The sequence below is a fragment of the Sorex araneus genome, chromosome 2, assembly GCF_027595985.1.
Source record: "Sorex araneus isolate mSorAra2 chromosome 2, mSorAra2.pri, whole genome shotgun sequence".
Lineage (NCBI taxonomy): Eukaryota > Metazoa > Chordata > Mammalia > Eulipotyphla > Soricidae > Sorex > Sorex araneus.
Window position 1 is genome coordinate 56,774,262 of NC_073303.1, and position 72,089 is coordinate 56,846,350.

General features: G+C 43.2%; 1 protein-coding gene across 1 annotated transcript; it reads right to left on the reverse strand.

The window, feature by feature from the left end:
- Positions 1 to 16,213: 16,213 nt before the first annotated feature.
- BPNT2 (3'(2'), 5'-bisphosphate nucleotidase 2) lies at positions 16,214 to 48,043 on the reverse strand. The gene is made up of 5 exons (XM_055126801.1): positions 47,403 to 48,043; positions 39,117 to 39,279; positions 37,851 to 37,946; positions 24,249 to 24,410; positions 16,214 to 20,969 (listed from the first exon to the last, which is right to left on the reverse strand). Exons 1-5 carry the CDS (start codon positions 47,784 to 47,786, stop codon positions 20,698 to 20,700), a joined length of 1,077 nt encoding a protein of 358 aa, XP_054982776.1. The 5' UTR covers positions 47,787 to 48,043; the 3' UTR covers positions 16,214 to 20,697.
- Between the last annotated feature and the right edge of the window lie 24,046 nt (positions 48,044 to 72,089).

Sequence of the window (72,089 nt, forward strand, 5' to 3'; positions counted from 1 at the left end):
TGGTCCCAGTGTCTGGGTATGAAGAGTTGGCCTTGAACACAAGACCTTCAGTACTAACTGCAGAAAATTTCCAGTCATGGTCTCTCGAGGCTATTATAGCAAAGCATTGGCGTTAGAAGAGTGATGGCGGTACATCTGTAGGTACAGTGAGTCCTCACTAAACCCATATGTTCTTGGAAACTGCACAAGAGAGATCATGGATAACCACTTACCCCAGTAACTTTGTTGGATTTGATTATTGTTCTTCACTGCATACATGGGAGGCACTAAACTAAGCACCTCATGCAAGGACCTGCCACAGATCTCAAATATGATCTGGTTTCCACCTCCAGGGATTGTTCATAGTTCTAGATGGAACATGTCTTCGATGGGAGGAACCAGAGAGGATAGTCACAAACAGGTTGGCAGCATCTCGATGAAGTTCATTGCTTCTGGTGATCATGGAAATGGAGAGAAGTGAAGACACCTTTTGAAGAGAGGTCAAGAGACCTTTGGAAACGAAAGATGTCAACATTTACTTACAAGTGGGAATGAGGAGAGAGAGTAGGCAGCAGAATAACCACTGTGAGGCCTTTCGTGAGTGGGGAACACTTAGAAAGTCATAAAATCAAATGGAAAGAAACACTCCCACAGCCGTCTCACGGAGGCAGTGGCTTATGGGAGCCAGAAGCGAGGGCAGGACGGGACCAATCCCAATGTGTGGGAATGGATGAACTGACTGCGTTTACTCTCTGGTCACCATGTGCTCCGGCAGCTTCTGGCTCTAGTCACGAGGAAACTTTTGTCATTCACATTAGAGGTATGAACCGACGGGTGGCGCCCCCAGTGCCACAACCTTCCAAGTGAAGTATTCTAGCTTGGTGATGCTGACCTGAGCTAACACACATCCCACCAAAGGACTCCTTAGAGATGCAGTGACCCGGATCTGATCTAAAACCCTCTTTCACGCTCAACTTTGCAGTTCTGACAAAGATAAGGACTGCAATGCAACAGGAACATTTGGCCTTTTCTGTGTAGAGTGAGACTACAGCCAAATGACAGAATACTGAAACTATATATACATGTGTTTTATATATGTATTACTATAATCATACATTATATGATGTCCAATGTGTTAAAGTTATTACTAAATTACTACTCTCCCTTGCCTAATTTTTGACTTGAGAGCACAGACAAGTAAGATTCTGTTAGTTTACACCAAAACAGAAGGATATCCAAGGACCGTGTGCCTTCCAGGGAGAACCTCACAGCACCGAATGAGAAATAATAGTAAATCCTATCGGTATTCTAGACCTCAACTCAGATTGCAGCTGAATGGTTTTCCAGAATAATTATTCAGGTTTATTTTGTAAGTGATTCTACAATAAGATTGCCTTCTGTTTAACCCTTTGATATAGCATCCCTCCAAATTCATTTTCCTTCCCTCTGAGGTATCTTTTCTTTCCACTACTCATTTTCTCTTTATGCATTTTTTTGGCTTTTTTGGTCACACTCGGCAATGCTCAGGGGTTACTCCTGGCTCATGCACTCAGGAATTACTCCTGGCGATGCTTGGGGGACCATATGGGATTCTGGGAATTGAACCCAGGTCGACCATGTGCAAGGCAAACGCCCTACCCACTGTGCTATTGCTCTAGCCCCTCTTCCTGCATTTTTATGGAAATCTATAATCATCCTGATATCCCAGGCTGGAATTAAATTAACCAATGCAGCACTCAGGCTACACTCCCTTCATGTTCGTCGCTGTTGATGAACTAGGAATAATTACAAAAAGGTGAGATTCGTAAGAGTTCAAACATGATTCTACAAATGAAGTTTTAAATTATACTTAAAACTTGTGTGATGTCAACCCACCTTGAGAAAAGTTATTATTAGAAATTCTAACTTCAAGCTTTTGAAATTCTAGCCAAGCTCAACACGCGTTAACTGTAGAAAGACTGGTGCTCTGCTGCCCCCATGTGTCATATTTTGGTATTTCATGACAATTCTGGTAGAATTTGATAAACAAAAAAAAAAAGAAAGAATAAAATCAGGTTTTGTTGTGGTCGTGTGAGTAACTCAAATACTGTTTGAACAAAACACAACAGATATTGTATATCATCCTTAGAGAATTTTTCTCTTAATTTTTTTTCTGAACTACAAAAACCTTTCATTACTGTAAAAATAGAAAACATTAAGCTCCTGGATATGTTGCATGTCTTTCCAGATATAAAACAATCACTGTATCACTGTCACGGTAGCACTGTCATCCCGTTGCTCATTGATTTGCTCGAGCGAGCACCAGTAACGTCTCCATTGTGAGACTTGTTACTGTTTTTGGCATATCGAATACGCCACAGGTAGCTTGCCAGGCTCTGCCGTGCGAGTGGGATACTCTCGGTAGCTTGCCGGCTCTCCAAGAGGGGCAGAGGAATCAAACCCAGGTTGGCCGCGTGCAAGGCAAGTGCCCTACCTGCTGTGCAGCACATATGCCATAAAACAATAAGAATAATAATTTACTATGCCAATATCAATAAACAAGTTCCTCGTCACCGACAGTGCTGTCTATAGCATGCTGAGAAGTGAAGGTAGGAAGTACAGAGCAGTGGAGGGAAAGTGGCACCAGCCTTTCGTACCATCTAGGAACCTGCGTCTGGACAGCGAGATCTCCTGGGTTAGCTCACTTGAGGTATAAGCAATTGACAGGGGCAACACTTATTGTGGGGATGCAGCAAGATACCCCATTCTTTTTTTTTTAATAATGTAGGAGTGCTGCTCTTTATTCAGCCATTGATTAAGCTGATTGAATTGGGCATGAATTCCACGTTACATTTTTTTTCTATTCTATTGCCTTGTGTGTGACTGACCCGGGTTCGATTCCTCCATCCCTCTTAGAGAGCCCAGCAAGCTACCGAGAGTATCACGCCCGCACAGCAGAGCCTGGCAAGCTTCCCATGGCGTATTCAATATGCCAAAAACAGTAACAACAAGTCTCACAGTGGAGAGGTTACTGGTGCCTGCTTGAGCAAATCGGTGAGCAACGGGACTACAGTGCTATTTTAAATGTTAATTTTATTTTTTATTATTATATCCCCCCTTTTTATTTGATTCACAGTTACAAAGCTTTCATGTTTGAGCTTCGGTCATACAATCATCAAACGCCCATCCCTTCACTAGTGCATTTTCCACCACCAAAATCCCCAGTATTTCCCCACCCCACCCCCGATCCAACCCTTCCCCTGCCTGTATAGCAGAAAATTTTCCCCATACTCTTGTTCTACTTTGGCTACATTCAATATTTCAACACCAGTCTCACCAAGATACTGTGTTCTCTTTTTTGTGTTGGGTGGGATCACACCCAGCAATGCTCAGGGGTTCCTCCTGGCTCTGCACTCAGGAATCACTCCTGGCGGTACTTGGGGGACCATATGAGATGTCAGGGATTGAACCCAGGTCGACCATGTGCAAGGCAAACTCCCTCCCTCTGTACTATCACTTGGGCCCCCAAACCCCATTCTTGAGTGTTCTTCCCAGGCCGTCCACGCAGGAGTCTCCCAGAAGCTGCGTGGAAATGCGGCATCTCACTCACCTCCGCTCCAGGACTTAGAAGTGCAAAGTCTGCAGTGAATCGTCTCCACGCACTTTCTTAAATCTTTGGGAGCGATTCGCTAGTCTAGAGCAATGGAAATAACCAAGACACATGAACCAGGAGAAGGGTGTTGTGTCGGAGAAAATTGCTATGATTCGATGGTGAGCACCAGATCCATAGTGACAGAGGCAGACTCCGCCCTGCGGGGTGTGGTTTTCAGGGGTTTCCAGAGAGAGTTGCTGTTTTTTCAGAAGGAATAGAAGTCACGAGTTGTTTACTTACTGGTGCTGATTAGTTCTCCTGAGTTCTCCCGAGTAGATCAACCCAGGAGAAGGCAACATAGCATAGAAGTGGTAAGAATAGTACGTCAAGGATTGTAGTGGTGGGGCTGAAGCAATAGCACAGCGGGTAGGGCGTTTGCCTAGCACGCGGCCGACCCAGGTTCGATTCCCAGCATCCCATACGGTCCCCTGAGCACCGCCAGGAGTAATTCCTGAGTGCAATGCCAGGAGTAAACCCTGAGCATCGCCAGGTGTGGCCCAAAAAGAAAAAAAAAGGGATTATAGTGGTAACAGTAGCAGTGATAAAATTGATATTGTTAACTACCTAATGAGCACTGAGCATTGCTAAACCCCCATCCCCTTGACCTTGAGAACATAGTTCAATGAACAGTACTTAAAGTAGTGAAACAAACAGAATGAGATTAACAGTGTGCACAAATTAAGGAACCATGAAAGTGGATTTGAACCCAGATTCTTTGTCTATCTGGCTAAGACAAATTTAACCTACAACATACAGTAAACAAAAGAAGTAATTCTCAAACCATTGTATAAATGTGAAATGGCCTTCGAAATTTGCTAAAATACAGATTTCAGGGTCCTGACACTATATCTCTGATTGAACTGGGGGGTCTACGACAGGTCTGACTCTTATTACAGGTCAAAAATCTGACTCTTATTCTAAGTCTGTCAGGAGAAACGGATTCTGAGATATGAGAATAACATGCAAAGAAACATTTCCTAGTAATAGGGGGAGTACTGGTTCTAATATGTTGTATTAATTGAGTTTATACAACACAAAAGATGTAACAGCCAAGCATTATTTCAAAATCATTCTTAGCTAGCATTCAAGGTTCTCTTTAATCCATCGCTGAGACACATCTCCTGTCTGGTCAGCATTGGTCATAGAATTCTAGATGGCCTGTCTTGTTTTATACTGAGGGTCACTGGAAATGGGCAGGGATATTTGAGGATTTTAATAATATCCAATCTCCCACTAACAGACTCAGTAGTATTTGTGGGTTTTCTTTTATGGAACTGTGATTATCAGTTTCTAATCAACTTTTCATTTCAAAATTAGTTCGCTGAAATATGTTGATGCTATTGACATTAAAATTTGTATCTTCAGGGGTTGGAGAAATAGCACGGTGGGTAGGGTGTTTGCCTTGCACGCAGCCAACCCGGATTGGTTCCCAGCATCCCATATGGTCCCCTGAGCACTGCCAGGGGGTAATTCCTAAGTGCGGAGCCAGGAATAACCCCTGTGCATCGCCGGGTGTGACCCCCCAAAAAAAAAAATTGTATCTTCCTGGATTTAAATGCTAATTGAAAACATAAACTTTTAAAAGTACGATTCTTTTAAGTACTCTTAATCTCTTAAAAAAGCAAACAAGACACAAAGTATTATGATACTCTAATTGCACTAAAAAATGCCACAACCATGAATTAAAAATTACTTTCTCGTAGTTTCTATTCCTTTATTATCCTTACCCTATTTTTTCCTCAAGTGAGTTGCATTGTCTCCCCCTCAATTTCTGTTTGAAGTCCTAATCCCCAGGATCTCAGAAGGTGACCTTATTTGGAAATACAGTTTTTGCAGGTGTACTTAGTTAAGATGAGGTCATATTCCAGGAGAGTTGGGCCCTAATGCAGTGACTGATGACCTTAAAAAGGAAGGAATTTCGACACACACAGGAGAACAATGTGTAGAGATCAGGGTGATGCTTGCACAAGTCAAGGAGTAACAAAAGTCGTCTGCAAACACCAGAAACCAGGGAGCAAGCTTGAAACAGCTCTCGGGAGGAACCGATTTTGCTGACACATTTTGCTTTTAACCCTCAGAACTGAGACGATCGTTTCTACTGTTAAAGATGCACAGCCCGTGGTGTTTTGTTATGGCCAAGCCAGCCGTAACCCAGGTGCCATTCGATCACTTCAATGGCAGGAGTCACAGCAGTCAGACCCCCCTGCTGCTGTGGGTTCCAAGTGACTTTCAGTGACCGAGTTCATGCAATGAGTCAACACCATCATCTTTAAGTGACTGGGAGTAAAGGACACCTGCCTGAATTTTTTGTTGTTGTTGCTCAGACAGATTAAATTCAGTTTGCTTTGGCACAGGTCTCCCAGCTCCATCACCTCTCCTCGAAGAAAAGAATTTCAGGAGGGGGAGAAATAGTGAAGCAAAATAGTTTCTGCCAAAAGAAATGTGAGGAGAGAGAAAGCGACGTGATCGAGAGTGAACACAGAGCAGGAAAAGCAGACGATGGTTTTGGGGAGAAGGTTCTATACAGTTGTCAGACCTGGAGTGTCCTGCATGCATGAAAGTTCACCTCGGCATTGGCACAAGGAAAGCCTTGCACTCTGGGTAGTCTCCTCATGTCTCATCTCTTGCATGGACGGTCCCTTTATAACCTCATCAGAACCTTTAGATCCCTGGGCTGAAGTGATAGCACAGCGGGTAGGCGTTTGCCTTGCACGCGGCCGACCCAGGTTTGATTCCCAGCATCCCATATGGTCCCCTGAGCACCGCCAGGGGTAATTCCTGAGTGCAGAGCCAGGAGTAACCCCTGTGCATCGCCGGGTGTGACCCAAAAAAGCAAAAAAAAAAAAAAAAGAACCTTTAGATGCTCTCCTGGCTTCTCCCTTTCAGAAGGGTCCTCCCTTCTCTGGCTGGGTCAATCCTTTCTCCATCTCCAAAAAACGCCCAGGATTTGCTTCTCAGTGGAATCAAGTCTTTGGGCTACTTCAGGGCTGGGCCATTTTCTCTAAAGTTTTATTATTTCCCAAGCTCATTACCAGAGCCCGCGGGCCCCCTCCTCCGGATCTCTCAGCCTGCAACACTCCTGGAAATCCAATTCTTTTTTAGTGAGTGGCAATAGCGTTTTGTTGTCTGACAGAATTTACAGCTTTAAATGTTTCCTTTCGTTGAGATATTTAATCCGCTGAGGTTTCCAAGATATGTTTGGCTTTCAGTCCAAAACAACTGTTTGACACACTGAAGAATGCTTGATCTTTTCCCGGGAGGATACAAAGTCTATTGAGCGCCTTCGCCTCTCGCCCCGCCCCCACCCGGGGCGCTCGACTCCTCACCTACCTACAGTTGCTTCAGGCAAAGCTACACCCACTTTTAAAAATATTTTCCATGACAATGTTCTCTTTGAAAAATTATGGCTGGTCCTCTGCCAGCTGGAGACTAGATGTAACCAGAGATCTTAATCCAACTCCCAAACTAAATCCACTGAAAAGAGAGAGAATAAACTTGCACAAATGTGCTGTTTGCATTCCTACTGTGAAACAAGATCTGACCCGGTGCATATCTGGGAAAGGCTCCCACCAGCGCTGAGGAAATCCTGTTTCCCCGGCAGAAATCTGCTCTGGGGAGAAACCGTTCTGCTCTCTGCCCAACGTGATGGAACCCTTTATTTCCTGCTGTTCCCGCTTTAGTCTCCAAAGCACGGTGGGCTGGCAGACAGCAAGGAAGAGGCAACCGTTGGAGAAGTAAACGGAGACCACGTGAGGTGTCAGGCCCGGCTGCTGGACTCACTGGAGTCATATCTTCATGTGCTCCGAGCTTCACATGCTCAGCAAAACAGATTTTTCAAAGTGGGATTAGCATCAGAAATAAATGTCAGGTAATATCTTTGAAATATCAGGTGGCACTCACAGGTCACTTAAGGAAACTTGAACCGGGGCTGAAATGCTTTAGAAACTATTCTGAAATCATTTTTCTGATAAGAGCCACGCATGTAAAAGTGAAAGGAAAGGGAGAATGGAGAAATTGTACAGCAGGGAGGGCGTTTGCCTTGCACGCAGCCAACCATGGTTCCACCCTCAGCATCCCATATGGTCCCCTGAGCACCGCCAGGAGTAATTCCTGAGTGCAGAGCCAGGAGTAAGCTCTGAGCATCGTCTGCTGTGACCCAAACAAACAAAAAAAATTAAAGGAAAAGGAGAAAATAAGGACCCAGTTTATTAAAGAGCTGACACATTTCAAGGAATTTTTTTTTTTGGAGCGATAGCACAGCAGCAGGGGGTTTGCCTTGCACGCGGCTGACCTGGGTTTGATTCCTCCACCTCTCTTGGAGAGCCCGGCAAGCTACTGAGAGTGTCTCGCCCACATGGCAGAGCTTGGCAAGCTACCCGTGGCGTATTCAATATGCCAAAAACAGTAACAACAAGTCTCAAAATGGAGACGTTACTGGTTCACACTCCAGCAAATCGATGAACAATGGGACTACATAGTGCTACAGTGCTATTCTATTTGATAATTTAAAGTAGAAACCTTTGTTATTTAAATGAGCAAACAAAAAACATTTTTAAAAATTCCAGTTATGAATTCTTATTGAATATCCTAGACATCTGCCTTTATGATGGCTTCTAAGAACATGTATCAGCCCTAGAGTGCAGAACAACATTGATTTTCACGTCCATAACCAACAAATTCTTGGAGGCAAACTTTATAATATGTTGCCAAGGAATCCTTTTTTTCTAGCTAAGGAAACACTTTCATGAGCTCTTTTGTTGGATAATTCAGGTAAATTAGGCCATTTTCCTGACTTTCTGTGGATTTCATGAAGTGGCCATGAATTGTTGAGGTAAAAGTATTCTAAGTGTTTCCTTCCCTACAGCTGGCATCCTGCTAATGTCCTCACGGTAGAACTCAAGGCAAGAATGTGTCTTCTCCACCCCCAAGCTTCAACTCTCCCTTGTCACTGTGCTTTCGTAAAGGACTAGTAGGGGAAGTTCATCCGACTATTCCAACAGTGGTGCCACAACTTTCCAGGAACGTCCAGTGCATACGAGGCAGGTATCACAGTGCCCAGAAAGGTGACACTCGAAGTACCCACTCCTGCACTGGTAGGACTTGGCGCTGAGCAGCAGCTGAACACCGACTCACAGGTGCTGTGTCACCTCTGCCAGCTGCCCCATGGCGAGCTTATAAAAAAAGCATCAGGTCAAATCCCGTATGTTCCATTTATTCCTATCTCTGAGTAATAATAGAATCAAGGATACCTGAGCATTATCATCATAATTACAAGCCCTCAATTTATCAGAGAGGAAGATGATGCAATTAGAATTTTCGTAAATGTTTATGATACTTAGCACTAATGAGTAGTTCAGTATATTAATGCGTCATTGTAGATTTTTCCACATGTAGAAATTTTTCATACAAAGAAAGCAAGCTTGGACTCAAAGTAAAGCCAAGTTAAACCAAGGGTATATCAAGTGACGAAGGTTTTTTTTTAAATGTTGCATATGCATATGACTCAACATCATTCATCCACAAAGAATATTGAAATTCTAATACATCTACACCATGAATGAATCTTGAAAAAACATTGAGATTTAAAACCAAAAAACTCATCAACAAAAGATTATATATTTTGTGGTTCCATTAACAAAAAGGTTTTAAGATAGATAAACCTACAGAAATAAACAGATTAGTGATTACCTAGAACTCAGGGTAAATAAGTGAAGGGGGAAACAGAAGGGGTCCCTGGGTGCAATTTCTACTGGAGATAACGGAAACATTTTTTGAGTGTGGCAATGGCTACTGAAATGCACTTATTTATATTTAATTGAACTTAAAAGCATTATTTGTATGTTTTATGAATTAGACTTCAATAAATCTGTCACACAAAGGGAAAAAAACTAGGATGACGCTGCCACCAAGATGTGGTCCCGGGGGCCACACGTGTGTGCGGCCTCTCCGCAGCTGCATGAGCGTGACTCCAGACACCAGCTAAATTTTTCGGCATGGGCAGCTCCTCGCAGAATGTCTCCAGACTGAGAACTAAGCCTCGGCCCCATGCCCGCCCAGGAGGGGAAAGGTATTTCTCTCTCTCGCCTATCCCTTCCTGGGGATGAAGGGCGTGGGGACCGCCATATTATGAGGACCACAGATGGGGTTTACAAGCTTGCAATGATCCAATATCTGGAAGAAATCTCCCTGGACTTAGTTGCTAAAGTACAGAAATCCAAAACCTCATTTCTCTTCACAACAGGTCTGACTCTAGTGGGGTACTCCTAACAATAATAATGAGGGTTGTTTTGAAATATTGAATGTAACCAAAGTAAATAGAAAGTAAAGTGAAATTTATCAGTTACAAGGGGGGCGGAGCGGTGCAGGATGGGAGGTGTAATGTTTGTTTGTTTTTTTGGTGGTGGGATATGGGCACTGGTGAAGGGATGGTTGTTTCAGCATTGTATAACTGAAACTTAAGCCTGAAAGCATTGTAATTTTCCACATGGTGATTCAATAAAAAAATAAAAATTTAAAAAAAAACTAGGATGACCTAGAGATTTATCGTTAGCCTTGATTTGACCCCAGCGGTTCTCAAATGTGAGCAAACACCAGCATGACCAGGGAAGCTAATCACTCACAGATCGCTGAGCCTCATCTTACAGCTGCTTACTGAGCACACCTGGTGCAGACCGGGAGCTTGCACACCCCAGAAGCTCCGAGCAGTGCTCACTGTCAGCGGAAGGGCTGCCCACGCTTCTCCTGCAAGAAGAGCATTCGCTGCCCGTGGAACCCTGCCTCCTTCTCATGCAAAGCTTGGACAGACAGGCTTGCTCCGACACCTGCCCAGGTTCCTGCAGAAACTCTGGCACCAGCCAAATCAAACAACATAGTGCGCGAAGGAAAACCCATCTAGCTTCAAGTTGAAATAATGAAAAAAACATGATGAAGAATGAGGTTTGCCCTTGACTTGTTCACAAAAGACTGTGGTTATAACCGTGCCGCGTGGAGCCCCAGGATTCGGAGTACAAGCGGAACTGCGTGGGGAACATGTTCTCCTACAGCCTTGACGTTTCCCAGTTGTCTTGGGCATCACTTTTTATTCAGTGAGAGATTAAGGGATATCTGTCCTGCAGCCCTTGCAGAGCCATTATTTAATTATTGGGGGCAGGAGAGGATTGGGGGAACATGCCCAGTGGTGCTAAAGGCTTACTCCTGTGTTCTCAGGGATCACCTTGGCAGGGATCGGGGGACCATATGGAGTGCCAGGGATTGAACCTGGGTCGGTTACAATCGAGGCAAGTGCCCGACCTACTGTACCATCTTTCTTATCCCTATTTATTTATATTTCTAATTAAAATGACTGTAAGGTCCAGAGAGACAGTGCAGAAGAAAAGTACTTGCCTTACAGATGGCCAAGTCTGTTTCAATCCCCAGCACCACATGGGGTCCCCAAAGCACTGCCAAGAGTGAGCCTGAGCCCTTCTGTGTCTGTCCCTCTCTTTCCGGCTCATTTCACTTCATCATACTCTCCGTGTCCACCCACTTAGAAGCAAATTTCATGACTTCATCTCTCCTAACAGCTGCATCTGCACTCAAGTGTGGAATATCAAATAACATATGAGACTGACACCCAAGGACAGTAGACACAAGGGCCAGGAAGACTGCTCCATGGTTGACAGCCTGTCTCGTGAGCTGGGGAAGAAGGAAGCTGGAATAAAGAAGGGATCACTAAGACACTGATGGTTGGAAGAATCGATCAGGATGGGAGACGTGTGCTGACAGTAAAGGACCAAACATGACGGCCTCTCAGTATCTACATTGCAAACCATAATGCCCGAAAGTAGAGAGAGAGTATGGGGTAAATTGTCTGCCATGGAGGCAGGGGGAGGGTGTGCACTGGTGGATGGAGGGGTGGGTGTTCGATCATTGTATGACTGAAACTCAAACATGAAAGCTTGGAACCATAACTCATAGTGGTTCAGTTAAAAAAAAAAGGGGGGGTGAGGCGGGGCCTGAGCAATAGAGCCAGGAATAAGCCCCGAGCACAGTTGGTTGTGGCCCACCCCTACCTCAGAAATATTCTTAGCTGAAAATTATGTATCATGAGTTTCAAAGATTGGTAGACACTTGAATTATTTCTCTCCCTTACCTTTCTGTGCTTTGGTTCCAAATTTATCAACTACGCTACCTTGGCTTAAATGTTTCTTAAGTCTCAGGGTTCTCTACAGTGAGGATGTGAGACTCTCCTGAGCACAGCTGAGGCACTGCGATGGGGAGTCTCATGTCTGGAATAGTTTCTGGCCTGCCACAGTACTCACTGGAGTGATTCCTCCTGCAAAAGGCATTTCCTCAAGTGCTGCAACAGTCCTACCTAGTATTTATTATGCTTCTCCTCATAGTTTGCAGCCCCATTGTGTGAGCCTATAAAAATTGTTCAACATCTATTTCAGAGAATATGAAGATAACACACGTTCTCCATATCTGTGTGGTTATCACTTGTAGCTCTTGTTCTGGGTTAGTAGATCTGTACTTGCGACCCCTCTTACAAAGAAGCAGCTGTTTCTCCTTGAACTTAAATACTTTGCTCAAGGTGTCAGCCTTCTTGGGTACAACCCTGAAGGCAGAACGCCCCCACGAAACCCAAATCTGAACTACTTGGGGGAACACCTGGGCTCCCTGAATGAGATAAGCAGTAGTTAAAGAAACATGTGAGAGGTCTTAGGCTGAGAATAATTGAATTTAACTAGTTTAAAATTAGAAAAAATGTGCCACTGTAATAATGATGAAGTCTCAGATCTCAGTAAGGGCACATAATCAGTGTCAGAGACCAGGGACCAGATCCAAACTTGATTATTCAACACGGAAGACACTACACAAATGGGACTATATCAAACTGAGTTTTTCTTTTTTTTCTTTTGGTTTTTGGGTCACACCCGGCGATGCACAGGGGTTACTCCTGGCTCTGCACTCAGGAATTACCCCTGGCGGTGCTCAGGGGACCATATGGGATGCTGGGATTAGAACCCGGGTCAGCCACGTGCAAAGCAAACGCCCTACCCGCTGTGCTATCGCTCCAGCCCAAACTGAGAAGTTTCTTTATGGCAGAAGAAACCTGGGCTAAAACGAAACAGCTGAATGGGAGAAAATATTCGCACTCAACACATTAGATAAAGGGTTGATACCCAGGATTTATAAAGTACTCACAAAGATCAACCAAAAAAAAAAGTCTAAAAGCCCCATCCATCATTGGGGAGAGATTTTAAAAAATGGGAGAGGAAGTGAACAGATACAGGTCTGAGGAAGACCAATGGATGACCAATAGGCACATGAAAAAATGCTTAGCATCACTTAATATCAGGCAAATCGTGCAACATGCTGCAACATGGATGGAAGTGGAAGACATCATAGTAAATGAAGTAAGGTAGAAGGATAAACACAGGATGATATCACTCATGTGTGGTATTTAGAATAACTGGATGAGGCAATTCAGTGTTATAAAGGAGGGATGCCAGATGCCCGGAGTATAGGGAAAAGGAAAGAGAGGAGGGGTGGGAGAGGAGACGGATGAGAAGCAATTGGGGCCAAGTCAAGGAGTCGGGTACCCAGGTGGTGGGAAGGAGACAGCGCCAAATATCCAAACCACAGAGTCAACAACACAGAAATCGAGACCCAAACTTAGAAAGGTGTCTGTCCGGAGGGCAGGCTGCAGGGAGCAGGGGTGGGGGAGAGAGGAGGGACGCTGGGAACACGGGAGGAGGGAACTCGACACTGACAGGAAGATTGGTACTGCAATATTGTATATTTAAAACTTAACTATGAATAACGATGTAAGTCACGGTGCTTTGATTTTTCAAATGTTGGTTGGGGGCGGAGGGGGAGATGATTAAACAATGGAAGCAAATAAACACAACCAAAAACTCCTGAGAAAGAAATTAAAAAAAAAAAAAAAAAAAAAAAACTCCTGAGAGTTAGTGCCTCTGGATACAAGCAACTTAGTTGACTGCACACACAGCTTGCTACCATCCAAAGCGTTGTCAGGGATGAAGCTGCAAGCAAAATATTGCATTCTTACCTTTCACTCCTTTCATACCACAGTGCCCTGCTCTCTTCACCCACAACTGTCCAGGTTAGAGCTGTATTCGAGAGAGTTCCAGAGGTTTAGGCAGATTCAGTGCCCCGATTGAAAGATTAAGAAGTTTGTCTCTGTCAAGTGAAGGTGAGACCACAAAACAGGTATGGCCCCAAACCCTAAGAAGCAGGGAAGGGTTGGCCATATGTGATGCAAACATCTTACCACTTGTACTGTCTGGGTCCTAAGGATATTTCTTTTAATTACAAAGAAAAATGTATTTCAAAAGGGCTAGTGAGAGTACAGGCACTGTGAGGTACTTGCCTTGCATGCAGCCAACCCAGGTTTGATGCCCTGCATCCCATAGGGTCGCTCTGGCCCTCAAATATTCTTAGTATCTGTTGATATTATCACATTTTTGTTTTACTTTTTAATTTGATTTGCATACATTAGATTACCCTTACTTGTTTGTAATAAATCCTTCTTGACCATGACATATTTCTGAGGCATTCTTTAATCCAATTAGCTAGTATTTGAGAATAGTTGCATGTATATTCATCAGAGATATTGTTCTCTAGTTTTATTTAATAATGATGTCCTTGTCTGGTTTCTAGGTAGTGTAGACTTATTTTATAAGTGTTCAGGATACCTAAAAAGAATATCAAGATTTGCTAAAATTCACTAATATTACTGCCAAACTTTCCAAATACAGCCTGGAAACACAACAAAATTTAAAAATGAGTAAATAAAACTTTTAACTTTGAAAAAGAATGAAGAATAAATATATTCACTGATAAAGCCATCTGGTCCTGAAATTGTCTGTGAAGAATTTTATAAATTACTGCTTCACTTTCAACAGTTGTGACTGATAATTTCAGGTTATATCTTCATTTCAGTTTTGTATATCTAAAATAACCTACCAAAAGGTTGTATATACTTATTTTTATTATTTTTTTCTCTACTGACTTTGAATTTTTCTAGTTGTTTAATAGCTATTAATTTGTAATGCTTTTATTCTCTATGAAAGCTTGTATCTGTTTCCTTTTAGTCTACTTTTGCTGCATTTCATAGGTTCTGATTGTGTTTTCATTTTATTTTCGTTTTCATTCTTTTTTTATGTGCAGCAAAAATGCTTTTCTTGAAACATATTTAGAAAGATGTGATGGAAGAGAAAAGGAGCAGCACATGTCCAGGAGAAAACACGGGCTTCTCCAGAGTGGGAACAAGCAAGCAAAGAAACACAGAGATGAGCAAGAGATTCGTGTTCACGGGAGAACATGGGCCTGAAGAGCAAGTCTCCTCAAGAATTTTTTAATTATAATTTCCCAAATTGGCCCAATGTTTGCTGAGAAACACTGTTTCATTTCCACATGTTTGGAATTTTTCCAATTTTCTCTTTGTGGTTGATTTCTAGCTGTATATAGCACTGTGACCTGAAAAAAGATTCCAACCTTCATAAATTTATTATTTGTCTTATGCTTATTTTTCTTTGAAAGGTCTATCCTTGAAAAGTTCTGAAGAGCTGGAGCTATAGTACAGTGGGTAGGGCGTTTGCCTTGCACGCAGCTGAACTGGGTTCGATTCCCAGCATCCCATGTGGTCCCGAGCACCGCCAGGAGTGATTCCTGAGTGCAGAGCCAGGAGTAACCCTGGTGCATCGCCGGGTATGACCCCCCCAGCCCTGCCCAAAAATAAAGCCAAAAAGAAAAAAGTCCTGAGTGCACTGAAAGAAAATGGTAAGCACAGCCCCTGGTGGTGAAAGGATACTGCATTCGGGCTGGATCCCTGCCCATCCGCTGCCTGCACTTGGGGTCACTGTTACTCAGGTGGCCCCAGCATATGGGTGCAGGGCCCCCATCACTCCGAGGCCACACCCTGCTGCACCCCTCCTTTCCCTCAGCACCCACCAGCCGAGTTCCGCTCCCCTGGAGGAAGCTCTCCGTTCTCTGCCTCTGCCTAGCAGTGCCATCTTCCTCTTTCGGGTGCATCCAGGTGACCTGAAGGCGGGCTGACCAACCAACCGTCCCACCCTCTCCCCGTGAGGTGCCTGGCCCCCTGCCCCTTGCGGTGTGGAAGGTGGGTACTGCGAACAGCACGCCAAGAAAGCAGACCTGATCAACTCGGCCTCACCAAGGGACAGGGATACTCAAAAGCATTTCCATCTGGATCCCCTTTGCTACTTCAACATTACCAGGATGCAAGGATGAGGAGACAAACCCTGAGCATGCAGAAACATGATCAGAATATGATTTCCTGGCTGGAGCGTAGACCGTGACGAGTACCTGGGGGTGCACTGGCCATACCCAGCTCTGAGATTACAGCCCCACCCTGGCCCGTCAGCGGGACGGGGAGCGGGTGGGTGCAAATCCACACCTTACACAGGCCCTTGACTCGCCTCCCTAATGCACATGGCAAAGTCACAAGAGATACTCTTGGGACAAGTGAGAGGTTTGTAGAAAAACTGATGTAATGGTGACTTGGATGATGTTACTTCTTTAAAAACAAAATGAAAACATGATGAACAATTCTTTCCTGAATAAAAATTTACTATGTATACACCTCAAAGAATTTTAATGGAACATACTAAATCAAACATCACAATTTCTGCTTTTGCAATTACACAAATTGTTAAATACTTTAGGAAACCCTTACAGACACAATGTATAACAAGTTGCTTTAATATTATTCATCATCCTGAACTTCTGGAAGTTTGACTTATTTATAGATCTCAAAGGAAACTACTTATAAATCTCACTTTCTCACAGAGTCAATTTATCTCCTTTTTACTTTAAAAAATAAAAAAAAGTTCTTGTAAGACTTTATCAATGGTAAACTGGGATGCAACATTTGTCAGGCTTTCACAAAATCAGCAACTTAAATAACCAGCATCGCATAAAACCAAAATCCTCTTTTAAGCTAAAAATTCCACTTTTCTTGTCCTCTTAGTAACTGCTAATAGGAATCTGCTGCCCCCTAGAAACTGTTCTAGTTTGTTATGTCACAAAACGCACAATATTTTTAACATTAATAAATTATTGATATGAATTGTGAATTTTAAAAAAAATGATTCAGATATGATAGAAGACTAAAATGACATAAAAGTAAAAATTTTAATGTACTCTACCCTGGTCATATATTAATTTAAATTAAGTCAAAGGATAAAATATCATCTCAGACCTATATACATCAGGATGCCAGTTCTTATAAAAATGCACTTTAGTTGTAAATGCTAGATTATGCAAAAATAATTTTTTATCAATTTTATTTAACTTTAATGAACTTTCCCCACTCTAATATTAAAAACATTAAAAGAACTTAAATTCTCATGGCAAAAGTTTCTATTTTCCCTATTAAAAAATGATTTTTGTTTTCCCTTATTGACACACAATGCCCTGTGATTAAGGCACAACATGTTTTAGGATCTAAGTAAAACCATACAGTAGGTGTATTTTATACAACAACTGCGTGACAAACTTTGTTGTAGGCAAATACTGAAAATAATCGAACGTCTTAATCTAAGATAAACAAAACATCGTATCTATCCTGGACCAGTTACCACACACCAACAGTAAATAGTTACAGCTGGCATAGGCCACAGGGCCTTTGAACCTACTGAAGTCTCTCCCCCGGGCAAGACGTTACCGAGGAGACGCACGCCAGTCACTTCGCTTCCTTGCCTGAGCAGGTGGCCGTGGTTCTTACCTTCGCAGCCCAAGGGAATCCGACTTGGGAACTCAGTCTCTGACACAGGGTCCCATTGCTGGCGGCAGCGGTGAGGGCGGCTGTCTGCTTTGCGCTTCCTCCGCTGCCCTCCCCGGATGCTCCTTCCCAGGGTTCTCCTTAGAAGCTTGGCATCCCCACCACCACCATTTCCTCCAATCCAATCCGGGCAATTTTCAAACAGCACATCCAGAAAACAAGAAAAATGCACCGACTCTAACTTAAAACACAAAGCCCCAAATGTCTTTTTCACTTCATCGTGTAGCCATAAACCAGTTTTTGGTTGATTATTGATTTTAAACAGGGAAAAACACACAAAAGTTGGGAAGGGCATAGCTGCAGACTAAGGACCTGTATGGCCCATGTGAAGGGCCCTGCAGTCTCAGCTGAAACAGGGATAATGGCTCTGAAAAATAATACAGAAAGCATTTTTTCCCCAGTAGTGTAGTACCTAATTCTCTTACATTTTCTGCATGGCTCAGACTAAATGTTTTGTTTTGAGTTGATAGTGTAGTTTTCTAAGTGATTTTCCTTCACCTTTTGAAGATGTTTAAAAACAAAATGGCAAACTAGGATTCTGCCAAAATTGACCTCATCCACTGGGAACTTTCTATGAGGTTATCAGTTCTATTGTAAGATTTCAGCAGTTAAATCTGAAAGTCTAAGAATGAATTCAGGGCTAAGTGTTCAGAAGAGTATTCTGTTTAAGAGAAGCAGGGAGGAAGGGGGAAAAATAACTGGGTATACAAAACTTAGTAGTCAAGAGGAGCAAGGAAAAGAATAGCTATGGGTACTACATACTACTGTCAATGCTTTGATTCGATACGATGCATAAAAATCAATCTGGAGGACTATTACTCTTTCGGTAAGAGCAAAGACGAGGACAAGAGGAGAGTGGGAACTGCAGAGACAGAGGGCCACCAAGAGTAAACGCTATAATTCTGTTACACTTTAGAAATAATTTTATTATGTAATTCTGGGAGATAATAAGACATGTCTCAGTATCTTACTGTATGTTCTGGAGATAACTATATGTTATCTCTCATGTGAATAGACTGATCTTTGCACTGATATTAGTTCTGTAATGTATATTGACTTCTAGAAACAAAAAATATTAAGTGAACTTTCTATAGAAATACTTAGAAGTTAGGGATGTTGCTCAATGGTACGGGCCTTAAACTGTGCACGCATGAGTTCCAAATCTCTCCCCTGCACCACCCCCTCACTCACACTCACACTCACACACACACACACAAATTCATTACCAACTAGACCATACCCAACAATTATAAAAATAATGCATTTAACTGTCAGTTTAAATGTCAGTTAAGTATCTTAACCTTTGCACAAAACAAATCCTTCACAGGATTATTTTCCACATGCGGATGAAAATAAAAACAAAGCATTAATGCTTGCTAATATGATTCATTTCTATTAAATCAGAAAGTTTCAATAACAAAAACAATACCAATTAATTTTTTTCCTAAGTTTGATACATTATAGTGAAACAAATGCTTGTAATGCTTGTAACACAGGGTTCTGAAAACAGCATAAGCCTTTGCACCATTTTTTTCCCTACGAGAAGTAAATCTTATTTCGTTGCAGAGGACGTCGCTACCATTCTATTAAAAATTCTAAGGTCTATTGAAATACCAAGTGCACCAAGTAATCTTGAATGAATTCTCACTAAACCAAAGACTACTTTCTGAAGCCCAATTACCCTATCAGATTAGGGCCCATTTGCAATTGGGGTGGAAATCCATATGTCATACTAGAGTCAATTCCTTAATGAAGTCAATTAACTTAATAGAATGCAAATCTATAGTAATTTTTTTTCACATTCCAACAGGTTGGAAACATCCATTCTTTGGTCAATTATACCTACAAAATAGTAAAAGTAAAAATGAACCAAAAGTTGTTTTAGGGTTAAAAAAATTGTTGAAGAAATCATGAGAAACTTCTCTCCTTAACAGTATGTTAATAAGATACAAAAACATCAATGTCACATGAAATAATGGTAATTTTTACATGAAGTTTCCAGATATCACTGTGCAAAGTCAGACAACCCAAGGAAAGGTATAGTTCATAAAGCAAGGTTGTAATTACGGTGAAACAGTGAGACTGCTACCATCTTTTTTCCAACCAGATGTACTGAATAGAAAACAATTTCATTAGAAAGCAACTTTAACCTTCACTATTTGAATATGAAGGGAATTTATAAAGCATCTCCAAAGTCACTACTTAAGAGTTTGGTTAGATCATATCCATTTATTAATGGTAAAATCAACCATAACTCATTCTTGATAATGAAGGTATCTCTATGTACAAACCTGGTAAATTTTTTTAAGTATGAAATCAAAAGGTTTTTTATTTAATAAAGTCTAGCTCAATACATGTAATGTCAAGTAACTTTCAACAGTAGAATCATTAATTTTCCTATATTGCCTTATAGCTTATTCTATCCCTAAGAAAATGTACCAAAATCCTAGTGCTAACCCTGAATCCTTAGTCCAAACTGTAACGAGTAAAGACTAAACGTTGGTCAAGAGGGAAAGTACGAACCATGCACTGTCCCTAGAGCAGGAAAACCAACAGCAAGATGGAGGAAATGAACTCATGGGTACGAAACACTTTCCTTTATAAACAAAATAAAGCGCACACACCGAAATTACAATTACAGTGCTACCACTATGTATCTAAATTATCTACTAGCTGGTGAACCTGTTATTAAAATTCCAAAGAAAAAAACAACGTAAGATTTTTCTACTTTACTCTAAGAAATATTCAGTAACAGACAAACAGAGATCATTTGTTGAAGATTAAATGAATCTGTGGCTTCTTGTGCTTCCCATCTGAACCAGGGATACAAACCCCCGATTACTTTATTTTCACGAAGGAGATGGAACTGTAAAGCAGTATTAAACACGCACACAAATCAATTCTTTCTTCAGCCCGATTCCATACCAAAGTACTGAGAGTGAAGATCATGATGTATGTGAAAACAGTGACTCCTAACAATGAGACTCAGCTAGAGATTTCAGTTCACAAGTATGGAAGTGTGTGTGCCTTGTGTATGACAACTGTATGAAAATAGTCTCAAAAATAAAGACAATACTTGAGGCATGAAGCAACCCACTTCCCCTGATCTGGCGTCTTGACTCCAGGGAAAATAAGTCTCTGACGCTTCACAAACACTTGAAACCGTTGGGAACGGCGTAACCATGCAGTTTCCACGCCGTGGACGCCACCCGTGTCCCGCCAACATTCCGAGCTGACTACCGAGCTCTGGGCACGCTGCAACCCGCAATGGCTCCGGTCACTTATGGCCCGTCTTCTCCAGGTCCGGGAGCTTCCTGACCAGGGCCTGGTGGTTCATCCTGATGCTGGCGAGGAGCCCCCCCTCAATGCCGTCAGAGCCAGTGTAACTGATCTCCTCACCACTCAGGGTCGTCATATGTCCCCCAAGGGCTTTTAATATGGCATTGCCAGCACAAATATCCCACTTTTTTATATATGTCACATGGATATATAGGTCAGCTTTTTCTTGACTCTTGTCAGGCACATCCAAGAGTGCGAGGACTTTATAACCTGAAAAATAAATACAGAATTTAGGTTAATATTGGAAAAGGTAAAGGAAAGAGCTGTTTTGGCACACTGATAGAAATAACGGCAAAGGGTGTGCTGAGCGCTCTGTACTCTTTCAAACTGTGTCTGAAATAACTTTGAAATAGTTTTGGGGTTTCTTTTTATCCAGACATAAAATTTAAATGAACATAAGAACAGCACAAGGGGCTGGAGCAATAGTACAGCGGGGAGGGCGATTGCCTTGCAGGCAGCCAATCCGGGCTCAATTCCCAGCATCCCATATGGTCCCCCGAGCACCACCAGGAGTGATTCCTGAGTGCATGAGCCAGGAGTGACCCCTGTGCATCGCTGGGTGTGACCCAAAAACAAAAACAAAACAAAAAAATAGCACGAATAAGCGATTCAATAAAGTAGCACTATAGCACTGTTGTCCTGTTGTTTGTTGCTTCATTAGAGCGAGCATCAGTAACGTCTCCATTGTGAGCCTTGTTGTTACTGTCTTTAGGATATCGAATACGCCACGGGCAGCTTGCCAGGCTCTGCTGTTCAGGCAGGATACTCGGGAGCTTGCCGGGCTGTCTGAGAGGGTTGGAAGAATCAAACCCGGGTCAGACACATGCAAGGCAAACTCCCTACCTGCTGATCAGAAGTTGTAAAAGGAACAAGGAGCTCCTAATACTGTTTTTTGGGGAGACACCCCATCCTTAGCAATGCTCGGGGGTTACATCCAATACTTTTTATGTTGCAAGCATAATCCTGGTAGCAAAAAAACTCAAACACTGGGGCCAAAGAGACAGTACAGTGGGTAGAGAGCTCGCCTTGCACAGTCAGCCCAGGTTCAAATCCCAGCACCCCATATGGTCTCCTGAACCCCATTAAAATAATCTTTGTGTGCAGAGCCAGGAGTAAGGATTGAGCATTACTAGATGTGTCCCCAAAAGAAAAGAAAAAAGCCCACGAAACAAAAATCCCCCACAACATTACAAAAAAAGAACACAAAAACAACCCTCCTGAACCAAACCTACAAAAGGCCCAAAACCAAAAAAACTAGAGATATACTCTTCATCAATACAAATAAATTTAACACCTGTGAACTGAGTTAATCATATACAAATACATCTGACCAATTAAGAATCTACCGGTAGAAGGAGGAGAGGGCTGGAGCGACAGTATAGCAGGTAGAGCGTTTGCCTTGCATAAGGTTGACCCGGGTTCAATCCCTGGCATCCCATACAGTCCCCCTGAGCATCACCAGAAATAATTCCTGGGTGCAGAGCCAGGAGGAAGCCCTAAGCATTGCCAGTGTGAGCCCAAAAGAAAAAGAAAATCTATTGGGGTCAGAGAGGCAGTACAACAAGGGTAGGGGTATAAGTTGCCTTATACGCAGACAACCAGAATTGGATTCCCAGCATTCCCAATGGGCCCCAGAGCACCGCCAAGAGTGAACCCTGAGTGCAAAGCCAGGGGCAACCGCTTGAGCATCATCAAGTGTGCTCCTTTCCCCAAAAAAACAATCTATCCCAAGAATTCAATATTGAAGAAACTGCTTTTATTTCTGTGCTCGGCCTTTGGAACTATCTCTCCAGTCCTGAATAATATTTCTTTTCCAAAGTTGTATTTCATTACATAAACTTCAATCAAATACAATCAAATATTTCTTTAATGTTTTCTACCTACATGCTTCACTTAAATATTTTCAAAGGCCAGATATGAAAGAAAAAAAAACGCATAATACTCAAAATACTACTATTATTGATTTTATAATGAGGCAAAATCTATGGAGTAAAAGAATAAACACAGAGGAAACTAGGGCTAGATTTTGGTTCTTCTCATTTTCCTGGGTTATTCTGGCATTACTCTGTGACCATCCTAACAGAATCTGTAAGAAAGCAAGAAAGTTATATTAAGAAAGGTAGATATAGAACTGTGGGATAACTCAAAAGACTAAGCACATGCTTTACATGCTGGAGTTGTAGGTTCTATCCGTAGCACCACACGATCCTGAGCACTGGGACAGATCTGAGTACCAGAGCCAGGAGTAGCCCCCCCTGAGATCATCAGGTGAGGGCCCCAAGCAAAACACAAACAAGGGGGGCCGGAGCGATAGCACAGCGGGTAGGGCGTTTGCCTTGCACGCGGCCGACCCGGGTTCGATCCCCGGCATCCCATATGGTCCCCCAAGCACTGCCAGGAGTAATTCCTGAGTGCAGAGCCAGGAGTAACCCCTGAGCATCGCTGGGTGTGACCCAAAAAGCAAAAAAAAAAAAAAAAAAAAAAAAAAAAAAAACCACAAACAAGGGGGGAAAAGGAAGATACTTGTAATTATAAATTAAAATGAGTATGCTTAAGGATTACTTTTCTCTTTGTGACTATATAAAAGAACTTTTAATTAACTCAATTCTTAAACCATAATTTGCTATTTCTTTGAATTAAAATACTTGTCTTAGAAATAGTCCTCAAAACAAGGTGCAAAGAGCCCATAAGCTGGATCCAGGAATGTCTTACACCCATTTTTGGGTGTAGCCCTGAGGGGCTGTTCTGGGCGGGGGGGGGGGGGGGGGGGGGTGGGGGGAGGGGGGGGCAACACCCAGCAGTGCTCTGGGCATACAGGGCTCAACTGAACACTTAGTGGCAGGGCTTGGGAGGCCACGTGTGCTCGGGATGGAGCCCATGTCAGCCACAGGCAGCTCAGTGCCTTAGCCACTGCACCTTCTCTCCGGCGCCTAGCTCTAATTCTGTTTAATTTTTAGTTTACAGAGAGGTCAAAAATAAAATAGCATGCAACAGGTACCATATGTTAATATGTTACAGGCCAAAATACTTCCCACTAGAGAACAAAACGTACTTGAGTGACCACAGTCTCTGGCTGGACTCAGATGTGCGAAGTGAGGTACTTACAGGTACCCACAACATTCTAAACTTATAATGGCTCCACTACCCTCTACTATGGGGAGCGTCTTAATGCTGTCACCCCTTCCCTGATATCCCTACAGCTATATTTTAAAAACAATTATTCTGAAATCCGATTGTATATACAAAACCATACTGGTATGCCACCGACAAGCTGGTGCCGTCTGCCGTGTTTCCGGAACAGAGAGCCCTACTGTGACGCTGGTTCTAAGAAGGCACGAGAGGCTGAGCACGGAGACCACCGAAGAGGACAGCACACCTGTTCACCCTCTTTCTCCCCAAGCAGAGGACCACCGAGTGTGGGGTGTTTCCTGACCCAAGCCTTGCCCACGCTAGACACGTCTGCTAAGGGTCCCAGGGAGCAGAACGTACCAGCACCGCCAGCCGGAATGATGGTAGTCTGGTTCCCGAAGGTCTGCAGGGCAACCTGCTTAACCATTCCCGAATGCGAGCGAGACACAACGATCCTGGGGGTCTTCTCGTTGTAGGCAGCGCGGGCCTTCACATTGGAGCCACCGTCGACCATCGCCCATGCTGAAAAGCAAGTACAACAACCGTTAAACAGCACTGGAAGTCGGGAAACTTGGCTCAAAGCACTAACAGTGACATACAATTTTTTAAAAAAATATTAATAACCCTCTTTCACTAAAGTACTTGCCTTTATTTCTGAAACAGAAAACTTTTTTTTTAGAGCATAGGACTAATTTTGACATTAAAATGTTTTGTTTTTTTTTCCAGAAGTACGAGACCCTGTCCAACCGGAGACTAGAGCATTAGCCTTCTAGAGGCCTGAGAGGTTCTCCTGAGCGGCGACGCGGCACCACAGCTACCCGACTCCCTCGACTCTCTCTACTTACTTGCCTCCCTCCAAACGTGGTCCTCAGAGCAGACCCTGCAAACACCCCACATGCTGGTCCTGGATCTTAAACACGGATTCCTGCTGAACCCAACCTGACAGCTAGGAGCATAACTGATAACTCTGAATAACCCAAATTTTTAAGATCAATTTTTCTACCACACTACCTCTTCCTTTAATATAGTCCTGGTTTCGATGGTTTGCATATTGACTCAATCTCCTAAGGTGCTTTGCAAACATGTAACAGTTAAAGCAGCAAGTAAATTAGGTTTCCAAATCTACTGTACCAGAGATCAAAAAGAGAAAATGCTCCAAATTTCAAAGTAAGAACAGGTTTTGTAAAGGAGATGAAGAGATCCCAGAGATGGCATGGAATATTTTTCTGATTAGAAACTTTTCTTCACTGACTACCAAACTATACAAGAAACAAACTTACTCTGGATTTTCCCAATTAGATTGTTGCTCGAGCAGGCACTCACTATGGCATAAAATATAGTCCACCTTGGCTAGCAGTGAAAGCAGCTGCATTACCACTTACTCCTGGCTGCAGAAAAAAATCAGAAGAATTAAAGGAGTGGGTCTCTGCATTCCCCAAGGATGATGGCAGGCTCATGGAGGCTTACCACACTTCTAAAAATCACAAATAGCAAACAAGTAAAGAAATACAAAACTCTCAATACCAAAAGGAGCAGAGACTAGCTATAAGCATATAAATTATGACAAAGATGGTGGAAAAATACCAAAGCTCAGCCAGAGAAGTGCTGCAACAGCCAGAGTTCACAGAAGTGCTACCAAGTGGGGGATTCTCGGCAGCTGCAGAAGCCACCGAACATCAGCCATGACTTCTCCCAGCAAGAAACGGCGCCGTCTAAAATGAGAACGTGGACGGCAGGACTGACAGGAGGGAACAGAGCAGCAAGAAACGAGCAGGGAGAAAAAGAGACCTTGAGGACCCAAACGTGTCGCATCAAGAACAAACCACACGATACGTGACATCTTTTGGGATATGTCTTCAAAAAAAGAGACAATCTAGAAGGCAAGAAACAGAGGGAAAGAGAAGGAATGGATTGAAGAGAAGGATCCCGCCAAAACAAGACAGCATAAAACAGGGAAGGAAAGATATACAAACACAAAAAGAAAAGGTACCTAGAAATAAAGATAATCTCTTCCTCAAACTACAGAAAGCTGTACTGAGAATCATGCCAACTTCTCCTGTCATCAGAAATGTGAGAATAAGAGCAAACCACGAAAACACAAAAAAACGTCAACAGCAGAGCAGCAAGAGGCCCCACGATCAGACCCGTGTCCAAGAGCGCAACAGGACTCAACAGATGGACAAACAGGAGAAATGAAATGCAAACTCATTACAGGGAAGGAAAATGGGGGTGGGGGGTCAAAATCATTGAGATTTTAGCACTACATCTTCTGACATACAAGGACTTATAAGGAACTTGTCCAAAAGCACAGCAAGGAAAGGAAAAAACAAAAATATCAATGAAGCAAGGCTAAAAAGATCCGGAAAATAACAGATATGGAAGCCAGTAAGAGTCAATATATCTGAGTCCCACAAAAATAAACAAAATAAAGAACTAAACTTGACAATTATGATTCAAGCCCATGTCCCCGATATAGAAATTAAAATGGCCTCCCTTAGGTATAAATCATGGAAACATTTATCCAGGAAGCCAATTCTCAATCCAAGATATAATACATTTCTACTATTAAACTTCAAAGATAAAGTTTTATAGCCCTATAGGCAAAAAGAGCTATCACATAAAAAGAAATTCAGATTAACAGCTTTTGCCAGCAAGATCTGTGTGCCCATACATAGATATCATATTAGTCAAAAGATGTCACTAGTTAGTCAAGAAAAAAGGGCATACAGACAACTGAATAATCTCCTATCGTAATTCACGTCCTTCCAAAACGGAGAATGTAATCTCATTTGAAAATATGATCTTTGCAGATGTTAAAGCTGAGGTCTTACTGAATTAGACTGGGTCCTAACATCAAAGACTGCTGTCTTCTAAGAAGAAAGAAATTCAGAGACAAACCCAAGGAATGCCCGTGAAGACTAAAGTATGGATTGCCGCGACAGTCTACACAGCCAGGAGAGCCCTGACACCTGCCGGGAACTCAACAACAGAACAGAAAGATAAACATCCACAAAGAAATTAAAAAGGAAAGTGGTCAAGAAGGAGCAAATAAGCTAATTTAATGGTCACTTCAGACCCAACAGGTAATACAAAAACATGATTATACAATCATTTGCAAGGGAAAGGGCTGCTACTGCGCGGTCAGTAAAGGTGACAGGACCCAGCTGCCCTGCGTGTGGGACCCGGCTCACTCCCGACCATAACAAACGCTGATCTGCATCAGCGTGTGGGCCCGGCTCACTCCCGACCATGACAAACGCTGATCTGCATGTGGACCCGGCTCACTCCCGACCACGACAAACACTGAAGTGCGTGTGGGACCCGGCTCACTCCCGACCATGACAAGTGCTGATCTGCGTGTGGGACCCGGCTCACTCCTGACCATGACAAGTGCTGCCCTGCGTGTGGGACCCGGCTCACTCCCAACCATGACAAGTGCTTGCTGATCTGCTTGTGGGCCCGGCTCACTCCCGACCATGCCAAGTGCTGATCTGCGTGTGGGCCCAGCTCACTCTGCACCACCACCTCAACCGAGCAAAGCACTCGACAAAGAGATACTAGAGTTCAAGGCTGATCACACTGTATCTCTAGGAGACCCATGAGAGATCACAAGGTTGTTTGGTTTAAACAAAGGGGGAAAGCTGCTCTTCCCACACACCATGACGCCAGTTCCTTCGGGAGGTGGTTTACTCTAACTCCATCTTAGAAACTGGTAAAGGGAAAGAGCTAATAATTACCTAGTACATATGGGAAGTCCCTGAAATTTCAGGATAAATAGCCCAGCTAATGGGGAAACTTATCTTTAGAAGAGTGACAGCTATTATAGGCATAAAAACAAACAGGATTAGAGGCGAGGGATGAGGACCAGCGTTAGAGCACGAGCCATACGGCGCTGAAGCCCTTGCTGAATCCCTGGCACCCAAAAACAAACGTAAAGAACACAAGAGAATTAGAAAATCCGCTTTTACACCTTGAACATCTTAAAACTATTTATTACGTGACAGATTAAATCACACCTTATTCTCAAATGGTACTTATTTCTCCGCCCAGGTTAACTGCTGGTAGCAAGAGAACCCAAACAACTTTAAACTGAAAGATCTGTCATGAACACCTAGCCTCTCAGCATCTTAAGATGGGTCATTATGTTAAATAATATGGTTCCGGAGAAAAACGTGGAGGATACCTACATTGTAGTCTTGACAAAAAGTATTTAATCTTAATCCAATCAGATCTAATTTGTACTTTATAAGAAAAAAAGCAAAAATAAACGAATAACTCCCTGAGAAAATAATCAAGAAACCCCAAAAACAGGACATTCATAAACTACAACTGACCTGGTGATCTCTTCAAAGGGGAAAAGGAGACGAGGGTTGTTTTAAATTTTAAATTAAGAAAATTTTTTAAGTATTTGAACAACAACAAAGTTCTTGACTGGGAATTCAAACTGGCACAGCCATACTGCAAAACACTACTTGAGCTTCATCAACAACTGAACAGAAAGCTACTATCTGATCCAGCAATCCCACTTTTGCGAATCAATCTGGAAACTGAAAAAATAATTTTTTTAAAAAATACAGTTACATCCACCCTAATCATAGCAAACAGTGAATTATGGAAGAAATCTAAGTGCTTCCCCTTGACAGATGACTAGGTAAGTGCGTGGTATGTCAATACAATCGCATATGATTTGGGCCAGAGCGATAGTACAGCAGGGAGGGCATTTGCCTTGCATGTGGCAACCTGGGTTCAATCCCCAGCATCCCATATGGTGCCCCAGAGCCAGAAGTAACTTCTGAGCATCGCTGGGTGTGACCCAAAAAGGAAAAAGAAAACCAGCAACAATGGACTATGATCTGACTACTAAAGAGAAAAGTGGAACTGCCCTCGCGCCCAGAGAATCACCCTCGGTCCCTCAGTCTCCAGGGTGAGCTGTCCCGGACCCTGCACCCCACCCACACTAGGCTTCCTCTGCCCGATGAACAGCCCAGCTTCACAGCTCCTCGATTCGTCTCAGAGAGAGTCGGAGCTGCTGAACGGTTCCAGTTCCACAGCTCCCAGAGCGCACAGCTGCACACAGGGCCGTGTGACACCTCCTGATGCCACAGTACTGACAGCCCAGCAGGAGCACAGCAAATTAGACAGGAAAGCTGAACAGAAGCTCATTAAGCGCAACAAGCAAAAAAAGTAACACAGAACGTTCAACGATAGTATCAAACAACTCAGTAAAAGCTCAATGACTTTCATGACATCACGAAGATGTATGTTGTAAGAAGCAGTAGCACTGTCCTATGTGTCCCCCACACACCCCCCCACCATTGTTCATCGATGTGCTCCAGTGTGCACCAGTAACTTCTTCATAACTTCTCCACTGAGAGACTTGTTACTATTTTTGGCATATCTAATACGCCACGGGGAGCTTGCCAGGCTCTGCCGTGTACTCGGGATACTCTCAGTAGCTTGCCGGGCTCTTCAAGAGGGATGGAGGAATCGAACCCGGTAAATTATTTTTTGCCTGCCAAGGTGGCAGGTTTGGGGAGTGAGTGGGAAACTGGAGACACTGGTGGTGGTACTGGTGTTGGAACAATGAATGCCCGAAACACCTGTATTATGAACAACTTTGTAAATCACCATGTTTAATATCACAGTGTTTATAAATAAAGTTTTCAAACATAAAAAAAACCTTCAGTAAAAAAAAAAATGACAGTAACTAACAAAACCTTTCACATGCAAAAAAAAAAAAAAGGTTTTTTTAGGATGAGATTGTGCCATTCACAGCAAATGGGAAGAACTTGACGGCATTATGCGAAGTGAAGTAAGACAGAAAGAAAAAGACAAGTGCTTTACGACTTTACCCACAAGTACCATATAAGGACACAAAGTAAGAAACTAAAATAGGGAGCACTGACAACAGAACTAAAGCTGGCTACCTGAGGGGACGAAGGTAGGATGAGAACAACAGGTGAGTCAGAGAGGAAAAGCAGAGATAAGCTCCATCTGGAAGAGGACTTCTAAGACATGAGAAATGCTTGTCACTTTACTGGACCTTGGTTTAGAGAAACCCCAGTGTAAAACCCAACTAAGAGACAGCTGAGTAAAGTATCAATATCGGATCCATTAGATAATGGTTGTTAAGATTAATTAACAGTACTGTTTCTTTGTAGAAATATCACTTTTAAAGATATATACTTAAGTAGCACTACAGCACTGTCGTCCCCTTGTTCATCGATTTGCTCGAGTGGGCACCAGTAACTTCTCCATTGTGAGACTTGTTGTTACTGTTTTTGGCATATCGAATATGCCACAGGTAGTTTGCCAGACTAAAAACAAAATGTCATGATCCTTGCAATTTCTTCAAAGCATATTGAATTGTTACATCCAGAAATTCACTGCAATTTTGATATTACGAAGAATTTTTTTTAACTTCTCTAAATTCTTTTTGAAAATAATCAAAACCCAGTTCTACCAAAAGAAACGTTACACAGTGTTCTAGCTCTAGAGGTCAGTGTTGTATAAAAAAGTTAACAGCATAGCTCAATAGCACCAGAAAATTTTAGTTGTCAGTCCTATTATCAATATATAGTTCATGTCATGAAAATTCTGAACAATTTAAGGACACAAACAAAATAAGAAAATAAAACAGGGAGGCTATCTCTGCCTATCTTTATTATTCTATTTCTTTTGGGGTTTTTTGCTTTTGTTTTTGTTTTTGCATTTGGGGTCACACCTGACAATGCACAGGGGTTACTCCTGGCTCTGTACGCAGAAATTACTCCCAGCGGTATGCAGGGGACCATATGGGATGCTGGGAATCGAACCAGGGTCGGCCGCATGCAAGGCAAACGCTCTACCCATTGTGCTATTGCTCCAGCCCCATATTCTGTATTTATTAACTGAATGAGTAACTTCTGGGGACTGAGAAGGGTGTTTGCCTTACATGCGGCCAACTCAGGTTCGATTCCCATGATCCCACGTGGTCCCCTGAACACTGCCAGGGGTAATTCCTGAGTGCAGAGCCAGGAGTAACCCCTGTGCATCGCTGGGTATGATGCAAAAAAGGAAAGGAAAGGAAAAGGAAAAGGGAAAGGGAAGAAAAGGGAAGGGATAGGGAAAAGAAGAGGAAAAAAAGAAAAAGAAAAGAAAAGAAAAGAAAAGAAAAGAAAAGAAAAGAAAAGAAAAGAAAAGAAAAGAAAAGAAAAAAAAGGAAAGGAAAAGAAAAGATAAATTAAACTTCCAAATAAGGTTATGCTATCCTTGTACACTTGGAATGTCACCAAACATTTCATTTCATGAGGTGAATTACTGTCAGTAGATCTTAATAATATAGTAATATGAGAAATGTTTGGTAATAGTGAACCAAGGAACAAACTAGAGAGCCCTCTAGTACTTAAAGGAGTAGGGGGATTGTTGGTTGAAGTGGCAGTAACAAAACCTATTGCAGGAAATTAAAAAGGAGTGAAGTATGTTGGCAGAGTCTCTTGCCCACGTGCCTGACTGTCTTCACCGGGGACCCTAGGAGCGGGGCATGTTGAGTTTCCCTCCCCACCTTGAGCAGAGCCCCGGCAGCCGAAGACCTCCAGAACCCTGCCACAGCCATGCTCAAGGCCCCTCTCCATACGTTCAGACAAGCCTCATGAATGAAGGAACTGGCAGAGGAACCCAGGTGTGCGGGACCCAGGGCTAAGATCTCCAAGCCTGCTCGGATCGGGACTGGGCCTCTTCCGCCCAGATCCCCCATTTTCCAGTAGCTTGGCAAACACTTGGCACCACAAACTGCCCCCGGCACCATGTAATCTCATCAACGGCCAACATCCAGGACTATAAAACAACGCTCCTGGAAGCGTGAGGTCTCGACCTCTTATAGCCTAGTTCTCCCTCTCAGAGAACCTGGTAAGGTACTGAGAGCATCCTGCCCGCACGGCAGAGCCTGGAAAGCTCTACCCGCTGTACTACTGCTCTGGCCCCCACTTGTTTTAATCTTCAAGTTTATTCCTTGTATGGTTCTACAAGGCATGGCAGAGCCTGGCAAGCTCCCCATGGCGTATTCGATACAGTAACAAAAAGGGGTCTCATTCCCCTTACCCTGAAAGAGCCTCCAATGCAGCACTGCTGGGAAGAGCAAGTAAAGAGAGGCTGCTAAAATCTCAGGACTAGGACGAATGGAGACGTTAGTGGCGCCCACTCTAGCAAATCGATGATCAACGGGATGACAGTGATACAGTGACAGTGACATGAAAATTCAATATATGGCGACAATATTTACGTGAACAAAATAATTCAAGCATCTTAAAAAAATACCGTAAGCTTTGTAAGTATATACATGATTGATAGTGCTGCAGTAGTAGTGATAGGAAAAAAGCAGCAAACATTTTATTACATACTATTATGTATTAATCCTAATATACTAATATACTATTAGCCCTATTATGAAGTCCAGTAGGAAATAAAAGGGATAGATAGTATTCTGCTACACAAGAGTTCAGACTTTATTCATTTTTAAACACTTTGAATTTCCACTGAATAGATACACTACACTTACTCAAATCTTTATTCGTTACTACACTAAAATACTATTCAAGTATCTTTGCTTCTAAAATCTCAAACACAATTAATTAGTTTTGCTCTAACTGTGCTCAGAACTACAGTATTCACTTCCATTACAGTAAAATGCAGTTAAATTCTGGTAAACATATACCACCAATTTCAATAGTCTATAAATTTATAAGAAAAAAGAGCAATCCAAAGAGCACAAATCATAGGGCTGGAGCCATAGCATAGCAGGTAGGGCGTTTGCTCTGCACGCGGCTGACCAGGGTTCGATTCCCAACATCCCATATGGTCCCCCGAGCACCACCAGGGGTAATTCCTGAGTGTAAAGCCAGAAATAACCCCTGTGCATCGCCGGGTGTGACCCAAAAAGAAAAAAAAAAGAAAAAGAAAAACAAAGAGCACAAATCAAACGACCTTCAAGAACTGAAAGTCAACATAAACCTAATAAAGAGCTTAATAATTGTTTTGGAATGCTGACTACCTTGTATTAATACCTTGTATTAAAGCTTTCCCCTGAAGTTACCTGCATCTATCAAAGAATGGGACATGCTATCACAAACTCAATTTTTTTTTTGTATACGACTTTTGTCTTTATTAATAAGGGCAACTCCTTGCACAATAAGGCTGATTCTCACTGCTCAGTTCTTATTCTTTTTATTAAAGAGTATGGCTTCCCTATTTTAGGGAGGGGGACACAAATTTTTGTGGAATAAAGATTCCTTTTGGACAAGCATTTCATTAATCTATTCTACACACAGTAACAAGTAGTCTCACAATGGAGACGTTACTGGTGCCAGCTCCAGCAAATCGATGAACAATGGGACAACAGTACTACAGTGCTACCCACTTAGCCAAGCAATATGGAAACCAAGGCACAAAACTGATGACTCTGTTGCATATTTTATACCAATTTTCGGTGCATTATATTTATTACAATTGCAATTCTCTTTGGAGTGAATTCTATTTGCCACTAAGGGTACCACGTAAACATTTGGTCAATACAATGAAGCAGAGAACTTCAGTTACTCTTTCTTATGCTAAGAATATAAGGGATAAAGCTTTTGTCCCTCTTGTCCCCATTTCTTCCTGCCTTACTAAGGAGAAGCCCCAGTAAATGAAAGAACCCATCTTTGTGAACATGCCAAAAATAAAAAAAGCCCCATAATAAAAGACATAGATAAAGTCCCGAACAGCATCATAAAGTCACTGAACCATACCATCCTTCCAGTCTTATCAGATAAGAATGTTAAAGGTTTTATTTAACCACTGCAAACAAAAGCTGTATGTGCAGCTAAATAAATCTTTACACAGAGAGGTAATGAAGGATGTTTTCAAGAGTAAGAGCTTTCAAAAACTGATCTCTTTACATAACCCTATATGCTGTTTCTCTTTTTATTTACAAAAAAAAAAAAAAAAGTTAATGCAATTCCGGCATATTTTCCTGTTATTTTGAGGCAGAAATTAATATGACATTATTACGAAGTCATTAATACTTGCAGCAATTATGAACTGTATGGTTTTTATAGTATGGGTTGCTGCTTTTCTCATTTGGAAAAAATAACATGTGTGTATGCATATATATGTATACACACACATATAAACATTGTTCTTCGCAAAGTTACACAGCAAGTTTCAAATGACTTAACAGAACAGGCAGCAAAATTTAGACAACACATTATGTTAAAAATTATGCAGAAATTATTATGAAACTGGTGTTATTTGTCTATAATCTCTACAGTTGATTTTCCAATTTATCTGTATGACCCTGAAGAATTTGAGTATTATTTTATCAAATGAAAATAATTGTGACCTTCCTTCATAAGCTATATGAGTTCTTCTAAATTATACTCCTGTATCCAATTTCCCCATTTTAACACCCGACTTTAAATTGGATGGCACTAAAAGACATTTCAAAGGCTCCAGCTGTTTGTTATCACTGGAATATACACAGAAGTGATGTATGTGACCTGTATGTCAAACCTCTAGTGGGAAATGCCTCCACCTCCCCTTTTATCCCCTGCAGGGGTGGAAATGCCGCTGGAGCAGTGAGCCCGCCCCACACCAGCAGAGCAGGGCACTCATTTTGGGACAACAAAGCGGTACGTGAGAATGATCTGTGTCCTTGGGAGCCATCACAGTCACTGCTGTCAGCAAAAAATAAACTGAAGCTGAAAGAGGTGCTAATTATGCAGTACAAAACCGTGGCACATAGGGGGCCAGAGCGATAGCACAGCGGGGAGGGCGTTTGCCTTGCACTCGGCCAACCTGGGTTCAATCCCCGGCATCCCATATGAACCCCAAACACCACTGGGAGTAATTCTTGAGTGCAGAGCCAGGAGTAACCCCTGAGCATTGCCAGGTGTGACTCAAAAAGAAAAAAAATAATAATAATTAAAAAAAATAAAATAACAGTGGTGCATATTAGTTGCATAAATAAGCGGTCCAAGCTGCTCCCCAACAAATTCTGTAAAGACTGAAGGAAATATGTGAAAATCAACCAGAAACCATGAAGCAATTTCATAACTAAAGGCACACTGCCACAGTAATGACTGTAACTAATACAGTCAACTTTTAAAACTACCTAAATTATGAAAAGATATAAAGAGTCGATATAAAGTAGATTTCCTTGAAATGCATTGGCATTCAAATATGGTTTGCTGATCTAAAAGAAGCTACAATCTAACATATAAGATTATCAGGCAAATTAAATCAAGTAAAAGCAGTCAAAAATTAACCTTGTCCCAATTTTTCTCCAGTGGACACAAGGGCTCTTCATGCAGGGTTGGCCACACAACTGAGACGAGAGAAAAGGCCGGAGCCAATGACAGAACTGTGTGGACAGACACACGTTCTGGGGATTTGCTCCCTAGAACCAAGTACTCTAATCTCAGTGGCTTACAATAAGAGACACTGATTTTCTCGGTTTGGAACACTCAAGTCCTAAATCAAGGTCTTGACAAGGTTCTGCTAGCACTCTTCAGCAGAATGTGTGTCTTACCCAATCACACTCTCCTTCATATTTGCTTTATCCCTAGTGCCTGGATACTCGGGGATCGAATGGGTCAACCACTTGGAAGCAGTGCCTGACCTCCTGTTCTGTCTCTCCATCCTGCTCATGTTTGGTGACTGCCTCAATGACACATGCAAACACCTTAGCTCCAAATGTTACATTCTAAATTTCTGAACAATTATGGGTTTCTGAACTGTAATTCCCACCCAACCCCCCAAAAATACACTTATCCTTAGAAGTTCAAAATCTGCTTGTTTCAAAATAAGACCAGAGATGTAATTAGTTAATATGAGCTCATGTTTGAGTAGGACTATATTAATAGTCACATTAATACACTCTAACTAGCCTCTTTAAAATAGACCAGGCACAGACACTCAAGGAGCAAACCATGCAATTATGGAGGCAGAGACAAGTGTGATGTGTCTGCAAGCCAAGGGACACCATGGATTGTTGCCCAAGCACGAGAAGCTAAAAGAAAGAGATAAAAGGACTTTCCCCTACAGTTTCAGCAAGCACTGCCCTGCCACCATCACCCGGATTTTATACTTTCCACTTTCTAAATCATGAAAAATTACCCATTTGTTAAAAACCTAGTTTGTGGGTTTTTTTTTTTTTTCCAATGGCAACTCTAGAAAACTACCAGGTGTGCATGTGAATGAACTCACTATATCTGGTTATCAGGGCTCACTTTAACACCTGCAAAGTGGTGATACCTACATCATCACGAAGCTCATCATCTCAGCGAACAGTGGAGACACGGGGCCACAGAGTCCTTGGCCCCTGATTTTGAGAGCAGTTAAAATTATAGCTAAGATTATAACTAGGACAACTCCCTTCAGGATGCCAACAGTACTAATTATGCCACTGCTTTCCTCAGCTTCTCCACCATGACAACTCATGGTGCCATTAATTACCTGTGACCATCGTCCAGACTAGGACTGTAACTCTGAGACCAGAGCCAGCACACTGTCATGGTACCGAAATACCACCCTTGTATTCAGCAGTACCGGCAGGGCTTTGGGCAACGTCACTGCTGAGCTGAATCGGAAGCTCTGTGGCAGGGTCTTCCATAGTCTCACTCCCAACACAACCATCAAGGATCTGACCTCGATCTCTAGAAAGTTAAGCCACGAGACTGCACAGAGTTGGAGAGGCAAGAATGCCCCAGCGTCACACCTAATCTCAGGAGAGATGCCAAGCCAAGCCAAGTCAACTCCTGGGCACACTGGTCTTCAGGTAGAAAACTGGGTCCCCACCCGGCTGAAGCCCTGCAGCCGCACCCACACACCACAGACACACCATACAACTGTCACAGCTTCACTACTTCATGACCAATCTCAGAAGAGACACCGAGCCAAAGCCACTCCCAGGTACACTGGTCTTCACGTGGAAAATGCTAGGGCCTCATTGAGAGGCGGGGTCAGGCCAAAACTTATCCCAGTTCTATAGGTCCTGGAGCTCTGACGCCTCCAAATTCCACAATACTGACAGCCCAGTAGGAGGAAAGCGAATTAAATGGGAAACCAGTACGGAAGCCAACTAAGCTCAATAAGCAAAACAATAAACAAAGGCTCAGCTAGCAATGAACAGCTCGGTAAATCCATAACGATTTTAATAACTCCACTGTGATATGTAACAATTTCCACAAATTTTCTTTTAACTGAACTATTTTTGATAATTCCACTACAATTTTGTTGTAACAAACAATAAAAAATAAATTATTTTGTGCCTTCCAACGGGGCAGTCTTGAGAGGTGGGTGGGAAACTGGGGACGGTGGTGGAAGGACGGTCACTCACGCTGGTGGACAAACTGGTATTAGACAGTGAATGCCCAAAATAACTGTACTATGAACAACTTTATAAACTACACTGTTTAAGTTTCTTTAAAAAAAAGTTGTGGAAGCAAGAGTCCAAGGAAGCTCATAACACATTCAGGACAATACAAGGGTGATCTTGGTTTCTGAGACTCTCAGTGTTACCATTCATTCTGATGCTGAGTTGGTTCTAATCCTAGGTCATTACCTGTTATCATGGTGAGATAAAAGATTTGGCTAAGACCCTTCTTGCTGGACCTCACAATCCATACAGAATATCCAAGGTCCAACTCCCTGGGCCTCATCCCTATCAGGACATGGGGTAAACAGAGGACATGCTGCTGAGGCCTTGAGACAGCACGTGAAAGCTCTCTTATATGAACTCAACTGTCTTAGCCTCTAGAGGGTTAGGAGCTGTTTGGTCTTGTAAACTTGAACTGACAAGAACATACTCACTGTATTCAGTGAAGACACAAAGGAGGACAGGGGATTAACCTGTAACAATTACTGTGCCACAGATGAGATCCTCACAGGACAGCAAGTATACACATGTGATTTAGTAAGTCATGAAAATTCTAGGGTACTTCTTACCTGTATATTCAGAAAATGGCTTATGGATTACTCCTAGCACAGGTTTACCATTTACTGCAACACACACCATAGTGGTAACATACTGTCGAAGATCCTCTATGAAAGAAAAAAAATATATATATATATATATAATTGACTAGATTTATGTGCATAAAATATCTTTCATTACAAACCACTCAAGCCTAACAATGAGAGCTAATTTAAAAGAGGAATTGAGTTTTGGGTTTTTAAGCAAATTACCTGGTCTATTCTTTCATCCCATTACTTAGAACTTAGTATCCTCATCTGTAAATTAAACATTAACTACTCATATTTATGAATTAAAATTTAATTATAGAACTGAATTTACCACACAAGTTACTTAGCAGAGTCCCTGTACAAGGGATGTGCTCATTAAATTGAAGCCCTATTATCAAATCAAGCTAGTCAGTTTAGGAAAAATGTTTTAATATAAATAAAATCTTCAGCATTCCGTACTATGTTCTCTGTTACTGCAAAGTAATATTTTTTAATTTCAGTTACTATTAGACATACACACACAGTGTATTCTCCTATTCTCCAAAGAGTTACCACACTGAGTATCTATAATGAGTCAAGTTCAGTGCTTAAAGCACTGAAAAGAAGCATCCACACTGGGATCATTACTACCTAGGAGAAAAAGAAATAAGCCACAACTTTAGCATATACACCAAGAGTAGAGAAAAGCAGGAATTAAATATCTCTGCATAACAAACAAGGCATGAAGAGAATCCACAGACTACCTAAGCACACACACAGACACACACACAAAGAGGGGGCAGATGCAGTAATTCTCTGCTTTGTCACTTGCTCTCTGGAGGCCTAAATTTTGAATCCCAATGACAGATATAGTATGTAGAATAAAACTTGTATTTTCAATATCATGAATAAATATTGCAGTCAGGCTTGTATACACCTTAACATATGAGTATATAAACATGTGTCCAATACGATCCATTTTGTTGTTTCAATTGTTAAGATCTTCCCTTCATTAAAAATGAGTCGCAAAAAAAAATCACTGATAAGAGTATGTCATATGACAGCAGTCTGGGGGGATAAAAGTGTTCAGAGTATCTGACCCAGTCCAAATATCACACTTCACATATAAAGGTTTGTCCACTTTAAAACCTAACCGGAAAGGCTGTTTCAGACTGGTAAAACAACTACTACTACATATATATCATCTGGTCCCATTTGGGTTCTGAAATAAAATGGCAATCCAAAATTTGAGATCTATTTTAAAATTACCTGTATATTCCTGGGTAGCATCAAGTGGGTCAATCCAGACAGTAACACTTTCTGCTGGTACCTCTTTAGGGGTGGTTACTTCCTTCAGAATATCCTCAGGAATTTTACGATCCCAGGATATAACTTCCTGATCAGTTGCATCCACATGTTCCTCAGTATTTATCTGCATCAAAAATAGATGATAGTTTAAAAGTTTGAAAAGAAAAAAATTACTCCTTCAAAAAACACAAAAGTGAAAAACATTTCAGAAAAAAACACTTCCTCATGCTGCACTGGTAGAAGTGGAATACGGAAGAAGTCCCCACTATTACTGCACAACTAGGTGCCTTTAGATCTAATATTTAGGCACTCAAATGTTGGCTTATGTATGTAACTGTTACAATCTCTTGATTAGTTAAATCTACTGATTATATAATGAACTCCTTTGCCCCTTGTTAGAGTTCTGCCTTTAGGTTTATATGTTTTCCATCCCTTCTAACTCTGTTTTAAAGCTAAAGTGAGTCTCCTGTAGGGAGCATTATAATCGGGTCGAATTCCTTTATCTATTTCTCTACTTTTTTTTAGTGTCTTCTTATTAAAGAATTTAGTTCGTTTTCAAGTTACGAGATATAAAATATGTTCTAGATATAAGAGTATATTCTAAGTTGGTAACTATAATCACATATAAAAACTTCACTTTCTTTGACTTACTGTCCCAAGAATACATGTCTTTTAACTCGTATTACAAGTGATTTACATGCCAGTTATACTACAATATAGATATTTTCTCCTTTAACAGTGGAATTTCATGCTTTCATGCCTTTTTGTCTCTAAAAATTATCTTTGAGGGGCTGGAGCGATAGCACAGCGGGTAGGGCGTTTGCCTTGCACGCGGCGGACCCGGGTTCAAATCCCAGCATCCCATATGGTCCCCTGAGCACCGCCAGGAGTAATTTCTGAGTGCAGAGCCAGGAGTAACCCCTGTGCATCGCCAGGTGTGACCCAAAAAGCAAAAAAATAAATAAATAAATAAATAAAAATTATCTTTGAGTCCTAGTAAAAATAATCTTAGTAATGATAAGAGAGTTCATTTCTCTGTGGAAGTCTTTAGATTTTATTTCAGAAGGAAAGATCTTTGCACACTTTTCTCATTCTTAATTTTTTTTCCATTTATTCATTTGAAGGACTCTTAACAAACGATGCTTTTTAAGTTCAGTTCTTCTTTCTGCATGTTCTTTTGTTGATCTTCCACTGTATTCCTCATTTCATTCAATTAATTTTCATCTCCAAAATTTATTTCTTTTTATTTTTTTGCTTTTTGGGTCACTCCTGGTGATGCTCAGGGGTTACTACTAGCTCTGCACTCAGGAATTACTCCTGGAGGTATTTGGGGAACCATATGGGATCCCAGGGATTGAACTGGTGTGGGCCCGGTGCCAAATAAATATCATTCCAGTACCTCATCTCTGAAATTTCTGTTGGCTCTTTCCCCCCCCCCCCCCCGATTTCTTCCTTTCTACTTGAGACTTTGTTTTTTTGGCTATTTGGGTCACACCCAGCGATGTACAGGGGTTACTCCTGGCTTTGCACTCAGGAATTACTGCTGGCAGTGCTCAGGGGACCATATGGGATGCTGGGAATCATTGCTTGCAGGGCAAACGCCCTACCTGCTGTACTACAGCTCCAGCCCCTGAAGAGTCTTTTTATGTTCATGTTATTGTGACCCAAAAACGTGACCCCCAGGAAATAAAAGGTAGTTCCTGGGTTTAGAGTACTGTAGTAATACTGAAACTCAATGTTGTCTAAATAACTGATGCATCTTGTAATCAATATTTTTGCCTAGAGAGAGAACAAGAGAACCTAGAAGAGACAAATGAATGTTAGACTCTTATGATCTTCCAAGGCTGAACAAGAGGACTCAGTACCAGAACGGATCAATTATTATAAAGAAATTGCAAATATTAATCAAAAATCTCCACAAAAATATGGGCCCAGGTGGATTTACCAGTGCGTGGATTTACTTCCACACCTTTTAAAAAAGACCTACTTTGATCCTTCCCAGAAAGCTGAAGAAACAGGCACCCTCCCAAAGAGTTTCTATAAGGCAAACATTACCATGAAACCAAAAGCTGACAGACACACCACTAAAAAAGAAATCTACAGACCTGTATTTCTGATGACTATGAATGCAAAGATCCCAACAAATCTGCATCCAACAAAACATAAAAAGATCACATACTATGAATAAGTGGTATTTATTCCAGGGTTACAAGGATGGTTTAATATACAAAAGTCTACAGGCATAATGCGCCATATTAATACAAAGGAGAAAAATCTCATGATTATGTCAACAGATGCAAAGAAAGCATTCAACAACACCCAATACCCATTCAAGATTAGAACTCTCAATAATACAGAGATAGAATGAGCCTTCCTCAATACAGCTAAAGGCATTTACCACAAACCCACAGCTAGCATCTTACTCAATGGAGACCAATTGAAATCCTTCCCGCTAAGAACAGGCACAAGTCAAGTTGTACACTTTCACCACAGTTACTCAACGTAGTACTGAAAGTTCTGGCCATAGCAATTAGGCAAAAAAAGATATTAAGGGCACCCAGAATGGAAAAGAAGTAGGACTACCACTACTTTCATACGACAGGTTACTGTACTTAGAAAACCCTGAAAGACAGCAATAAATAAATAACACCCAAGGACAGCAGAGGCAAGGGCCAGGTTGGAAGCCTGCCTCATGAGCTGGGGGAGAAGGCAGCTGGGACAGAGAAGAGACCACTGAGTCAATGATATTGGAGGGAGCGCTCGGGATGGGAGATGTGTGCTCCCAACGCCCGGCACAGCAGATGCCAGTAAAATACTTCTGGACTAAAACTGTTCTTCACAGATGTAGTTTCCACCTTCCTCATAAACCTTCTCACTCAAGCTACCATCCTCCCTGATCACCGCTGCTCTCACAGTCCCTAACAAGGAGTTCAAGACCAGAAAGGACAATACTAGTCATAAAACAAGTCAGTTACTATGGGGTTAAGGCTTTTGATTCATGCCTTAATTTTCCAATTACTGCCTTTTTCTTAACTCATTATAGCCTATAACTTTGGATATAATAACTCAGAGGAAAGCTCTACACTTTAGGCATTTTATTAACATTTTCTGAATGGATAAACATCACTATACTTGTCTTACTCCCACCATTCCTGGTTCCTTTTACTATCAACTACCATCTCTGAATATACTAGTATAACTGTTTTATTAGTATTTGGAAATGCCATAGCAAGGTTCCATCTCAGTAACCATGTTCCCTCAAATTCATTGACCTTTCCCATACATCAACCCAGTCGTGTTTCTTAAATGTGCAATTTTTATAAGACTTGTCTTTATTCAGTCTTTCATCTCCTTCCATTCTCTTCCAGTTTTGCTTCCTTACTTCCACTAGCAAGATCAAACCATATAGCAAGATCTCATGAAGTTCAACAATGACCTACAGACAGAACCGTTATTAAGAGTATGTGCTCTGGGTGGGAAGGAAAGTGGGGACACTGACGGTGGGAAATGTGCACTGGTAAAAGGATGGGTGTTGGAACACTGTATGACCGATACTCAACCATTAACAACTTTGTAACTATATAGTTCATGGTGGTTCAATGAAAAAAAAAAAGTTTCTTTTTTTCAAAAGACATGTGTTCTATAATCTTATTACCTGAATTTAAATTCTACCTTAATTTATGTGACTTACCTCAATTAGTCATCTAATATTTGAGGTGCAGTTCTCCCTTTATTAAAAGTGAATGATAAACTTATCTTCATCATCACTGTCATCCCATTGTTTATTGATTTGCTAGAGTGGGCCCAGTAGTCTCCATTCGTCCCAGCCCTGAGATTTTAGCAACCTCTCTTTACTCATCCTTCCCAACGGTGCCGTACTGGAGGCTCTTTTAGAGTCAGGGGAATGAGACCCAGCATTGTTACTGTATTTGGCATATTGAATACTCCACGGGGAGCTTGCCAGGCTCTGCCATGCCTAGTAGAACCATACAAGGAATAAACTTGAAGATTAAAACAAGTGGGGGCCAGAGCGGTAATACAGTGGGGAGGGCATTTGCCTTGCACTCGCTGACCCGGGTTCAATCCCCGGCATCCCATATGGTCCCCCCAGCACCACCAGGAGTAATTCCTGAGGCAGAGCCAGGTGTAACCCCTGAGCATCGCTGGGTGTGACCCAAAAAGCAAATAAATAAAATAAAAGGAGCAGAACAGTGACAGACCCAACAACTTCAGCATTTTGTTGAGGCCAGTACGGGTGCCATTTCCTTCCTGGCCAAGGGCGGGGAGGGGTGCAGACGCAGCTCAGTGGTAGAGAGCACTTGCCTTGCCTTGCATGTACAAGGCATCAATTCCCAACACAGGGAAGAGAGACAGGAGAGGGGGGGGAGGGGTCAACCCCCGGCATCCCACATAGTACACCAGCACCACCAGGAGTGCGTGGCTGACGAATGTTGGATTTGAGTCAAGAATAACCCACAGAGCATTGCTGGGTGTGACCTCTAAACAAACAAAATGCTGTAACTCTTAGTCTGCACTGTGGGAGCAAATCCACTCCAAAATAGTTACCTCCAGCTTTATTTTCATCACTATCCACAACTTATGAGAAACAGTCATACAAATGGCTGAAGTTTTTAATTTACCAACAATAAAATCAAGCACTTGCCAGTGTGTCTAGGAAAAGGCTGCCCCTGGTCCCAATACCCTTAACATGCGAAAACACTGCAGACAGGAAATCCAGGATTCTCAGCCAACCCTGAGCTTGGACAACACTCCCTGCCCTAAAATAAGGTTTCTCAACCTGCGGACCATTTAAAAAGTTAGGTCTGGTAATTCACTGGCATGGGGGGGGGGGGTGGCTGTCCAGTGACTGTACTATGTCTACCCTCTGCGTGCCACTTTATGACCAAATCAGGTATTGTGAAATCTCTCTGAGAAGCAAAGTAGTTCTCTAACAACATGGTCTCTCAACCTTCTCCCAACTGTGGCCTCCTTCTGGCCTTGTTCCCCTCCTGTGGGCCCCGTCCTACCAGGCCAGCCAGCCCCCTGGCCTCATGACGTGGTCCCCATGAAGCAATTTTCACCCGTGACCTAGGGGCTCTGAGCCAGGAAACACTCTCTAGACCAGGGCCTCTGCAAAGTCGTCCGCTCAGCAAGTTTGTATGCGACTCTAGAAATACAGGAAGTGGGTACACAAATCCAACATTGACGAATTACTATTTAATTTACTAATTAAAGTAACTTATCCTACATTTTTATGATTTTGATGCAATAATCCATCAGTCAAGCAGCTAGGCTGTAGGCTGACCCTGAGACCCCTAGGAGAGTTGCACACCCTAACCCCATAGACAGAAAGGCCCTGGGGGGAAAGGGATACCCTCTCTGTCTGCTCAGGGAATATGGGTAAACAAAGACCATCACTAACTTCTTAATGCAAACTTTCTTCTTTTTTTTAAGACTTTTAAGTTGAATCACTGTGTGGATTTCAGTCTACAAACTTTCTGTAAGAAAGAACACTAAGTGGACAGTAGGGCATTGGCCTTGCACACAGCCAACCTGCATTTGATCCCCAGCGTCCTTATTCTCCGAATCCCACCAGGAGTAATTCCTGAGTACAGCACCTGGAGTAAACCCTGAGCAGTGCTGGGTGTGGCCCCAAAATAAAAATAAATTAGTAAATAAAATGAACTATGTGACAGGATCTTTTTTTACTAAAAGACTTAAAAAGCAAAGCTTTGAAAACCAGAAATTTAAGATTATTTTGGAGAACTTCGGGGGCTGGTTGGGGAGGAACTATATCTAAGTCTCTACTTAGACAATGGACTGACGTCCCACTCAATGTGAATCTCTGCCTAGGTGGCACCATTCGGTTTCTGGCATAGTGACAGAGGAAGACAGCTCAACGTGACACTCTCCAGTTTAACACTGTATCCATGAACATAACCTCCCCCTCCCAATCATCAACCAAAATGAACCCCAAAGCAGCACATACAAACACTCGGACACGCACAACTATGTTCCATCGAGGCAGAGACTCTACATCTGCAACTCCGAAAACTTAGCTTGTGCATTTTAGTAAAATGCAGCGCGAACCTTTGGCAGTCAGCACCTCAGCAATGACCAGTAAAGGACAACACAAATGCAGAATCTCACAGAAGTTATCCAAGGCTGCTTGGTGGGGCTGAAAATACATGCACACACAAATATATTCAGCAACTAAAAATGTCATTATCTTTTTTCTTTTTTTTTGCTTGTTGGGTCACACCCGGCAATGTACAGGGGTTATCCTGGCTTTGCACTCAGGAATTACTCCTGGCGGTGCTCAGGGGACCATATGGGATGCTGGGAACCGAACCCAGGTTGGCTGCGTGCAAAGCAAATGCCCTACCCGTTGTGCTATCGCTCCAGCCCCGTCATTATCATTTTTTTTAAATTTGTACTCTGCTTGTTATATTTCACTATTAATGCTTTTATGCTTCTACAATTAAATGTTTTCACTGAGACACAAGTTTTGAGTCACCTTATGAAACACTCAAGTGAGCTTGAGATGAGTATTTCTCTGCCTTCTGCAAGTGTGGCCCCGTCCTGCCAGTTAGCCCCCTACTCTTGTGGTAGGGTCACCCACTTACGGGATTTTTACCTATGGCTCTCCAGGGCTGTTCTGAGGGCCCTCAGGGGGGGTTGAGAAATGCTACTTGAGGTAACTCAAAGAAACTGTGGAACGGAGTGCCCCGAGAGTCAGATTTCCCATCTGTAAAGTGGACATAAATAAAATTCACCTCAAGGGGCTGGAGCGATAGCACAGCGGGGAGGGCATTTGCCTTGCACGCGGCCGACCCAGGTTCAATTCCCAGCATCCCATAGGGTCCCCTGAGCACCGCCAGGGGTAATTCCTGAGTGCAGAGCCAGGAGTAAGCCCTGTGCATCGCCAGGTGTGACCAAAAAAGCAAAAATAAATAAATAAATAAATAAAATTCACCTCAAGCTTTTGTGACAATTATGTAAGTTATTTCTGTGTGGTATGTGAGCACCTACAACACACTCAATAATGACCACTATTATAACTGTTATACCTCGACTTCTTAAAAAAAAAATCCTGTTTCTTCTACAAACTCTTTTAAGACCTTGCGATTCAAAGAAGTGAGGAGATGTTTTACAAGCACATCTTACTTGTAGATGCAAATACGAGATAAGTATTTAGAATGACAACACAGAGTAGAGAAAAATAAATGTTCCGCTTTGATTTGACATTGGAAAATTACAACCACTACCAGCAGTTCACAGCGTGAAAGCTGGTGTTCCTGATGCCAATAAAAAAGGGCAGGAAGAGAAAGGAAACAAAGCAACCAGCAAGGCCCACCCGAAGGAGGCCACACCGGACCCGCAACTCCACAATGACAATACGCTCCTACTCTCCCAAGCACCAACAGCAGGACGTCAGACCGGTATGATCCAAACACGGCAGGGTTCGGTTTCACTCTTTAAATTGATGATTTATTAATAATAAACTAATAAACTCCCACTGGAACCCGGTTTCCTACCCGGGAGCCAAGATCCGCGACAGCGGAGCGCTTTCTCGGAACCAGGAGCGCGGCGTTTCAGGAAGCTCCGGTCACTGGGAAGCTCCCACGGACGGAGGAGTCCCACAAGCATTAACAGTAACAAATACAGATTCAGACAAGACAGGCCGGAGCGTCCTTAGGAATGTGTCGGCGCGGGGGTGGGGAGAGGAGGGGGCGGAGGAGGGGAGAGGTAGCCCCACGCTGCAGCATGCGGGAGGCCTGGGTGCAGGCCGGAGCACCGGGCCTGGAGCCATCCCAGGGCTGTGTGCACCCCACCACCTCAACCCCCGCCGAGAAATAAAATAAATAAACGTTTTTAAAAGGGGGAAACGTCCATTCCTTCTTTGAAACCTACTCCCGACCAGGGCAAATGGTGCCTATTTTTTGTGCGTGTTCCCCGAAGTGATCGGCGGCTGTGCAAGGCTGCTGCGGGCTGGGGCCCACGCGCCGAGAAAGGGGTCCCCAAGTGCGTGCCCTCGGGGGGCGGGGGTCCCCAAGTACGTGCCCTCGGGGGGCGGGGGTGCCGGCCCGGGACCCGCGGGCGCGAAGGCGGCTCCGGAGCCCGGCCGGCGCCAGGGCCCGCCGAGTCCCGGGGCCGGGACCCGCAGCCCGCTGCGGGAGGCCCCCCGGGGACCAGCCGGGCCCGGGTGGGGGGAGGCTGCACGCTGGGGCCGGGACCCGCACCCACCTGCACGCTGGGGAAGGCCGTCTTGAGCAGGTAGAACATCTTGCGGTTGGACAGCACGTCGCCGCTGGTCATCTTGTCCTCGGCGCCCTCGCGCGTCTTCCCCTTGGACTTCTCGTGCAGGACGTTGCTCTCGCGGACGCGCCGCACCTCGGCGCCGCCGCGCACGGCCGCCAGCACGGCCACGGCCAGCATCTCGCGCAGGTCCACGGCCGCCGCGCCCGCCGGCGCCGGCCCCGCCGCGCCGCCCGCCGGCTCGCCGCCCAGGCCGAAGAGGCCGAAGCGGCCGGCCAGGAAGCCCGAGTAGAGGTGGTAGAGCACGCCGAGCCCCAGCAGGCAGAACACGGCCACCCCCAGCGGGGACAGGCGGATGCCCATGGGCGCCATGGCGCGCGCCGCCGGCCTCCCCGCGCCCGCCCGCCCGCCCGCCGCGCGCTACACCCGCGCCCGCGCCCCGCGCCCCGCGCGCCCCATGGCGCCCGCCGAGGAAAGGCCGAGTCCCGCCCGACGCCCGCACTCGCGGCCCGGCGCGCGCCCCGCTCTCCCCGGGCGCCGCGGGCCCGGGTCCCCGCGCTCCTCCACGTTCGCCTACGGCCGCGAGGTGAGAGGGGAGCGTGGGTGCGTATCCGGGTTACGCGGGGGCGGGGTCAGGGGGCGGGGTCCGGAGCATCCTCCCCGGGGCGGGGCCTCAGGTTCTGAGCAGGGCCAAAGGGTAGCTCCTCCCCTAGGGGCGGGGCCTCTCGCCTGCATCTGTGTGGGGCCGCGGGAGGCTCCTCCCCCTCGGGGCGGGGCCTCTCGCCTGCGTCTGCGCAGGGCCTCGGGAGGCTCCACCCCTGCAAGCTGGACCTCTCTCCAGCTTCTGCGCCGGGCCGGTGGGAGGCTCCTCCCCTAATAGGCGGAGCCTGCAGGGGCTCCGCTCCTAGGGGCCGGGCCTCTTTCCGGCTTCTGAGCAGGGCCGAGGGAGGCTCCTCCCCTCGGAGCGGGGCCTCCTCGCTGGCGTCTGCGCGAGGCAGGCTGGAGGCTCCACCCTTCAAGGTGGGACCTCTCTCCTGCTTCTGCGCGGGACCTGCGCGCGGCTCCTCCCCTCGGGGCGGGCCTCCAGCCTGCTTGGACGAGGGGCCGGCGGGAGGGTCTTCCCCTGGGGGCGTGGCCGGTTTCAGGCTCCTCCCTTCGAGGCGTATCGGCGGGAGGCTCCTCCCTTTTGAGGGGGCGGGGCGGCGTCAGGCCCCTCCCCTAGGGGCGGGGCTTCCCTCAGGCTCCTGCGGGAGATCGGGGCGGGCTGGTAATTCAGGGATTTCAGGTCTCCCGGGGGCGTTGCTGAGCAGCTTTTCACGCTCTAAGATCGGAGCGCTACGCGAAGTTGCACAAAATCTCCTTGGATAAGCAAATCTGTGGCTGGCACGGAGCTCTTAGGACCGGCTAGGCTTCCCACCGGCTGGGAGTTGAAGGGAGAGCTGAGGTGTGTTTGAGAGATGCACGCGCCTTTCTCCGGGGACTGCACATCGCTTCCGAGTTGGAGCAGGGAGGCTACCGGGACCCAGGGAATTTGTCTCGGTTCTGTTCTCCCGTTGGGATCTAAATACTTCTTTTTTTTTTCCTGCCTATGTGCATGTTTTCCCCATACCTCCTCCAACAAGAATAAGCTATCTGCTGTGCAGCTGCAAAACAAGTCTTTTATCTAGGGCTTTCGAAATGAGAATCACGCGGGACTTCCCTCGCTGCTGAGATCCTTTCTCGCAGAGACTGTGAGGGAAGAATTGCCCGAGTGGAAACGCCGGCTTGTTACAAAAGCTTTCCCCGGCTAATTTGCCGGGACAATTTTGGAGCCTCATTATAGCCCCTCCCACATCTGCTTGCCAAAGCTTGTACGTGCATAACTGCCTTCCACTCTCATTCAGCAGTAACAGTGAATACTTACTAAGCTTTAATGAGATTTGTAATAAGTGTTAATAAGTTTATATAAAGCTCAAAAGTGAATATTAAGTCGGGCGGTATCAGTCTTACAGTTGCTATAAAAAATCAACTTCAAATGAAGTATAATTTTATCATTTGTTGTCAGAAGTCATTAGTTTAAAATGGGTTTTAGCGACCTTAAACACTTAACGTATACAAAACTGGATACTCAGAGCATCCAATTCATAAGCAAATCTTTAGAGACAGCCTTACCTTTACTATTTCTTTGTAGTTAGGGCTTACATCCTTTGAATTTTCCTATAATTAAACAGTTCTGTAGAAAATATAGAACCAATATCAAGGATTATATTGGTTGCTTAGTTTCTCTCTCAGCAATCTGTAACTAGCTTAACAAAGTTCCCATCACAAATGCGAATGAATTTTTTTTTCTATTTTGGGGGGTCACACCTGTCAATGCACAGGGGTTACTCTTGGCTCTGCACTCAGGAATCACCCCTGGCAGTGCTCAGGGGACCACATGGGATGCTGGGAATCGAACCCGGGTCGGCCGTGTGCAAGGCAAACGCCCTACCTGCTGTACTATTGCTCCAGCCCCAAATGCGAATGAATTTTTAAAAAATCATCATTCACATGTAAAAAATTGAATTCAGACTCCTCACACCATGCACAAAAGTCAATTAAAAATGGATTAAAGATCTTCATATCAGATCTGAATCCTTAGTTATATTAGGCGAAACATAGGCAGAACGTTCCATGGCATCCGAGCTAGAGGCATCTTTAAGGATTCAGTGCCATTGACCAAGCAAGCTAAAGCAAAGATAAAATGAACTATAGCATTAAGGGCCATGATCCAGAGACTCACAAATAAATCTTGGAAGAGAGCAACACCCTGCAGAGTTGTCTCCAGACCTCAAAATCACCATCCAGTTAAAATTTTAACTCCAGCTCTAGCATCCAATTTAAAATTTTAGAATTCCTGGAGCATGTGGACATCTCATACTTTATGCCACTGATATACCAAGAGTAGCACACTACATTTGATGGGGAATAAAGTAGAATGCAACCGATCTTAATAAATATTTATATATATTCACACACTTTCCTCTAAGGAAAACTTTTTGTGTTTTTAGTGGATTGTTCATAACAAATAATACAAAATGGGGCAGTTAAGGGTGAGGATCTATCTTCTGAGACTTGACTCAAATAGAATAAGCAGTAGGTGACCCCTCCCCTCCGGTAAATATGAGCTCAGTAAAAGTCAATTTGTGACAATGCTAGGGGGCGGTTGAGCGAATGGGGCCCCAGCCAAAAGGAACCAATATCCTATCTTGCCTTGTTTTCACTTTGTGCAAGTGCATTCCTTACTTTGTGCAAGTATATTCTGGAGGTCCCCCTAAGATGTTTGTTTCTTGCCTCTTACAGTATATAAGGTTGACCCTGCTTGCAATAAATGGGCTGTCTCTCTGAAATGCTCCAGGGGTGCGTGTCTTTCTTGTGTCTCTGTGTACTCACCCTCTCTGAGAGGCTGCTTGCCTCCTTCAAAATGGTGAGCAATGAATGGAGTGAGGAGAGCTGCTACAGCTGGCCTCTTGGTCAGCCCAGTGACTCCTGTGTGTCTAGAGCGACAATCTAGGACCCTCTGCTTTTTCTTCCCTTTCTGATAAGCTGATAGAAAAGGATATTGGAATGAATTGGATAATATTGGAAGGAATATTCTAAAAATGATTGAACTTCTGTCCTCCTGGGTCTTAAAGACTTATGTGTAGGAGGATACAATCTACTCATCTTTTCCTCCCAGAATTTTACAAAAAAATAATTAGTTCCTCTGGAGTGTCATTAATTGCATAATGCATCTTAACTACAGCTGGGGCCCCAGAATAGCCTCACATACAAGTTTGAGATCTCACCTTGAATTGTAAAGTTTCCTCCTATCAAAAATATATTTCACGCCTGTTCCAAAGAGCTTGCCAGATCAAAAGAGATTAAAAGTCCCCCGGAATCAGTATGGGTAGTATTGCACATGCACCTATACAGAAATGACCAAAGTACTTCTATCTTATATTAAGATGTATTTTCTATCTAGATCTATGTTTCAAAATACTAAGTGGTAACATGTCAAAGAAGTACAAGTCTAATATGAGACTCGAGTAATGAGAATCTGGAGTTTCAAGGAGTAACAACTTGTCTTTGAACTTCTTACTATCCGGTGGGGAGGGAAGGGGTTGAGTAGAGTTTCTAATGGATTAGAGCTTCACAAATCCAAAGCTTCTATGTGACAGTACGCAGCATCCAAGATAGCAGATGTGAGCTGTCCATTCAAATTATCTCTATTTCTCCTCCTTTGTTTTCCTTCATTCTTCCTACTTATGCTCCTAATTCATGGGAGTGATGCACAAAATAAAGAAAATAAAAAGTCTCTGCTGCTCATAAATGATGAACTTTTCCCCAGTTTCTTCAACTATAATGAGAAAATGCTTATACCAATAAATTGTTGTGGGCTTGAAGAGTGTCAGTATATATAATGCAGTTAGCACATCAATGCCTGAGTTGTAGTCAAACCTTAGCAACTCTTAACAATTGTTCAGTCACTCACTATTATATCATAGCCCCTGGAGATGAGAGTGCAACACAGCAATTGCTCAGCCAATATAAAATTTAATATTAGCTAAATGTTAAATAAATATAATGACCTGCAACGAACTCTTACTATCATTCCTTGACAGACACCACATTGTACAACAAACTATGAAAAAGGCACTATTCCTCCATCTACTTTACGTTAGAGGCTTGTGTTAACTCTACAGACTCATAAAACCAGCTCACAGCAAAGCCAGAGCGCTAATGAGATCCCATGTGATGTCACTACACAGTCCTCATCACTTTTCTATTCTGCTTCTTAATCTGCTGCATTTAAATAAAACACAGTTTACCCATATTATCTTAGTTGTTGAAAAATATCATCTAAACAACGCCATATATTCTATTTAGCTTTTCTGGTGTGGAGTGTCCATACCTAGCAGTGATCAAGGATAACTCCTGACTCTGACTCTGTGCTCAGAAAATCACGCCCAGCAGTGTTCCAAGGACATATGCCATGCTCAGGATTAATCCAGCATACATGGCAATTGACTTAATCCCTGCACTCTCTCTCTGCTCTTATATTTTATCATTTTAATGACAAGTAATTTCCTAGTCAGACATTTGAACTGACATTTGAGGAAGTTAAGATGGAATTAATAAACCTGAAGGTGTGCGATACAGTTTTTGGCAGCAAATTTTAATTCCTTATGCTGAGAGCTCCTTATGCTCGTTTTGCCAGAGAGCTTTAAGCATAAAAATGCAATGGTTGAGTCCCATATTAGGTCTTTATTTCACGGTGCTGTAGGAACCAAGTTAATGTAGAGTTAGTTTCAGATTTTTTTTTCTTTTTGGGTCACACCCGGCAATGCACAGGGGTTACTCCTGGCTCTGTGCTCAGGAATTACTCCTGGCGGTGCTCAGAAGACTATATGGGATGCTGGGACTTGAACCCGGGTTGGCCGCGTGTGAGGCAAATACCCTGCCTGCTGTGCTCCAGCCCCTCAGATTTTTAATACATTTCTTTTCAGGGAGATAACTAGTCTCTTTGAAAATGTAACAGCTTATCTAAATCCTTAATCTTCCCTGTATAAATGAGCAAGCTTTAGAGATCCCGTGATGTTCTCCACATATTCACGTCTTATAACCTCTTAATCCACCTTGACCTTTGCTGATCCTAAAAGGATATTCTCAATCATTGCATGTTTAATGTTAAACCAGGTCCGATTACAAATGAAACAGGGAAAGAGCAGACAACGGATCTTCTGGAAAGATTGCTATGGGTTATGACGGAAGCACAGGAGATAATTGTTCAGCGATATTAGCTCAAAGTTTTACAAGGAACAGACAACCATTCTCTGCAGTTCATGAACCACAGATGCCTGCTTTGAGACAGGGCGACTTCCCTTCCCTGACCCAGTAGCCCTACGTCATAGCTTAGGTACTTTCCCAACCAGCACTACACTGAGAGAGAGATGGAGTAAGGTGGTTTTGAGGATATGTCCACCCCCTTCTGAGGTTGCTAGCATGTCCATAAACCTGCTTTTTCACACCAATGCTTGTCTCGGGGTAATTGGTTTTTGGGCAGCAAGCATGCAAACTTGGTTTTGTTAACACTTGGACGATACCTTCAGACTTCTGTCCCATTACAGTTTTTGTTGTAGTCCTTTCCCTGGTCCCTGTCAAGATACGATAAAGATAGGAATATCCAAGTAAAGAGAGGTAAACAGAAAAAGTTCTTTGAAGTGTGTCTGGAACAAAATATGATAATGATAGCTAAGTCAATATTACTTGAGAAATACTTTTGCTTTTGTTTAAACCACCAATGAACAGAAGTGAACTTAGCTAACTTATAAGTCTCTTAACACAATTTTTTAAATGATCAATTGAAGTATTTTATGATCTTTTTCAACTGTCAGGTACATAAAGTTTTCCTGAACATGTAACATATCCTATAAAACCCAACCCACAGAAGTGTTTCAGAAACTCTGAAAACAACCTACACTCAACACCTTTACAGAAAGTGGTAGACAGTAACGTCCAGGGTAGCTTTTGTCATAAAGACCCTAAATTATAATTTAAAAATACATAATGATAGGTAGTGTCCAGGAAATGCTCACTACCCAGTGTTTTCTGACAGCTGACAGAGACCCCCTCAGGAAAGGTCAAATTCCAAAACTTGTTTCTTTCTGATAGGACTTCCCCACTTCATATACACCTGTGACTTACTCTGATCATTTTAATACTGAAAATGTTGCTCCTGAAGGAGACTGTGTGTTGGCATGAAGGCGAAAGGAGGCTTTGGGCAGGATAGACTCCACTCTACATGCAGTGATGAGCACATTGGGCAGACATTCAGAATCCCATTCATGAAAAGGCAAAACCCCAGAGCTCTCTGGTTAAGCAGCATCTTGAAACGAGTCTCATGACTGTCCCCTTTATGATGAAGCACAGGCAATAAGGAGCCTGGTTTGATCCCAGTTTATCTGTTCAACTCTTTCCAAATTTCTACCCACTAGGAAAAATGGTCAGGCCCATTGCTTGCTGGTAACAATGGCATTCTGGAATGTGCTGTCAGAATGAGAAATAAGAACTTTGTCTCTTCCAATAAATTCATACCTAAGAATAACTGATAATCCTCAACAGTTTCCAAAATGTTTTGGGACTTGAGTCTTGAGTAGTGAATTCATGACCCACAATCGAGAATGATCCAGTCCCAATATTCAAAGGACTTAGAATAAATTAGAATGCAGGAAGTTAGCAACACTTTTCATGTATTCTTTCTTAATATGGCCTTATCTTTTGTTTACTGAAATCCATTGATTTTAGGGTGATCAAATAGTATTGTTACAATTAGCACAATCCAGAAACAAATTATAAATATAATGTACAATTTTGACAATTACTTTAATATTTGGTATTATTAATTCATTGGGGGGAATGAGGACCGTCGTTGTTACTATTTTTGGCATATCAAGATAGGGACGAATGGAGATGTTACTGGCACCCACTCGAGCAAATCGATGAACAATGGAATGGCGGTGATACAGTGATACAGTGATTAATTTATTGAAGATCATTTGCTACTATCTGGGAAAACATTCTTCTTCCTGGTTATAGTCCGGTGATAAATGATATTTCTCTTTGTGGTGTTAAAAAAACAAAATTCATCAGAATAAATTCAGAGGTCTCATTGGTTGCGATTCCAACAGCTTTGTGAATCTGGCAGTGCCCCATATAGCAGGCACGAAGGCTCTGCATGGGTTCTCACAGGGGGTAAGGCTGCTACAGGCAGCAAGAGAGTGGGATAAAGACTGCACTCATTTGTGGAATATAAAATATAAAACAATAGGAGAATAACAGCTAAGGATGGTAGAGATAAGAGCCAGGAGGATTGCTCCACAGCTTGGAAGCCGATCTCATGTGCTGGGGGGAAAGGCAGGTAGGATGGAGAAGAGACCACTAAGTAAATGATGTTTGGAGGGCTCGCTCATGATGATAGATGCATGCTGGAAGTAGACTATGGACCAAACATGATGGCCACTTAGCACCTATATTGCAAACCATAACACCCAAAATGAGCGAGAGGGTAAGAAGGAATGTGTCTGCCACAGAGACAGGGGGGGTGGTAAGGGGTGGGGGAGGTAAGAGGGATACGGGGGACACTGGTGATGGAGAATGGGCACTGGTGGAGGGATGGGTAGTTGAAAATTGTTTGATTGAAACATAATCACGAAAGTTTCTTAAGTCTGTAACTGTATCTCATGGTGATTCATTAAAAAATAAAAAAGTGTAACAAACGTGGATAAAGATTGTTTGAGGCCAAGTCATTCTGTGTGTGATGTGGGGGGGTGGAGGAAAGTGTCTTATCGTGCAGATTATCTCACTGGTGCTGATCAGAAAATTCCGGAGTGATTGCTTTAGAATTCCACTTTGGGGAACAGCTGAAACTGCAGTTCAGGTAAGCTTGGTGGATCCTCCCTTCCCCAGCCCCAGACACACAAATAAAGACTGCCTTGGGCCTGGTGTTCCTTCCTTTTAATAGCAAAGACTATAAGGTGCAAAAAAGCGAAAGACTTTTTTAAATGCTCCCTGTACATAGAGGTACAACCATAAATTGTATTGTGTATACACACAAATACGCACCTACAAACTCGCACGCACCATATATGTCTTTTAATGAGTGTCCTTTTTTTGAATCAAATAGTCTGTCATTGTGCAAAATAAATTGTGCTTCTTTCTTGTGGTCATTCTAAGTGAATAAGACTCATAATTTAATCAAATGGGAGCACTACAAAAACATTCACGCTGTTTTAGCAAAGCTTTCTTCAGTAATGCATTGCACCCACCCCCCACACCTCGTTTTGTGGGGGCTTGGAGGGTTGGGGTCACCCTCAGCAGTACTTGAGGCCATCTGGTGCTGGGTTCAAACTCAAGTCACAGTGCATGCTTTGTCCTGTCCACTCAACTATCTCCCTGGCCCGATAGTGCATTTTTAATAAAGAATAAGGGAATCTGAATAATATGCCAAGTGACTACATGATCATGAAATTTGATTATAAAATATGATTAACATCTTGGGTAGAATTAATTTTCTTTTATTGCCTAAAAGAATAATTTGTCATTTTAGATGACATCTATTTATTAGGGATTATTATTGTGTCTCATTTCTCTAGCTTGCTCTATTTTCTTTAGGAAAAAATATGAAGATTGAAATCCTAAGAAGTTAAGCAATTATTGCAGTGTTTAATCATATGAAAGTATAATCTCTTGTCCTTGCAAATACTCTAAAGTTCTTGGATACATTTTGATAAAGAGATTAAATAAATTGCTTATTTTTCTGCCTGGCTCCTGTGTATGCAATTGGATAAAAATGTAGCCACTTTCTCCTCACTGTAAATAAATGATCTCTTGTAAATTTTGGATTAAGTGTTAAAAGAAAGACAGCTTGCAGAAAATATCCCTTGTTTTAGTTTCTTTTTTTTTTTTTTTGCTTTTTGGGTCACACCTGGTGATGCACAGCACAGGGGTTACTCCTGGCTCATGCACTCAGGAATCACCCCTGGCGATGCTCAGGGGACCATATGGGATGCTGGGATTAGAACCCGGGTCGGCCGCGTGCAAGGCAAACGCCCTACCCGCTGTGCTATCGCTCCAGCCCCTTGTTTTAGTTTCTTTAAAACATAATTTATTTTAAAGTTTGATAAGATTTTTATTAATTTTTATTTACGTACCTACATTATCTTTACTCTAAACAGAATCTAATATTTTTGAAGTCACCATTTAGTAACACATGCATGGGGAATAAGGATAAGAAAAAAATATTTGGGACCGGAGCAATAGCACAGCTGTAGGGCGTTTGCCTTGCACAGGGCCGACCCGGGTTCAATCCCCGGCATCCCATATGGTTCCCTGAGCACCGCCAGGAGTGATTCCTGAGTGCAGAGCCAGGAATAACCCCTGAGCATCGCCGGGTGTGACCCAAAAAGTTAAAAAAAAAAGAATATTTACGTAATCTTAGGGGCTAGAGGGATGGTACAGTAGGGAGGGCGCTTGCCTTACATGCAGCCATCTCTGGTTACATCCTATATAGTCCCCAGTGCACCACCAGGAGTAATTTCTGAGTTGAGGGTCCCGATTAACCCCTGAGCATTGCCATTTATGACCAAAAAAGCTCTCCTCTCGGAGAGCCCGGCAAGCTACTGAGAGTATCCCGCCCTCAACGGCAGAGCCTGGCAAGCTGCCCATGGTGTATTCAACATGCCAAAAACAGTAACAAGTCTCACAGTGGAGATGCTGCTGGTGCCTGCTTGAGCAAATCGATGAACAACAGAATGACAGTGCTACACTATTTCACTAGTATAAGTAATAAAGCAACTTAAATGTAATATTCTTGTCTGTTTTTCCTTTCCCTAACTACCGTATGCGTTGTTATCTTTACTTTAAAAAGTAAACAATGCCACTGTCTATTAATTTATTATTTATTTCGGTTTGGGGGTCACACCTGGTGAGGCTCAGGGGCTGCTCCACGCTCTGTGCTCAGGCATCATGAGTCCCAGGGACGCTCAGGGACCATGCAGTGCCATGTCCACCAAGCTAGCTTCCCAGTCTTTGTTCCGATTCAAACAGTTTAACACGTTTGGCCCTTTGTCTAATGAACAATATCACAAACACTCTTAGTAAGTTGATCACTCTGATCATAATCAGTAAGGACCCTCCCTCATGAGCCTCTGGAGGAAATACCGGAGGGGATCTGAGTGGGACCCCTACATCACTCTTATCTCTGCATCAGTATTGTCTGTAGACTGCGAGAGTGGTGTAGAGGCCCTTGGGAAAAAAATCTCAATCTTCAGGCCAGTGGGTGGATGGGAGCGACATAGTGAGGAGAGAGCGCCCAGAGAGAGCATCCGCCAGCCTTCTCCCTTTCCTCTGACCCCCTTGGAGGTCAGCCCTCACAGAAGCCTTCACAACGCCTGCGTGGCATGGGCTTTCAAGTCCTCTCTTCCATCTGTCCTTCCTGGCTTCACTCTATTCTCAGAGACGAGAAGACGGAGATGTAAGAGTCATGTTTAGGGAATAGGAGAGGAGAGAGGAAAAGGAAACACATTCCAGAAAGAAAGCAGGTTTCTCCAGAGAGAGAGAAAGCCTGAGAAGACCACACAGAGGAAAGAAATTTAATACCCCAAGTTGGGATATGGAGGGATTCAATCCCTGGCACCACAGAATCACACCTGCCCGAAGTGATTCCTGGGCACAGAGCCAGCAGTAAGCCCTGAGCACTACTGCGTGGGCTCAAGATTCAGAAGCAAAACCAAAATGGGTGTGGAATGTGGGCACTGGTGAAGGGATGGGTGTTGGAACATCTTACGACTGAAATTTAATCGTGAACAACTTTGTAACTGTGTATCTCACAGTGATTATACATATCTACACACATATACGTACATATGTATATTTATATACACACAGTTACAAAGTATAGGAAATCATATATATATGTGTGTGTATGTGTGTGTGTATAAATTTTTTATATTTTCTGAACGTTTTCAGGGGAGAACTGACTGGGATTGGGATTGAGAAAGTGTCTGACTTGCAGGAAATTCAAGGTTTAGTAATTTATATTTTATTTTATTATGGTTTGCGTGATACGGTTACAATAGTTCTAAGGTTGTTAAAATAGGTGGTATTGATGTACAAAGTTCCCAGGCACCACCAGAAAGGTGCTCACGCCCCTCCACCACTGTCCTTATGTCACCTCTCTCCTGGGCTGTGTTTTCCCTCTCCACCTCCACTTTGCTTTGTAAATTAGTTTTGTAATCCAAGGCCAAGAGTCTGTCATTGTTCTATGCTCTTGACTCCCTTCATCATATCTCTGCATTACTTTGCTACGTGTGATCATCCCATGCCTATCCTCCTTCTGATTTATTGCCCTTAACGTGAGACCTCCAGTTCCATCCATGTTGCAGTGAACTGCAGGATTTCATCTTTTCTCGCTGTGTATATATATATATATATGCACAACTTCTTTTCCATTAAACTAGCATTTGGTGGCCTCCATGCCCTGGTGATTTCACTAAGTGCTGTATGTACTTTTTTGAATGAATGTTTTTAGATTTGCAAGATAGATGACAAGAAATGAAATTGCTGGTGCCTATGGGAGTTCTTTTCTTACTTTTTTCTTTTTTGCTACTGGAAAACAAATCTTTTTTATTTAATTGTATCCAAATGCAGATTTCCAGTCCCTGAGGAAAATGATAATGTCTCAATACCAACCAACTTATTCCTATAAAGTGACCTTATGTTACTAGTTTTTTTTTAACTGCCCAAAATTTATGTGGGGAAATTAAAAAAAAAAAAAAGCAGAAAGATTTAAGAATTTTTGCTTTTGTTTTTTTTGTTTGGCAGGAGGTGGAGAGACATCTGGCAGTGCTCAGGTTTTATTCCTGGCTCGGCATTCAGGAATCATTCCCAGAAGTTGTAGGGATTGAACGGGGTCAACTACGTGCAAGACAATGGCTGTACAGTTGCTCCAGCCCCAGGATTTAAGAATTTACGGGAGAACATATGCTAAAATGTATTCTGCCATTCCCTGGTCCAGAGGAGATTGTTCACCGTGGCGATTTCTTTCTCATACAACCTTTAGCAAATGATATGAAACAAGGTGAGAAGCATAGTCTAAGGCCTGCAGGATGCAGCTCTCCCAAGAATTCTGCAAAGTGTGCATCCCGGCAAGGGCCCTAAGACACTATTAATTCCATGTTGACACCACATGCCAAGGGCTTGGGTTTTCCTCTAAGAAATTCTCTCAAATTCAGATTTGTAAGTTCAGACTAATTCCTCCTCAGGACAGCTCGAACGAGGTGGCTGCATGTTTGGGGTGGGGTCACATTTAAGACATTAACCATAATCGTCCTGGAGATTTTTTCCCAAGAGTCTAAACCCATTCCTGTTTTCCTTACTTCTTTGAGAAATCTCCATAAAGCTTTCTTTCTACAGGGGCTGAACCAGATGATATTCTTACCAACAGGAACGAGGATTCCTTGTATCACCAAGGGCCTGAGAAACCAGTTCGGTTCCAGTCTGTTTTATTTTCTCAATGGAGATAGTCTCTCATTGTTGCTTTAATTTGCATCTCCTCAATAATAAGTAATGATGAACATTTTTTATATGCAGGCTGGCTATCCGTTTGACTTCTGTAAAGTGTTTCCTCTTCCCTTTTTTTTTTAGTGGGATTATTGGGTTTTGGTTGTTTGTCTTTTTAACTGTCAAGGTTTGTGAATTTCCTTATGTGTCTTGAATATTACTCTTTTATCTACTGCATTGTGTGCAAATATTTTCTCCTGTTCCATAGGGTGTCATTTTATTTTACTCCTACTACTTTCTTTTATGATGCAAAAGACATTTTATTTGATTTTTATTTGTTTACTTTAATTTTTGTTATTTTTTTTCCCTCTGGAGTCAAATCTTTGAGAAACCTCTCTGATCCATATTTTGGAGAAACTTGTGTATGTTTTCCTCAATATAGTTTATGGTTCTGGTCTAATCTGATTTTTTTTCTTTTTTTTTTTTAATAAAAATTTCATTTTATTAAATCACCATATGGAAGATTACAATGCTTTCAGGCTTAGGTCTCAGTTATACAATGCTGAAACAACCATCCCTTCACCAGTGCCCATATACTACCACAAAAAAAAAAAACCACACACAGTACACCTCCCATCCCACCCCCCCACCCCCCGCTAATCTGATCTTTTATCCACTTTGAATTAACTTTTGTGAATGGTGTGAGATACATTTCCACTCTTTTATTTTTCTAATGTGTCTATGTTGTTTTCTCAGCACTATTTATCAGAGGTTTTTCTTGTTCTACTTCATGCACTAGCTCCTTGAAATAGATTTACTTCCATAAATCCGTGGGTATATTTCTGGGTGTTTAATTCTGTTCCATTGGTCTAAGAGTGTAATTTTATGCTTTTTGCACAATCTATTACTATAGCTTTGTAATATAATTTAAAATCATGAGATCGTATGCCTTTTAACTGATGTTTTTTCAGGATTATTCTGAATATTCATAGAGTTTCATAATTCCATACAAACCTTAGTAAAGTTTGTTCTAAATCCATGAAGAACATTATCAGAATTTTTATGGGGATTGCATTGAGTCTATCATATATTTTTGGATAGGGTGGTCATTTTGACAATATTAATTTTTCCAGTCCCTGAGCATGGAATATTTTTCTATTTCCTGGTATTATCTTCTATTTCTTTCCATTCTGACTACAGTTTTCTATGTGTAAGGCTTTCACTTCTTTCGTTAAACTGATTCTTAATATTTGATGTTTATGGACACTTTAAATGCAATTGATCTTTTTATTTCTTTCCCTTCATTACTTACATTAAAAAAATGCAACAAACTTTTGTGTGTTGAATTTATAGATTGCTACCTTGTTATACTGGTTTATTAATTACTAGTTTTTTAGTTGAGTTGTAAGGGCTTTATGCATAGTATATGTCATCTGCATATAGTAATAATTTAACTTGTTTTCCAATCTGGATGCCTTTGATTTCTTTTTCTTGTCAAGAAAACTTCCAAAATTATATCAAAAGGAAATTGAAAATGTGTCTTTTTCAATTTATCTTGTGCCTGATCTCAGATGAAAGGCTATTAGTTTTTCACAACTCTATACAGTGTTCACTGGGTTTGTTGTAAGTGTCCATTACTATCTTGAGGCATGTTACTTTTATCCCTATTTTATTGAGGTTTTTTCCAAAAGATTATGAATGAATGTTGAATCTTGTTAGAAGCTTTATCTGCATCAATGGCATTGATCACCTGATTTTGTTTGTTTGTACATATTTTGTTTGTTTGTACCTCTGGAGCCTAGCCACAGCCATGCTCAAGGCCCCTCTCCACACGTTCAGACAAGCCTCACGCATGAAGGAACCGGCAGAGGAACCCAGGTGCATGGGTCCCGAGGCTGAGACCTCCAAGTCTGCTCGGATCGGGACTGGGCCTCCTCTGCCCAGATTTCCCATGTCCCAGTAGCTAGGCGGTCACACCCAGGAACTGCCCCCCGGTGCCATGTATACCTGTCAACAGCCAGCATCCAGAGACTTAAAAGACAGCTCTCGGAATCGCACAACCACTTTGCAGCCTCGAGATATCTTATAGCCTAATTCTCCCTCTGGGAGAACCTGGCAAACTACTGGGAGTTTCCTGCCCACATGGGAGAGCCTGGCAATGTCCCCATGGTGTATTAATATGCCCAAACCAGTAACAAGCTGGGTCTCATTCCTCTGACCCTGAAAGAGCCTCTGGTACAGCATCGTTGGAAGGACAAATAGAGAGAGGCTTCTAAAATCCCAGGGCTTGGACGAATGGAGATGTTACTGAGACCGCTCGCGAAATTCGACGATCAACGGGATGATGATGATGATGATGATGATGATGATGATGATGATGATGTACATATTTGTTTTGGAGTCTCATCTGGCCGTGCGTGGGACTTCGGATACAATTTTTCTGTTTTCTTTTGTTGATATGGTCTGTTACATTAATTGGTTTGTGTATCTTGAACCATCCTTGAATCCCTGGAGTGAATTCCACATGACCATGATGCGTGATCCTTTTGTGCATTATGGGATTACGTTCATGTGTTTTTGTTAAGAATCTCTGGATCAGTGCTGAAGAGATGGTACAGCAGGAAGGTGCTTGCCTTGCACACGGCTGACCTGTGTTGGTTCTCAGGCCCTACATATGGTTCCTCAGGCCCACTAGGAGTGATCTATGAGTGTAAAGTCAGGAGTAAGCCCCAAACACCACCGGGTGGCCAACAAACAAACAAAATAATAGTTGCAGGACAGTAGGTTTGTAATTTTCTTTTCAGTGAGATCTCTTTTGAGATTAGGACACTACTGACTTCACAGAAGCTCTTTCTGGATTATCATTTCTTTGCTATTTGGGAAGATCTTGAAGAGGATAGTTAATAAATATTTCATGAAGGTTTGGTCAAAATCACAAGTTAATCCATATGAATGTGATTTTTGTTCTTGGAAAGATTTCTAATTACTATTTCCATTCTTTATTTGTGAATATTAAGTTTAGGTTGTCTTCTTCCTACTCACTCGGTCTTCGGAGTTTGTATGATTCTAGTATTGTGCCCATTTCTTTAAGATTCTCCAACTTAATGCCATAAAGTTGTTCACAGTGATATTTTATATCTGTCAGATCTCCCTTTTCATTTTGATGCTATTTTTTGGTTTTGATCTCAACCACTTCCCACTGCCCCCACCATCCACCTCGTGTGTCTAGCCAAGGGTTTATTAGTTATGTGACCAGAGAGATAGAACAGTGTGTAGGATGCTTGCCTTGCACATGGCTGACCCAGGTTTGATCCCCAGTATCCCACAGAGTCCGCTGAGCATCTCCAGGACTAATTCCTGAACGCAGAGCCAGAAATTACCAAGCATCGCTGGGTGTGACCCCAAAGCAACAACAGTAAAAAGTTCATCAATCTTGTTTACTCAAAAAAATGACTCCTAGGTGTATTTACACTTTGAATTGTTTACTTGATTTCTTGATTTCTATTATCATTGATTGATTTCTATTATTGTTATCATTACTTGATTGCTGTTATTGTTACTCTATTTTGTTTATGATTTCCTTTCTTCTACTTATTTTGAAGTTCTGTTATTCTTTTAATAGTTTCTCCAGATTTGATTGCAAGGAATTCACTAAAATTTGAACAAGTAATTGCCAAACAAGTTTACTCTCATTAAACAATATAATACCAGTCAACAGTCATACATTTGTGCTTTTTCTGTGAAATGCTATGTTGCAGCACACAACTAATTCTGCCGTGCACTGCTCATTTTCTGCCTGCTATTTATTTCACTTCAATTGCAATACATGACAAATGAAATTAGTTTTTCTGGCTTGTAAGGGGCTTTTTAACCTCCTGCAACAAATTCACTAGGAGTGGGCTATCAGTTAAGAAACACGTTTACTCTCACTAAACAATGCGCTACAAGTTACAGAGTAATGTGTATTTGTGCTCTTTCTTCTAAGTGTATAAGGAGCAACACCCATCACATTTGAACTTTTTCTCTAATTCTACCTTTCATTTATCTCAGCTCAAGTGCAAAACACAACAAAGGTACGTTCCTTTTACAGGGCTGGTAAGTGAAGTTTAACCTGCTTCTGAGAAATCCGCTAGGTGGCACCAGCAGTTAAGACACACACTTCCTCTCCTTACTCTTTAGAGGGTGATCATCTGTTTGTGTCCCTGAATTTCACTGGCAGCAACACCCCACCCACACATCCCATTTTCTACTGTTCTGAGTTCACCTATTAATTATGGCACTTCAATTGCAGTACACAGTGAAGAGTTTCACTGGGCTTCTTTTAACTCATTTTCAGTGAATTCATTAGTAGTAGTGTAAGTTGACTCTGAATGACGGAGGAGTCTGTCATGTATTCCTGCCCTGTCCTTGAAGTGCATTAAAGACACCCACCACATTCTGCCTCATACTTCTCTGGGTGTATCAGCTGTTTCACCTCAGTTACAACACACAGCAGACGCACCTTAGTTTTACTGACCTTGCATGGAAATTTTTAGCCCATTTGCAAGGAATTCACTAGGTGGCACTAGCAGTTAAGAAACAAGTTTACTCTCCTTGAACAGTGAGCTACAGGTTACACACTGGTACTAGGTCTGGGAGGGTCCTTTCTTTTTTAAATTTAAATAAGGATGATTTTAAAAACTATTAGGTAGTTGATTTTTATTTTTTTTTTCTTTTTGGGTCACACCTGGCAATGCACAGGGGTTACGCCTGGCTCTACACTCAGGAATTACTCTTGGTAGTGCTCAGGGGACCATATGGGATGCTGGGAATCAAACCCAGGTCAGCTGCATGCAAGGCAAAAACCCTACCCTCTGTGCTATCACTCCAGTCCCTAGGTAGTTGATTTTAAGCCATCATCCTTGCATCCCCACGATGAATCCTACTTGATCATAGTGTATGACCTTTTTGGATCTTATTTGCTAGTATTTTGTTGAGGATCTTTGCATCTGTGTTCATCAGGGATATTGACCTGTAATTCTCTCTCTCTCTCTCTCTCTCTCTCTCTCTCTCTCTCTCTCTCTCTCTCTCTCCTCTCTCTCTTTCTCTCTCTCTCTTTCTCTCGTTGTGTCTCTGTCTGCTTTTGGTATCTGCTTTTGGTGATATTTGCCTCATAGAAACTGGGGGTTTTTCTGTGTTTTCAATTTCCTGGAAAAGCTTGAAAAGGATTGGGAGTGGGTCCGTTTTTAAAGGTTTGAAAGAATTCACTAGTGAATCCATATGGGCCAGGGCTTTTGTTTGGGGGGGAGAAATTTAAATTTCCTTGATAGTGATAGATATGTTCAGGTAGTCCAGATCTTGGTCCAGCCTTGGGAGGTTACATGAACCAGGAAGTTATCCTTTGTAGTTCTCTTGTTTCATGGCATAAAGATTCTCAAAGTAATCTCTAGCGATCCTTTGAATTTCTGTGGTTTCTGTTGTGATGTCTCCCTTTCATTTCTGATCTGGCTGATTTTTAGGCATATAATATTCTAGCACCAACCCACCACTGCGTTAGGAGCACCCCCCCCCCCGCACACCCTACCTTATATTGCTGTGTTTCTACCTATCAATGACGCCGCTTTAATTTTAACACACGGAATGGGCACATTCATTTCCTCTGTTTGAAAGGGAAGTTTTAACTCATTTGCAATGAACTCGGTCGGAATTACACAAGCAGTTAAGAAACAAGTTTGCTCCTTAAACAGTGCGCCCATTATGGTTCAGAGTCATGTGTTCATAATCTTTGTTGGAATGCATTGGCGGCAGTGCCCACTGCTCTCTCCCTTATGCTTCCGTGATTATACCCCTCAGTCATTTCTCTTCAATTGTATTACACCACAAATGAACATTAGTTTACTGAGCTTGTAAGTTAAATGTTAACCTGCTTCCAAAGGATTCGCTAGGAGATGAACTATCAGTTAAGAAATTAGTGTTAGGATCCTCTGCTTGCTTCCCTGTACTTCCAGACGAGTCTGGTCTTTTGTCTAACTTCTCGGAGACCTTGTCAGGATGGAGGCAATTTCCCCTCCCTTCTCTCCAGGTCAGCTGAGGGGCCCAGGGCCACACTTTCTGAAGCACAAGGCCACATGGTAGGTCTACTCATAGAACTTCATGCAGCTTGCATTGATTTATACTTTCTGTCACTGGGTGAAGACTGACAGAAGGAAAAGAGCAACTTACAGCCACTCCTCCCAGGGAGTCTGCCTCCAAAGATCCTCCTCAGCACAGCAGGGACCATGGAAGATTAACGGGAAGGCACGGAGGAACCCACCTAGTTCAGTTAGTGAAAACGACATCACAGGAGGGTCAACCAGTACAGCCAGGAATGATCCCTGAACACAGAGCCAGGAGTAAGCCCTGAGCACTGCCTGACAGGACGCACTAAGCCCCCATCCCCCCAAAATAAACCCCAAACAGTAAAGAGCATTTATATGCATATGTGTGTGAGTGTGAGTGTGTGTAGTTAGAATTTGATATACTTTCAGCCCAACCAGAGAAGGGAGGAGGAGGGGGAGAAGGCAAAGAGGAGGAGAAGGAGAAAAAGATTCTGCGTGCACTTGAGAGTGATGTGTTCTGATCTTTGGCAGGTAGGGTCCCTCCTGGGTATCTCTCAACTCCAACTGATCTAACCCTTCACTTAGGGCTACGGCTTATGTGCTGCTTTTATGTCTGTTGCTTTGTCCATTGATGAAAGTGTTGAGGCCTCCCGCTACAATTGTGCTCCTTTCACTTTTATTTTATAAATTATTTAAAAAATAACCACACGCAGATATATACATGTACATGCTCTTCATTGTTTGGTATTTTTTTCAGTAGGGGGAGGAGGGTGTTAGTGGGTTTTGTCAGGCAGTGTTCAGGGCTCACCCCTGATTGTGCTTAGGGCTCACTCCTGACTGTGCTCAGGGCTCACCCCTGATTGTGCTCAGGACTCACTCCTGACCATGCTCAGAGATCACTCCTGACTGTGCTCAGGGATCACTCCTGATTGCTCAGAGCTCACTCCTGGCCGTGCTCAGGGCTCACTCCTGACTGTGCTCAGGGCTCACCCCTGATTGTGCTCAGGACTCACTCCTGACCATGCTCAGAGATCACTCCTGACTGTGCTCAGGGCTCACTCCTGACTGCTCAGAGCTCACTCCTGTCTGTGCTCAGTGCTCACTTCTGACTGTGCGCAGGGCTCACTCCTGACTGTGTGCAGGGCTCACTCCTGACTGCTCAGGGCTCACTCCTGGCCGTGCTCAGGGCTCACTCCTGGCCGTGCTTAGAGGGGAGCACAGGCATTGCCAGGGAACAAACCAGCTCAGCGTTGTGCAAGGCAAGCTCCGGAGCCCCTGTGCTGTCTCTCTGGCCTCCTGTATCGGCACTCTTTAACTTGATACTTGGATGTTAATGAGGACATCTTATTAAAGCGTCTATCCTTAGATCATTATAAAATAGTTCTCCCTGGGATTTTTTTTGTCTTTGTGTGAGGGAGCCCGGGGCCACCCCTGTGTTCCTCAGCAGTGGTTCCCTGCTAGGACTTGAGGAGGTGGTGCTGGGGAGCTCAGGGGCCCTGGGACGACACCTGGTGCTGTCCTGGGATCGCTGTCATGCTGGAGATCTAACTGGTGACCCACAGATTACCCTGACCCCCACCTCTGCCTTTTTCCTGTAAGAGTTTGCTTGTAGGATGTTTTCCAGCACTTAACTTTGGGTTCCAAATGAGCTTACTGGACACAAGAGAAAATTAGGGATTATTTTCTCATCCAACCAGCCACTCTGTGCCTTTTGAATGATAAGTTGAGGCCATTGATGTTTAGTGGCACTATTGACCTTGGATGCTGAGTGTCCATTTGTTGAAAAGATTGAATTCAAATCACCACACAAGGGCTGGAGCGATAGCACAGTGGGTAGGGCATTTGCCTTGCATGAGGTCCACCCGGGTTTGATTTCCAGCACCCACATGGTTCCCCGAGCACCGCCAGGAGTAATTTCTGAGTGTATGAGCAAGGAGTAACCCCTGTGCATCACCGAGTGTGACCCAAAAAGAAAAAAAGAAAAAATATTGCCACACAAGTTAATTGAAGCCCAGAAATCAATGTGAATGAGTGTCCAAACACCCAGCCCCCAGTGAGGTCAGGGTGAAGGAAGCACAGAGATTGTTGTGATGGTAATTGAGTGCAGAAGCTGTCTGAGCTTAGGAGGAGATCCACAATCACTGTGTGCTCACGAGGGACTCCATCCGCTGTGCTCTCTCGACGGTTCTGCAGTAAAAGCCCGGCTCTGCTCTCGGCAGGCTCTTTGCCATGTGGGGTTTAGGTAAGAGCCGAGGAGTGGGTTATGGAGGATGGCTGCAAATTTTATATTTGGAAAACTGATACTCCTGGCAGTCTTCCCAGAAGCCTGCCGAGCCAGCGGGAGGGGGCACAAGTGTTTTACAAACTGTACACAGCCAGCAGGGACACGCTACAGGCTTTTCCGCAGAATCACTCGTGGCAGCTGGCACTGCAGGAGGCCGGGCCCGGGCGGGGGGCTGTGGAGTGAGGCCTGGGCGGCAGCTGCTTCGCAGACCACCTGCTCTCTAGTGCCAGTGAGTTCGTGCTGGGAGTGAACTGCACGGCCCCGGAGCAGGCCACGCTGGGGAGGACGCGGCACAGGCGAGAGCCATGGGCTTGACAGGTCCTAGCAGGTGTGAGGACGCAGTGCCAGAGGGTTCCATACGGCCTTGCGAGGAACCAGCCTTCACCAGGGGCCTGGCAGGAGAACAGTCTACCTGCCTGTGGGCCGGCGGGGAGGACAGCAGGCAGGGGTGCTGCTCAGTGCTGTTACCACAGGGGTTGACAGCGACACGAGAGTGTTTGCTGGCTCCTCTGAACCGAGTCTTCTCCTGGAAGTCGCCTCCCTGCCTCTCCAGTCAGTGGTCCAGGTGTGGTGTCTGAGGGTTTCTTTTCCCTGACTGGTGCTCAGGAGTCACCCTGTAGGGTCTAGCAAGGGTTAGTCACTGGCCTTGATGGTGCCTTTTGTTTACAAAGTGGGGGTCTGTTAGGAGTTTGGGAAGCTATTGGCTGTGGGAGGTATCATTTAATTATCTAATTTCCAAATGATATTTTTATTTTTTCTGTAGAGCTGCTGTTATTTTTTTCTCATCTTTTATTTCCTTCAGTGTTTTTCTGGCACAAAAGGGTAAGGGAAAGGAAATAAGGAAGCGCCCCCAACCACACACATATTTTTGAGGAGTAAGTTGTACTTTCCTGAAGCCACCCATGCATTTAGCCCTTGGTGGGCAGAAATGGGTTGTCACCAGTGAATGGGCCCACACCTGTGAAGAGTGTGGTCTAAGCTATTTCAACAGTAGCTGCACATTGCAATCAGGTACTGTAGAATTGTTCTAAAAATGGCAAAGGATATGCCCCAGTACAACCTCTGGTTAATGTGCATTTGAGTATAATACCACTGAACTTCCAGAAAAGAAGTTTCAGGTGCATCAAGCCCCCAATTTAGAGATTAGCTGAGTGGACGTCATATTTCCAGGGAGCATGCTTTCCATGCTACTGATGTTTATTGAACACCTCTTGTGGTTGTTATTTATATCCACCAAGAAAGAATAATACAAATTTATGGCTTAAAAACATATAAATTTAGGACCAAGGAGAGAGCTCAAAGGGCTAGAGCACATGCTTCCCATAAAGGAGCTCCAAAATTCATTCTGGGCATTAGGAACAGTTCTGAGTATCACCACCAAAAAAAAAGGGGGGGCGGGGCTGGAGCTATAGCACAGCGGGTAGGGTATTTGCCTTGCACGCGGCCGAACCGGGTTCAATTCCCAGCATCACATATGGCCCCTTGAGCACTGCCAGCAGTAATTCCTGAGTGCAGAGCCAGGAGTAACCCCTGTGCATCACCAGGTGTGACCCAAAAAAGAAAGAAAAAAAAGAAAAAACCCTCAGGAAGTGTATTTACTCACTGTTTTTTATCGTGCAAATCCTTTGCCCTAGTCTAAAATTAATATAAACATCCTCATACTTTCTCCAGGACATTAAGGGGAAAACACATTGATGTCTTTTTCAACTTCTGGTGCCAGCTGACATTTGTCTCATAGCTACCTCATTCCAACACTTGCCTCTCTTTACTGTGTGTGTGTGTGTGTAGAAGGGGAGGTGGTGTGGGACAACCTGCAGTTCAGGAGACAGCAGCAGTTCAATTCTTCACCATTCTGGATCCCCAACTAGCAAAAAGAACCTGTGTCACGGTGTTCAAACCCACAAGCATGGAATTCAGAGACTCAGGCTCTCCCAACTGTGAAGCCATGAAGTGGTAACAGTGATGTTCCTGCTCAGAGTAAAACAAAGTTCCTGATGGGGGCAATGGCAGGGGCCTAGAGCAGATAGAAAGTGGACAACGGGGTCAGCGCGATAGTACAGCAGGTAGGGTGCTTGCTTTGCATCCAGCTGACCAGGGTTCAATCCCTGACATCTCATATGGTCCCCCAAGTCCTGCCAGGAGCAGTACCTGAGTGCAGAGCCAGGAGTAAACCCTGAGCACTGCTGGGGTAGTTCTCCCTTCAAAAAACCCCAGTGACTCCAAGTCAGTGAAATGTGCCAGCTACTGCTTTTCTGTAACCATTAATAAAATGTGAGCCCCTCTACCCTGTTAAGCAAAATAGGAACTACTATCTAATTTTCTTTTTTTTTTTTTTTTTGGCTTTTTTGGGTCACACCTTGCAATGCACAGGAGCCACTCCTGGCTCTGCACTCAGGAATTACCCCTGGCGGTGCTCAGGGGACCACATGGGATGCTGGGAATTGAACCCGGGTTGGCCGCATGCAAGGCAAATGCCCTGGCCGCTGTGCTATCTCTCTAGCCCCCAACTATCTAATTTTCTAATTTTTTCTATATTGATTAATTTGTGCACTTATGTACCTCCGGAACCCAGCCACAACCATGCTCAAGGCCCCTCTCCACATGTTTGGACGAGCCTCACGCATGAAGGAACCGGCAGAGGAACCCAGGTGTGCAGGACCTGGGGGCTGAGATCTCCAAGCCTGCCCTTGATCAGGACTTGGCCTCTTCGGCCCAGATCCCCCATTTTCCAGTAGCTAGGCGGTCACACCCAGAAGCTGCCCCCGGCACCGTGTAATCCCATCAATGCTTTGTGGCTGCACAAAGAGCTTCTTCCTCTGGGAGAACCTGGCAAGCTACTGAGAGTTTCCTGCCCGAATGGGAGAGCCTGGCAAGCTCCCTGATGAGTATTCCTATGCCCAAACCAGTAATAATGATGGGTCTCATTCCCGACCCTGAAAGAGCCTCCAATGCGGCACTGACTATTGGGAAGGACGAGTAAAGAGAGGCTTCTAAAATCTCAGGGCTAGGATGAATGGAAACATTACTGAGACCCCTCGAGAAAATTGACGATCGAAGGGATGATGATGATGATGTACTCTTGGGAATTTCCAGGCATTTGTCACCCAAGCCTAACCAAAGAATTAGATGCAAAGAGCCCCAGGAGCTGATTTGGAGAAAAATTTGAAATTATCTCCAAAGGAATATCACTAGGCTCCTAGGCTTCAAATCTCATTTGCCTAGCAGCCAAGAATGGATTCTCCCACTTAGCTGAGT

Excerpts from the sequence above, each read along its gene's own strand:
- BPNT2 (XM_055126801.1), bottom strand. The coding sequence starts at position 47,786 with ATGGCGCCCATGGGCATCCGCCTGTCCCCGCTGGGGGTGGCCGTGTTC. Across the intron at positions 37,947-39,116 it reads TGCTACCCAGGAATATACAG|AGGATCTTCGACAGTATGTT; the intron begins GTAATTTTAAAA and ends TTTCTTTCATAG. Across the intron at positions 24,411-37,850 it reads GCCATTTTCTGAATATACAG|CATGGGCGATGGTCGACGGT; the intron begins GTAAGAAGTACC and ends CTTGCTTTTCAG.